Source organism: Triticum aestivum, chromosome 3B, assembly GCF_018294505.1.
Source record: "Triticum aestivum cultivar Chinese Spring chromosome 3B, IWGSC CS RefSeq v2.1, whole genome shotgun sequence".
NCBI lineage: Eukaryota > Viridiplantae > Streptophyta > Magnoliopsida > Poales > Poaceae > Triticum > Triticum aestivum.
The window spans coordinates 537,592,422-537,664,510 of NC_057801.1; the positions used below are offsets into that span (position 1 = coordinate 537,592,422).

The following is a 72,089-nucleotide window of genomic DNA, read 5'->3' on the forward strand; positions in this document are numbered from 1 at the left end:
GAGCTTGAAGTTGTCGTCGCCGGATTGGTGGTGTGCCGGAGGAGGCTGCATTGTACTTCTGCCGCAAGGGCTATAGTATGTTCTTCTGTATGGAGAGAGTTGTCCATATTTCTGTTGACTGTTATGACCCCGCGCGGGCCTGGCATCTTGAGCTTGAGGTATGCATAGTGCGGTACCGCATTGAATCTAGCAAATGCAGTTCGTCTGAGCAGGGCATGGTAACCACTGCGGAAAGGGACGATATCGAAGATTAGCTCTTAGCTTCGGAAGTTATCCGGAGATCCGAAGACCACTTCCAATGTTATAGAGCCCGTGCAACGGGCCTCTACTCCAGGAATGACACCTTTAAAGGTGGTTTTGGTGGGCTTGATCCTTGAAGGATCGATGCCCATCTTCCGCACTATGTCCTGATAAAGCAGGTTCAGGTTGCTGCCTCCGTCCATAAGGACTCTTGTGAGGTGAAATCCATCTATGATTGGGTCTAGAACCAATGCGGCTGAGCCGCCGTGACGGATTCTAGTAGGGTGATACCTACGATCAAAGGTGATCAGACAAGCTGACCATGGTTAAATTTGGGGATGACTGGCTCCATCGCATATACGTCCCGTAGTGCTCGCTTCCGTTCCTGCTTGGGGATGTGGGTGGCGTAGATCATGTTGACCGTTTTCACCTGGGGAGGAAACTTCTTCTGTCCCCCCATGTTCGGACGCCGGGGCTCATCGTCACCGTTGCTGTGCAGCCCCTTGTCCTTGTTTTCGGCGTTTATTTTGTTGGCCTGTTTAAATACCCAGCAGTCTCTATTGGTGTGGTTGGCTGGTTTGTCCGGGGTGCCATGAATTTGGCACGAGTGCTCAGTATACAGTCCAGACTGGATGGTCCTTGATTGTTACGCTTGAATGGCTTCTTCCGCTGACCGGATTTGGATCCGCTGAATCCGGCATTGACCGCCATATCCTCGATGTTGTCGCTATTGTTCCGTCGCTTGTGTCTGCTGCGCTGTGTCTTGCCATTATTGTCCCGGACATCTGAAGTTTCAGAATGTGGTGTAGTGCTACTGCGAGCCAACCAGCTGTCCTCGCCCATGCAAAAGCGGGTCATTTGTGTCGTAAGAGCTGCCATGGACTTGGGTTTCTCCTGGCCGAGGTGTCTGGCGAGCCACTCGTCACGGATATTATGCTTGAAAGCCGCCAGGGCTTCGGCGTCAGGACAGTCAACTATTTGGTTCTTTTTAGTTAGGAACCGAGTCCAGAATTTCCTGGCTGATTCTTCGGGCTGTTGAGTAATGTGGCTCAAGTCATCGGCATCTAGAGGTCGCACATATGTGCCCTGGAAGTTGTCAAGAAATGCGTCTTCCAGATTTTCCCAACTGCCAATGGAATTTGCGGGCAGGCTGTTTAGCCAGTGCCGGGCAGGTCCTTTGAGCTTAAGGGGAAGATACTTGATGGCATGTAGATCATCTCCGCGTTTCATGTGAATGTGGAGAAGGAAATCCTCGATCCATACCGTGGGGTCTGTTGTGCCATCGTATGATTCGATGTTTACAGGTTTAAACCCTTCTGGGAATTCATGATCCATCATTTCATCAGTGAAGCAGAGCGGGTGTGCGGCGCCTCTATGCCGGGCTATGTCACGGCGCAGTCCGGCTGCGTCTGACTGGTTGTATTCGGCCCGGCCAGATTTGCTGTCAGTGTATCTGGTATGACGGTCATCGTCATGTGCTTTGGCGCGCCCCCGTGATCCGTAGATCGATCTTTGTTGTCCTACGGCGTTATCCAGTTTATCGCGCAGGTCCTGAGTGTTGCCCCGGGCCGTAGTAAACCGGCGCGGGGGTGCAGGCTGGTTTTTCGGCTGATATGCCGTTTTGTCCCGACCTCGAGGCAGTCGGTCAGCCGTGGGGTGCTCGAGTCCATATTCCTCGGCTGCCAGGACTTCTGTCCATCTGTCTGTGGGCAGATTTTGATCAGCTTGGAGCTGTTGCTGCTTCTTCTTTAGGCTTCTCGCAGTGGCAATAAGCCGGCGCTTGAAGCGCTCCTGCTCTGCAGGGTCTTCAGGTACGCCGAACTCGTCGTCGCCGAGGATAATCTCGTCTTCGGAGAGGGGCATGTAGTTGTCCTCCTCCGAATACCCGTCCGTCACCTGTTCATCTGGGTTGTCATGCCCGTCTTCTTGTTCGGCCTGCTCGAAGGCGGGCTGTTCGGGGTTGTATTCATCGTCGGCACCATCCGGATTATTATCGTCTCCGGTGCCGATATTGCCTTGGCGGGGCTTGGAGCGGCGCTGGCGACGCCCATGCTTCGCTTTCTTCTTGGAGGGGTTATCCTCCGTTGCCTCATCGCCATTGGTTTCTTTCGGAGTGTCCACCATATATATATCATATGAAGAGGTGGCTGTCCACCGCCCTGTGAGCGGTGGCTCTTGTATGTCTCCTGCATCGTCGTCCATACCATCGATGTCTTCGAAGTCAAAGTTGAGCACGTAGGTTAAATCATCGATCGTGGCGACAAAGTGGGTGGTGGGTGGGCAGCGAATTCCTTCGTCGCCTGCTTCCCACTCCAGCCGGACATAGTTCGGCCCAGAGTCTCCTGACAAAGAGAGAGACTTCAATGAGTTCAGCATGTCGCCAAAGGGCGAGTGCTGAAAGATGTCCACAGGGGTAAACTCCATTACCAGAGCCCAACCTGGCTCGGCTGGCTCGAGAGTGAGCGGACAAGGACCAACAACCGGATATGAGTCCGGGGGTCCAGGGTTACAGGCCTCCACAGAGGTGAGACCCGTGTTCGGCTCCACCACCAATAAGTGTGCGGCCTGCGGGGCGGGGTCCAGCCCTCCGTCCATAGGCAACGCAACCTGCCCTGGATTTAGATCCGGGGCTGCTTCAGGGATGATGTCCCGGGCACTGTCCGACAACAGGTCTAGGCCATGCTCGTCGTGGCTGTCTGGCGCTCCTGGTGCAGGCTCGAATCCGTCGAAGATCAAGTCTCCGTGGATATCTGCCGTGTAGTTCAAGTTTCCGAACCTGATCTGGTGGCCAGGGCCGAAGCTGTCGATCTGCTCCAACTGGCCAAGCGAATTGGCCCGCAGTGCGAAGCCGCCGAACACAAAGATCTGTCCGAGGAGAAAAGTCTCACCCTGGACCGTGTTGTTGACGATTGAAGACGCCATCAAGCCTCGAAGCGACGACACAGAGGAACTCTCAATGAAAGCACCAATGTCAGTGTCAAAACCGGCGGATCTCGGGTAAGGGGTCCCGATGTGTGCGTCTTAGGCTGATGGTAACAGGAAGCAAGGGACACAATGTTTACCCAGGTTCGGGCCCTCTCGATGGAGGTAAAACCCTACTTCTTGCTTGATTAATATTGAAGATATGTGGAATACAAGAGTAGATCTACCACGAGATCGTAGAGGCTAAACCCTAAGAGCTAGCCTATGATGGTATGATTGTAATTGGGATCGGCCTTCTAAGGACCATGCTCTCCGGTTTATATAGACACCGAAGAGCTAGGGTTTACATGGAGTCGGTTACAAGGAAGGAAACATAATATCCGGATTGCCAAGCTTGTCTTCCACGCAAAGGAGAGTCCCATCCGGACACGAGCCGAAGTCTTGAGTCTTGTATCTTGACGCTTCTATAGTCTAGACGATGAATACAGTCCGGCTATCTGGATACCCCCTTATCCAGGACTGCCTCAGCGCCCCCCCTTTCTCTCTCCTACCCCCTCTCTCTTTCCCCCTTTGCCTTTGCTACTCCGAAAAAAAAGGAAAAGGTGGGGGTGAATCCTACTAGGAGTGGAGTCCTATTAGGACTCCCCCCATGGCGTGCCCCTCCTGGCCGCCAGCCTCCTCCTCCCCTCCTTTATATACGAGGGAGGGGCACCCCAAAGGGACGTCAATTGTTCTCTTAGCCGTGTGTGGTGCCCCCCTCCATGGTTTACACCTCCGGTCATAGCGTCGTAGTGCTTAGGCGAAGCCCTGCATGGATCATATCACCATCACTGTCATCATGCTGTCATGCTGACAAAACTCTCCCTCGACCATCTGCTAGATCAAGAGTTCGAGGGACCTCATCAAGTTGAATGTGTGCTGAACTCAGAAGTGTCATATGTTCGGTGCTAGATCGGTTGGATCGTGAAGATGTTCGACTACATCAACCGCGTTAAGCTAACACTTCCGCTTTCGATCTACGAGGGTACGTGGACACACTCTCCCCCTCTTGTTGCTATGCATCTCCTAGATCTTGCGTGATCATAGGAGATTTTTTGAAATTGCATGCTACGTTCCCCAACAGTGGCATCCGAGCCAGTCTGTGCGTAGATGATATGCACGAGTAGAAAACAAAGAGTTGTGGGCGATAATAGTCATACTGCTTACCACCAACGTCTTACTTTGATTCAGCGGTATTGTTGGATGAAGCGGCCCGGACTAACATTATGTGACCACGTTCATGAGACCTGTTCTAGTGACATGCTTTGCACACAGGTGACTGGCGGGTGTCTGTTTCTCCAACTTTAGTTGAATCGAGTTTGACGATGGCCGGTTCTTGTTGAAGGTTAAAACAACACACTTGACGAAAAATCATTGTGGTTTTGATGCGTAGGTAAGAATGGTTCTTACTAGAAGCACGTAGCAGCCACGTAAAACTTGCAGCAGTTGCAAGTAGAGGACGTCTAACTTGTTTTTGCAGGGCATGTTGTGATGTGATATGGTTAAGACATGATGTGATATAAATTGTTGTATGAGATGATCATGTTTTGTAACAAGTTATCGACAACTAGCAGGAGCCATATGGTTGTCGCTTTATTGTACGAAATGCAATCGCCATGTAATTGCTTTATTTTATCACTAAGCGGTAGCGATAGTTGTAAAAGCAATAGTTGACGAGACAACAACGATGCTACGATGGAGATCAAGGTGTCAAGCCGGTGACAATGGAGATCATGACGGTGCTTTGGAGATGGAGATCAAAAGCACAAGATGATGATGGCCATATCATGTCACATATTTTGATTGCATGTGATATTTATCTTTTATGCATCTTATTTTGCGTAGTATGGCGGTAGCATTATAAGATGATCCCTCACTAAATTTCAAGGTATAAGTGTTCTCCCTGAGTATGCACCGTTGCTATAGTTCGTCGTGCCGAGACACCACGTGACGATCGGGTGTGATAAGCTCTATGTTCACATACAACGGGTGCAAGCCAGTTTTGCATTATCGTGCAGAATACTCAGGTTAAACTTGACGAGCCTAGCATATGCAGATATGGCCTCGGAACACTCAGACCGAAAGGTCGAGCGTGAATCATATAGTAGATATGATCAACATAGAGATGTTCACCATTGAAAACTACTCCATCTCACGTGATGATTAGACATGGTTTAGTTGATATGGATCACGTGATCATTTAGATGACTAGAGGGATGTCTATCTAAGTGGGAGTTCTTTAGTAATATGATTAATCAAACTTTAATCTAACATGAACTTGGTCCTGATAGTTTTTTGCATATCTATTTTGTTGTAGATCAATGGCCCGTGCTACCGTTCCCTTGAATTTAAATGCGTTCGTAGAGAAAGCTAAGTTGAAATATGATGGTAGCAACTACACGGACTGGGTCCGTAACTTGAGGATTATCCTCATTGCTGCATACAAGAATTGCGTCCTTGAAGCACCTCTAGGTGCAAGGCCTGCTGCAGGAGCAGATGCTGATGTTATGAACGTCTAGCAAGCTCAATTTGATGACTACTCGATAGTTCAGTGTGCCGTGCTTTACGGCTTAGAATTGGTACTTCAAAGACGTTTTGAACATCATGGAGCATATGAGATATTCCAAGAGTTGAAGTTAATATTTCAAGCAAATGCCCGAGTTGAGATATATGAAGTCTCCAACAAGTTCTGTAGCTGCAAGATGGAGGAGAATAGTTCTGTCAGTGAACACATACTCAGAATGTCTGGGTACCATAACCACTTGACTCAGCTAGGAGTTAATCTTCCTGATGATAGTATCATTGACAGAGTTCTTCAATCACTGCCACCAAGCTATAAAGGCTTCGTGATGAACTATAATATGCAAGGGATGGAAAAGAAAATTACCGAGCTCTTCGCAATGCTAAAGGCTACGGAGGTAGAAATCAAGAAGGAGCATCAAGTGTTGATGGTTAACAAGACCACTAGTTTCAATAAAAAGGGCAAAGGGAAGAAGGGGAACTTGAAGAAGAATAGCAAGCAAGTTGCTACTCCCGGGAAGAAACCCAAGTCTGGACCTAAGCCTGAAACTGAGTTCTTCTACTGCAAAGGGACTGGTCATTGGAAGCGGAACTGCCCCAAGTATTTGGCGGATACGAAGGATGGCAAAGTGAAAAGTATATTTGATATACATGTTATTGATGTGTACCTTACTAATGCTCATAGTAGCGCCTGGGTATTTGATACTGGTTTTGTTGCTCATATTTGTAACTCAAAACAGGGGCTATAGATTAAACAAAGATTAGCTAAGGACGAGGTGACGATGCGCGTCGGAAATAGTTCCAAGGTCGATGTGATCGCCGTCGGCACGCTACCTCTCCATCTACCTTCGGGGTTAGTTTTAGACCTGAATAATTGTTATTTGGTGCCAGCGTTGGTGCCAGCGTTGAGCATAAACATTATATCTGGATCTTGTTTGATGCAAGACGGTTATTCATTTAAATCAGAGAATAATCGTTGTTCTATTTATATGAGTAATATCTTTTATGGTCATGCACCCTTGATGAGTGGTCTATTTTTGTTGAGTCTCGATCGTAGTGATACACATGTTCATAATATTGAAGCCAAAAGATACAAAGTTAGTAATGATAGTGCAACTTATTTGTGGCACTGCCCTTTAGGTCATATTGGTGTAAAACACATGAAGAAACTCCATATTGATGGGCTTTTGGAATCACTTGATGCTTGTGAACCATCCCTCATGGGCAAGATGACTAAGACTCTGCTACGTCTTGAGCTTGCGTTGGTTTTCCTTGAAGAGGAAAGGGTGATGCAGCAAAGTAGCATAAGTATTTCCGTCAGTTTTTGAGAACCAAGGTATCAATTCAGTAGGAGGCTCCTCAAAAGTCCCACGCACCTACACAAACAAACAAGAACTCGCAACCAAAGCAATAAAGGGCTTGTCAATCCCTTCAAGGCCACTTGCGAAAGTGAGATCATATAGAGATAATCTGATAAGATAACATTTTTGGTATTTTTATGATATAGATTGGAAAAGTAAAAGATGCAAATAAAAGTAGATTGAAAGCTTATATGATAAAAGGTAGACCCGGGGGCCATAGGTTTGACTAGTGGCTTCTCTCAAGATAGCATAAGTACTACGGTGGGTGAACAAATTACTATCGAGCAATTGATAGAAAAGCGAATAATTATGAGTTTATCTAGGCATGATCATGTATATAGGCATCACGTCCGTGACAAGTAGACCGACTCCTGCCTGCATCTACTACTATTGCTCCACACATCAACCGCTATCCAGCATGCATCTAGAGTATTAAGTTCATAAAGAACAGAGTAACGCATTAAGAAAGATGACATGATGTAGAGGGATAAACTCATGCAATATGATATAAATCACATCTTTTTATCCTCGATGGCAACAATACAATACGTGCCTTGCTGCCCCCGCTGTCATTGGGAAAGGACACCGCAAGATTGAACCCAAAGCTAAGCACTTCTCCCATTGCAAGAAAGATCAATCTAGTAGGCCAAACCAAACTGTTAATTTGAAGAGACTTGCAAAGATAACTTAATCACACATAAAATAATTCAGAGGAGATTCAAATATTTCTCATAGATAAGCTTGATCATAAACCCACAATTCATCGGATCTCGACAAACACACAACAAAAAGAATTACATTGAATAGATCTCCAAGAAGATCGAGGAGAACTTTGTATTGAGAATCAAAGAGAGAGAAGAAGCCATCTAGCTAATAACTATGGACCCGAAGGTCTGTGGTAAACTACTCACAACTCATCGGAAGGGCCTTGGGGATGATGTAGAAGCCCTCCATGGTCGATTCCCCCTCCGGTGGAGCGCCAGTGAAGGCTCCAAGATGGAATGTCGCGGATACAGAAGGTTGCGGCGTTGGAACTAGTGTTTTGTGGTCTGTTCTGATGTTCTCGGGGTACGTGGGTATATATAGGAGGAACAAGTAGGTCGGTGGATGCTCTAGGGGCCCACGAGGGTGGGGGGCGCGCCCACCTGTAAGGGGCACGCCAGGCACCCTCGTGGCCACCTCGCTTGTTGCTTGGCTTCCACTCCAAGTCTCCAGGTTTGCATTTGTTCCAAAAAGATCGTTCCCGAAGGTTTCATCGCGTTTGGACTCCGTTTGATATTCCTTTTCTTTCAAACACTGAAATATGCAAAAAAAGACAGCAATTCAGGCTGGGCCTCCGGTTAGTAGGTTAGTTCCAAAAATGATATAAAGGTGTAAAGTAAAGCCCATAAACATCCAAAACAGGTAATATAATAGCATGGAACAATAAAAAATTATAGATATGTTGGAGACGTATCAAGCATCCCCAAGCTTAATTCCTGCTCGTCCTCGAGTAGGTAAATGATAAAAACAGAATTTTTGATGTGGAATGCTACCTAGCATAATTGTCAATGTAATTTTCTTTATTGTGGCATGAATGTTTAGATCCAAATGATTCAAAATAAAAGTTCATATTGACATAAGAAATAGTAATACTTCAAGCATAATAACTAAGCAATCATGTCTTCTCAAAATAACATGGCTAAAGAAAGTTATCCCTACAAAATCATATAGTCTGGTTGTTGCTCTATATTCATCACACAAAGTATTTAATCATGCACAACCCCATGACAAGCCAAGGAATTGTTTCATACTTTAGTAATCTCAAACTTTTTCAACTTTCACACAATACATGACCGTGAGCCATGGACATAGCACTATATGTGGAATAGAATGGTGGTTGTGGAGAAAAAAAAGGAGATGCCCATTAATAGATATCAATGTAAGTGAGTAGGGATTGCCATGCAACGGATGCACTAGAGCTATAAATGTATGAAAGCTCAACAAAAGAAACTAAGTGGGTGTGCATCCAACTCGCTTGCTCACGAAGACCTAGGGCATTTTGAGGAAGCCCATCATTGGAATATACAAGCCAAGTTCTATAATGAAAAATTCCCACTAGTATATGAAAGTGACAATATAGGAGACTCTCTATCATGAAGATCATGGTGCTACTTTGAAGCACAAGTGTGGTAAAAAGGATAGTAGCATTGTCCCTTCCCTCTTTTTCTCTCATTTTTTATTTGGCCTTTCTCTTTTTTTGGCCTTTCTCTTTTTTTAAGTCCGAAGTCTCATCCCGACTTGTGGGGGAATCGTAGTCTCCATCATCCTTTCCTCACTGGGACAATGCTCTAATAATGAAGATCATCACACTTTTATTTACTTATAACTCAAGATTACAACTCAATACTTAGAACAAGATACGACTCTATGTGAATGCCTCTAGCGGTGTACCGGGATATGCAATGAATCAAGAGTGACATGTATGAAAATTATGAAGGTGGCCTTGCCACAAATACGATGTCAACTACATGATCATGCAAAGAGCAATATGACAATGATGATGCATGTCATATAAAAGGAACGGTGGAAAGTTGCATGGCAATATATCTCGAAATGGCTATGGAAATGCCATAATAGGTAGGTATGGTGGCTGTTTTGAGGAAGGTATAGGTGGGTGTATGGTACCGGCGAAAGTTGCATGGCACAAGAGAGGCTAGCAATGGTGGAAGGGTGAGAGTGTGTATAATCCATGGACTCAACATTAGTCATAAAGAACTCATATACTTATTGCAAAAAATCTACAAGCCATTGAAAACAAAGTACTACACGCATGCTCCTAGGGGGGTAGATTGGTAGGAAAAGACAATCGCTCGTCCCCGACCGCCACTCATAAGGAAGACAATCAATAAATAAAATTGTGCTCCAACTTCATCACAAAGCGGTTCACCATACATGCATGCTACGGGAATCACAAACTTCAACACAAGTATTCTTTGAATTCATAATCACCCAACTAGCATGACTCTAATATTACCACATCTATATCTCAAAACAATTATCAAGTATCAAATTGATCATAGCATCCAATTCACTTTCTATGATAGTTTTTATTATACCCAACTTGGATGCCCATCATTCTAGGACCAATTTTATAACCATAGAAAATACCATGCTGTTCTAAAAGACTCTCAAAATAATATAAGTGAAGCATGAGAGATCAACAATTTCTACAAAATTAAGCCACCGACGTGCTCTAAAAAGATATAAGTGAAGCACTAGAGCAAAAATTATCTAATAGAACTACAGTGGGTGAACAAATTACTATCGAGCAATTGATAGAAAAGCGAATAATTATGAGATTATCTAGGCATGATCATGTATATAGGCATCATGCCCGTGACAAGTAGACCGACTCCTGCCTGCATCTACTACTATTACTCCACACATCGACCGCTATCCAGCATGCATCTAGAGTATTAAGTTCATAAAGAACAGAGTAACGCATTAAGAAAGATGACATGATGTAGAGGGATAAACTCATGCAATATGACATAAACCCCATCTTTTTATCCTCGATGGCACCAATACAATACGTGCCCTGCTGTCACTTGGAAAGGACACCGCAAGATTGAACCCAAAGCTAAGCACTTCTCCCATTGCAAGAAAGATCAATCTAGTAGGCCAAACCAAACTGATAATTCAAAGAGACTTGAAAAGATAACTTAATCACACATAAAAGAATTCAGAGGAGATTCAAATATTTCTCATAGATAAACTTGATCATAAACCCACAATTCATTGAATCTCAACAAATACACCACAAAAAGAGTTACATCGAATAGATCTCCAAGAAGATCGAGGAGAACTTTGTATTGAGAATCAAAGAGAGAGAAGAAGACATCTAGCTAATAACTATGGACCCGAAGGTCTATGGTAAACTACTCACAACTCATCGGAAGGGCCTTGGGGATGATGTAGAGGCCCTCCATGGTCGATTCCCCCTCCGGCGGAGCACCGGCGAAGGCTCCAAGATGGGATCTCGTGGATATAGAAGGTTGCGGCAGTGGAATTTGGTTTTCATGGTCTATTATGATGTTCTCGGGGTACGTGGGTATATATAGGAGGAAGAAGTAGGTCGGTGGACGCTCGGGGGGCCCACAAGGGTTGGGGCGCGCCCACCTGTAGGGGGCACGCCGGGCACCCTCGTGGCCGCCTCGCTTGTTGCTTGACTTCCACTCCAAGTCTCCAGGTTTGCATTTGTTCCAAAAAGATCATTCCCAAAGGTTTCATCGCGTTAGGACTCTGTTTGATATTCCTTTTCTTCGAAACACTAAAATAGGCAAAAAAAAACAGCAATTCGGGCTGGGCCTCCGGTTAGTAGGTTGGTCCCAAAAATGATATAAAAGTGTAAAGTAAAGCCCATAAACATCCAAAACGGGGAATATAATAACATGGAACAATCAAAAATTATAGATACATTGGAGACGTATCGGACTCCGTTCTCCGGAACAGTGGAGCGAGCCACTGACTTATTGGAAATAATACATACCAATGTATGCGGTCCGATGAGTGTTGAGGCTCGCGACGGGTATCATTATTTTCTGACCTTCACAAATGATTTGAGCAGATATGGGTATATCTACTTGATGAAACATAAGTCTGAAACATTTGAAAAGTTCAAAGAATTTCAGAGTGAAGTGGAAAATCATCATAACAAGAAAATAAAGTTTCTACAATCTGATCGCGGAGGCGAATATTTGAGTTACGAGTTTGGTCTTCATTTGAAACAATGTGGAATAGTTTCGCAACTCACGCAACCTGGAACACCACAGCGTAATGGTGTGTCCGAATGTCGTAACCGTACTTTATTAGATATGGTGTGATCTATGATGTCTCTTACTGATTTACCGTTATCATTTTGGGGTTATGCTTTAGAGATGGATGCATTCACGTTAAATAGGGTACCATCTAAATCTGTTGAGATGACACTATGTGAACTATGGTTTGGCAAGAAACCTAAGTTGTCGTTTCTTAAAGTTTGGGGCTATGATGCTTGTGAAAAGCTTCAACCTAATAAGCTCAAACCCAAATCAGAGAAATGTGTCTTCATAGGATACCCAAAAGAAACTGTTGGGTACACCTTCTATCATAGATTCGAAGGCAAGATATTCGTTGCTAAGAATGGATCCTTTATAGGGAAGGAGTTTCTCTCGAAAGAAGTGAGTGGGAGGAAAGTAGAACTTGATGAGGTAATTGTACCTTCTCCTGAATTGGAAAGTAGTTCATCATAGAAATCAGTTCGAGTGATTCCTACACCAATTAGTGATGAAGCTAATGATGATGATCATGAAACTTCAGATCAAGTTACTACCGAACCTCGTAGATCAACTAGAGTATGGTCTGCACCAGAGTGGTACGGTAATCCTATTATGTAAGTCATGTTACTAGACCATGATGAACCTACGAACTATGAGGAAGCGGTGTGAGCCCAGATTTTGCGAAAGGGCTTGAGGCCATGAAATCTGAGATGGGATCCATGTATGAGAACAAAGTGTGGACTTTGGTGGACTTGCCCGATGATCAGCGAGCCATAGAAAATAAAGGGATCTTCAAGAAGAAGACTGATGCTGATGGTAATGTTACTGTCTACAAAGCTTGACTTGTTGCGAAAGGTTTTCGACAAGTTCAAGGAGTTTACTACAATGAGACCTTCTTACCCGTAGTGATGCTTAAGTCTGTCCGAATCATGTTAGCAATTGCCGTGTTTTATGATTATGAAATTTGGCAAATGGATGTCAAAATTGAATTCCTTAATGGATTTCCTAAAGAAGAGTTGTATATGATGCAACCAGAAGATTTTGTCGATCCAAAAGGTACTAATAAAGTGTGCAAGCTCCAGCGATCCATTTATGGACTGGTGCAAGCCTCTCGGAGTTGGAATATACGCTTTGATAATGTGATCAAAGCATATGGTTATATACAGACTTTTGGAGAAGCCTGTATTTACAAGAAAGTGAGTGGGAGCTCTGTAGCATTTCTAATATTATATGTGGATGACATATTGTTGATTGAAAATAATACAAAATTTCTGGATAGCATAAAAGGATACTTGAATAAGAATTTTTCAATGAAAGACCTCGGTGAAGCTGCTTATATATTGAGCATCAAGATCTATAGAGATAGATCAATACGCTTAATTGGACTTTCACAAAGCACATACCTTGATAAAGTTTTGAAGAAGTTCAAAATGGATCAGTCAAACAAAGGGTTCTTGCTTGTGTTACAAGGTCTGAAGTTGAGTCAGACTCAATGCCCAACCACTGCAGAAGATAGAGAGATAATGAAAGTCATTACATATGCCTCAGCCATAGGTTCTATCATGACTGCATTATTGTGTATCAAACCTGATGTGTGCCTTGCTATAAGTTTAGCAGGGAGGTACCAAAGTAATCCAGGAGTGGATCATTGGACAGCGGTCAAGAACATCGTGAAATACCTGAAAAGGACTAAGGATATGTTTCTCGTTTATGGAGGTGACAAAGAGCTTGTCGTAAATGGTTACGTTGATGCAAGCTTTGACACTGATCCGGATGACTCTAAGTCGCAAATCGGATACGTATTTATATTGAATGATGGAGTTGTCAGTTAGTGCAGTTCCAAGCAGAGCGTCGTGGTGGGATCTACATGTGAAGGGCAGAACATAACTGCTTTAGAAGCAGCAAATGAAGGAGTCTCGATGAAGGAGTTCATATCCGATCTAGGTGTAATACCTAGTGCATTGGGTCCAATGAAAATCTTTTGTGACAATACTGGAGCAATTGCCTTGGCGAAGGAATCTAGATTTCACAAGAGAACCAAACACATCAAGAAATGCTTCAACTCCATCCACGATCAAGTCAAGGAGGGATACATAGAGATTTGCAAGATACATATGGATCTGAATGTAGCAGACTCGTTGACTAAGCCTCTTCCACTAGCAAAACATGATCAACACCAAGACTCCATGGGTGTTAGAATCATTACTATGTAATCTAGATTATTGACTCTAGTGCAAGTGGGAGACTAAAGGAAATATGCCCTAGAGGCAATAATAAAGTTGTTATTTATGTTTCCTTATATCATGATAAATGTTTATTATTCATGCTAGAATTGTATTAACCGGAAACTTAGTACATGTCTGAATACATAGACAAAACAAAGTGTCCCTGGTATGCCTCTACTTAACTAGCTCGTTAATCAAAGATGGTTATGTTTCCTCACCAGACATGTGTAGTCATTCGATGAACGGGATCACATCATTAGAGAATGATGTGATGGACAAGACCCATCTGTTAGCTTAGCATAATGATCGTTAAGTTTTACTGCTATTGCTTTCTTCATGACTTATACATGTTCCTTTGACTATGAGATTATGCAACTGCCGAATACCGGAGGAACACCTTGTGTGCTATCAAACGTCACAACGTAACTGGGTGATTATAAATATGCTCTACAGGTGTCTCTGAAGGTGTTTGTTGGGTTGGTATAGATCGAGATTAGGATTTGTCACTCCATGTATCGGAGAGGTATCTCTAGGCCCTCTCGGTAATGCTCATCACTATAAGCCTTGCAAGAAATGTGACTAATGAGTTAGTTATGGGGTGATGCATTATGAAACAAGTAAAGAGACTTGCTGGTAATGAGATTGAACTAGGTATGAAGATACCGACGATCGAATCTCGAGCAAGTAACATACCGATGACAAAGGGAACAACGTATGTTGTTATGCGGTTTGACCGATAGAGATCTTCTTAGAATATGTAGGAACCAATATGAGCATCCAGGTTCCGCTATTGGTTATTGATCGGAGATGTGTCTCAATCATGTCTACATAGTTCTCGAACCCGTAGGGTCCGCACGCTTAACGTTCGATGACGATTTGTATTATGAGTTATATGTTATGGTGACCGAAGTTTTGTTCGGAATCCTGGATGATATCATGGACAGGACGAGGAGTCTTGAAATGGTTGAGAGGTAAAGATTGATATATTGGAATGTTATATTCAGACACTGGAATGGTTTCGGGAAGTTTCGGATAAGTTTCGGAGTACCGGGAGGTTACCGGAACCCCCCTGGAAAGTAATGGGCCAACATGGGCCTTAGTGGAGAAGAGAGGGCCGGCCATAGGAGGTGGCACGCGCCCCCCTTGCTAATCCGAATTGGACAAGGGGTGGGGTGGCGCCCCCTTCCCTCTCCTATTCCCTCTCTCTTTCCCCCTTTGCTACTCCGGAAAAAAGGAAAAGGTGTGGGGTGGGGGGGGGGGCGAATCCTACTAGGAGTGGAGTCCTAGTAGGACTCCCCCCATGGCATGCCCCTCCTGGTCGCCGGCCTCCTCCTTCCCGCCTTTATATATGGGGGCGGGGGCACCCCAAAGGGATGTCAATTGTTCTCTTAGCCGTGTGTGGTGCCCCCCCTCCAGAGTTTACACCTTCGGTCATAGCGCCGTAGTGATTAGGTGAAGCCCTGCGCGGATCACATCACCATCACCATCATCATGTCGTCGTGCTGATGAAACTCTCTCTTGACCCTCTGCTGGATCAAGAGTTCGAGGGACGTGATCGAGCTGAACGTGTGCTGAACTCAGAGGTGCCGTACGTTCGGGGCTAGACCGGTTGGATCATTTCGACTACATCAACCACGTTAACCTAACGCTTCCGCTTTCGGTCTACGAGGGTACATGGACACACTCTCCCCCTCTCGTTGCTATGCAACTCCTAGATAGATCTTGCGTGATCATAGGAATTTTTTTGAAATTGCATGCTACGTTCCCCAACACTTACCTCAACTCGAGAGCCAACAGGTTGGTGCCCGGAGCGGCTCAGGCAACTCACAACTATGACGAGGGCACCCACAATGCGGAGGCCTCGCCCTCTTCCATGTCCAAGGAGCCAATCGTCATCGATATCTCCGACAATGAGGAGTAGCTTGTCTTATTAGCTCACTATAAGGACCCATGTTCAGTTTGCTAGCTACTGCCTTTCCTTAACAAATTCTAGTGAATTGTGCTATCTACTTTTACCATGACTGTTGCTCTAGTGTATATTTTATATATGTCATGCAATGTGGTGCTCACTTATTAACTGTTTGGTTCATTAGTTGTCGTGTTCAGTTAACTGTTTGGTTCAGTTCTGCAAATGTGATGTTCAATTCTTCAGGGTGCAATTTTGTATTGTCTTCCATGTGAGAAATAAATCGAATTTTTCTTTACAAAATACATGAGAAATAAATACAATTGCTATATTTCCAAGTTATCAAGCATGCTTGGTTTGGTTAACTATTTGATCTTCTAATATATTATACATTGTGCAATGTGGTGCTCAGTTAATGTTTGGTTCATTTGTTGTGGTGTTTAGTTAACTGTTTGGTTCCATTCTGCAATGCGATGTTTGATTGTTGTGGGTGAATTCTATCATTATATACCATGTGAGAAATAAATCTAATTTGGTTGTACTAAATACATGAGAAACAAATACAATTGCTATATTTCCAAGTTGTTAAGCATGCTTGGTTTGGTTAACTGTACGATCTTTTATTAGGAGTATGTTATATTGTGCAATGTAGTGCTCAGTTGATGTTTGGTTCATTTATTGTGGTGTTTAGTTAACTGCTTGGTTCAATTCTACAATGCAATGTCCAATTGTCGTGGGTAGAATTTTGTATTGTTGTGCATGTGAGGAATAATCAAATTTGGCTGCACTTAATACATGGGAAACATATACAATTGCAATATTCCCTAGTTCTTAATCATGCTTGGTTTGGATAAATGAGTTTTCCATGTGGCTTGAATTAATCTGATGAATCTGCAATGTGCTTATTTTTCATCAACATATTTTACTAATAGCATGCGAACCTCACTTAACCTGATCACTAACTACCTTATATGTGTTGCTGGGAAACAATTGGAAGCACCGAGGTTTACAATCGAGGTTTGCACATGCATGGTCCTTTGTCTAATAGCACATTATTGTGCAATTGAAGGAACCATTCTAATACTTAGGTTTTAAACAATTTGGTCTTGCACATGTAGGTCCTGCTGTTAGAGGTTTTGACCCACTGTTCGACCCATTTTGCATATGGGGAAATGAGTTGTCCATGAATATCAGCCAAGTCAAGAAACTCAGAAAGATTGTTAGGATAAAGAAATTAGCAACAAAAAACAACAAGATCTTTGTCTGCACAATGAAGAATACATTAGTTCACTACAGGATGGTACTAACTATTATACCTTGCCGTTTTTGTTCCTTTGCCCCATTTCCAATATAGAGAAGATATTTATGCACACCCTTGTTTTTAGGCCTTTCCAAAGCAGTTCACTAATGATTACCTCTCAAACCACCTGCATGTTCAGGAGGCGAGGAAGGTACTCATACAACACCCATGGTTCAATATTGAAGTGCTCCTGAAGAGGACGAAGGATGGATGGTCAATCATCCACAGGCACTGGCCTAAAGTTGAAAAGACCTTCAACATCAATGAAGGCTCAATATTTGCCTTCTGCTTCAGCAGTTTTCTAGATGAGATACATATGTCTATGTATAGTCTATGATGCTAATTTAGAAATGTTATAGATGTTGCATGTGAAGCTTGGTGTTGGTGCAATTGTGTAATGGGGTATCTCAGTGCTGAAGCTATATGATGTTGTACTATGATGTATTTCAATTATGAAAATGAAATATATTGTGTGCTTAATATGAAATGTCAATTAGATCAATAAACGGATTATTAATAGGATAATTAGCATGCTATTTGGGTTTTTCTATTGCAAACTTTTATTGAGAAAACACCGTGGGCGATGACCTCAGGCAACACACACAGTTTCTAGGAATAAATTGTGTTGGATTAATAAACAATCACACACGACATCCTCTTTAAAACTGTTTGCGTTAGGCCACCTGGCGCAAATGTTTACCACATAAAAACTATGTGTGATGGACAACCTTTGCCACACAGTTTCTTCTACGCACCGTGTGTGATGCATTCAATAACACAAATGATAAAATTGTCAATGCAGTGTGCAATGGAAATGCTATCCCAAACGTTTTAACGGGGAAAATTGTGTGTGATGTACCTACGAACAGAAACGTTTTCCTTGGAGCGACTGTGTGGGATGTATATACGAACGGAAACGTTTAGTGGGGACTGACTATGTGGGATGAACTTACGATCGAAAACGATTTTGCCTGTATAATTGAATTTTTTAGCACTACTGTATGTATAACTGTATTTGATCGCTCGCCGGTCACACACGACCCCATTTTGCCGAGCGTGTGTGCCAGGAGGGCATATCCCCCAACGGTTTCTGGGTCGTGTGGGAAGGACCCCCCTATCACAGTCACTCACTAGGCGACGGTTCCAAATGCCGTCGCGCAAAGGGGTTAAAACCGTTTGTATAGCACCTCGGTGTACTAGTGATAAGGCTCGTGCCGGTTCCCGATAAATTACAAAACATGATCATCTCATACAACAACGTATATCACATCATGTCTTGACCATATCACATCACAACATGCCCTGCAAAAACAAGTTAGATGTCCTCTAGTTTGTTGTTGCAAGTTTTACGTGGCTGCTACGGGCTTCTAGCAAGAACTATTCTTACCTACAGCAAAAACCACAACGGTGATTCGTCAAGTTTGTTGTTTTAACCGTCTTCAAGGACCGGCCATGGTCAAGTTCGATTCAACTAAAGTAGGAGAAACAGACACCAGCTAGCCACCTTTATGCGAAACTAGTTGCATGTCTGTCGGTGGAACCGGTCTCATGTACGTGGACATGTAAGGTTGGTCTGGGCCGCTTCATCCCACAATACCGCTGAATCAAAATAAGACATTGGTGGTAAGCAGTATGACTATCACCGCCCACAACTCTTTGTGTTCTACTCGTGCATATCATCTACGCATAGACCTGGCTCATGATGCACTGTTGGGAAATGTTGCATGGAAAACAAAAAGTTTCTACACACATGCAAGATCTATCAAGGAGATGCATAGCAACAAGAGGGGTAGATTGTATCTACATACCATCGTAGACCATAAGTGGAAGCGTTTAACAACACAGTTGATGTAGTCGAACTTCTTCGTGCTCCAATCGATCAAGTACCAAACGTACGACACCTACGCATTCTGCACACGTTCAGCTCGGTGACGTCCTACGCCTTCTTGATCCAGCAAGACGGCGAGGTAGTAAATGAGTTCTGGCAGCACGACGGCATGGTGCCATTGATGGTGAAGTTATCTCCGCAGGCCTTCGCCTAAGCACTACGAAAATATGACCGATGGTGTAAACGGTGGAGGGGGCGCCGCACACGGCTAGGCAATTGTCTGGTGTGTGCTAGGTGCCCCCTTCCCACATATATATAGGTGGGAGGGAGGGAGGAGCATCCATAGGAGACGCCCAAGTAGGAGGAATCCTACTTGGAGTCCCTCCCAAGTCGCACCCCCTGCCATATATAACCGAGGGGGAAGGAAAGAGGGGGGAGGGAAGGAAGGGGGAGTCCTACTCCACAGTTTCCTTTCTCTTCCCCTCTTTCCTTATCCTCATAGGACGACCTGCTATGGGGGGTGCACCAGCCCCTTATGGATGGTGTGTTCCCTCTCTTGGCCCATAAGGCCCATATCTTTTGTCGGGGGTGCCTGGAACCCCTTCCGGTGACCCGATAAATACCCGGTACCCCCCGAAACACTTCTGGTGTCCGAATACCATCGTCCTATATACCAATCTTTACCTCTTGACCATTTCTAGACTCCTCGTCGTGTCCTTGATCTCATCCAGGACTCCGAACAACATTCGGCCACCAAATCACATAACTCATATAATACTATATCGTCAAGGAACGTTAAGCGTGCGGACTGTCATGGTACTAAGTCTGATAGTAAGTATAAGGGGTATGAATGAGGAGGCAAGGTCCAAGCTACGGTGAGAATGTACGCAAGTGTTTACGAGTTCAGGCCCCTCTCGGAGGAGGTAAAATCCCTACATCTCGGTACCCGGAGGCGGTCGACTGGATTATATGAGTGTGTGTTACAGGGGGTGCGAACCCTTGTGCCAGAGGAGGGGGGTGGCTTATATAGAGTGCACCAGGACCCCGGCCATCCCCCGTTACCAAGAGTTCAATGTACATAAAGATGGGGCGTTACTGGTAACGCCAGCCATAAGTGCCTTTAATGACCTTAAAGACTACATAGTGAATGCTTGACCGTTGCTATTATGAGTGACTCCTGGTCTTCGGTTGGTTGAGTGGTTTCTTGTATGGTCGAGTGATTGACTGGTTGTGTGACTTCAAGAAGGAGGGGTACCCGAGTGGCTGATTCGTCGAGTGGATTGCACTCGACGCCTTTACTGGGCACTCCCTGTTATCTCTTGAGATTCTTTGCTTCTTGGGTAGAAACCTTGGGTAGGGCGTATAGGTCAGGCCTATGACCCTACCCCAGGTCTATCATCATCATTAGCCCCCGAATGGATTGAGGTCCGACTGAAAAGAAGGTTGAAGTTGACCTCGCTTTGACCCTTGTGCTTCACAAGTACTCATGTTGAACGGGAGGCCCATGTTGGAACTTCGGCTTTGCTTCAGTCGCCTTGATCGATTCAGAAATTACTGAGTGGATTTATACCATCATTCGTCGAGTGTTGTTTCTGACCTGAAATCTTTGGCGCGATTGGTTACGGCGTATCCCGGAATTCGCAGGATTCGAAATTTCGGGGAAGCGCGCGAGGCGGAGCGTGCCATGGTAAGCGGGATGGATAGACAGGGGTACCTCGATCTTCGTGCCACCTTTTTCGCCACGTACCCAGCGTGCGACTGTTGTGTGATTTGACAGGATCGCCTGGGCCCACACGTCAGCCACTCGGAAGTGGGTCCTTAAAAGGCGACGGGACCGAGGTGTCTGCACTATGCGCGTCCATTCTCCTTCTTTCTCCTCCGCTTCTCCACCGCATTCAGCTCCTCCGCTCTCGATGCCGCTGCTCCGCCACCATGGTGAAGGGCAAGACGGCATCGCTGGAACGCACGAAGAAGGCGACGGGGGCGGCGAAGGGCAATAAGACGGCTCGGGGGTCGTCGTCGCGGTCGATGCTGCTGCCGGGTTGGATCCAGGGCGATTGGATCCAATCCTCGCTCCGGCCGGAAGACTTGGAAGAGTTGGTTGAGTCCAGACTGATCGCCAATGGCGCTGCGCGGTTGCCGGAGGGGGAGACGGAGCCACAGCTGCGACCGAGTGAGTGCGTTCTGCGCGCCACCCATGTCGACTTCGGTTTCTCGCTTCCCCCGCACCATTTTTTCCGGGGTTTCTTGAACTTCTTCAGAGCCCAACTCCATCACTTTTCTCCCAACACCATCACATACCTTGCCGCATTCGTGTTTATGTGCGAGAACTTTCTGGGTTGTCGACCGCACTGGGGTCTTTTCAAGCACATCTTCCCAATCCGCTCTTAGTCGGTGAAGAAAGCAAACACGAGTGATGAGAAAACACATGTTATCCAAATGTGTGGGGGTTTGGGTATCCAGAAGAGGAAGAGGATCTCTTTCCCTTCCATGACCCTTCCTGAGTCGGTCAGGGGCTGGCAGTCGACCTGGTTCTACTGCCAGGACATTGCGACTCCAGGCCAGTCGACTGGACTTCCACCTTTTACTTTAGATCGTGTCCAGACCCCTTCCTCGCTGAAAGTGAGAACTGTGGAGAGAGTGGAAACAAACATGCTGGTTGAGAGGGTGGTCCAGTTGATCAATCAGGGCGTCACTAGCATGTATTTGTTGGAGGTATTTCTCAGTCGACGCATCCAGCCACTCCAGGCTCGAGACCACTCGATGTGGATGTACTCTGGGGCCAACGACACCGCTTGGGTTCATCCAGAGTAAGTATCAGCCAAGACAGTGGCCCAGTGGTTGACGAGTATCATAGGGAACAAGGACAACCCCAGAGGCGCCAGAAGAGTCGACCCCTTCAGCGACAGCAACCAGCCAGACAAGGTTCGGTCTCTGCCACCGAGTGTATTTGAATTCGCCTTGCAACTGTCTTTGAATGCGACTGATATTTACTTGATTCCTTGTTTTGTAGGTTTACACTGAGATGTACTCGATGCCCAATGGTGAACAAGCCCTGGAACAAGACCAGGAGGGAGAGGACAGCACGGAGGAAAGTGACGACTGGCAATCTCCGGAGGACGAGGACGAAGAGGAGAGCGACGAGTCGGACGATGAGGAGATGGTCGACTCACCGCCTCATATGCAACGCCGATCCAAGCTACTCCATGATCTAGTGGGCGAGCATGGAAAGACCGTGGCCCCGAGCACCCAAACGCAGAAGCGCACTTGGACTTCGAACCCAGAACCAACAGAGAAGGTCGCCAAACAGCCCAAGGTCGTCCCCTCAAAGACTCGGAAAACTTTGCCCAAGATCAAGATGGATGTTCCTGTTGCCTCTGGGTGAGCGTTCTTTCTTTCTGTGTTTTCTTCCACCGACTGATATCTCTATTCTGACCGAATGGATTGTGAATTTTTCCAGCCCAGTCTTAGCCGCGACTGATATGGACGTTGACAAGGCCCCAGGTGACGAGGAAACCAATGACGTGGCCACCTCCAAAGCTAGTAAGTTCCACTCGACTTGAATTTATTCTGTCGATTGAATTGTTGGTCGGTTGAATTTCTAAGGTTTCTTTTTGTTGCAGCTCCACGGGACGTTATCGTGCTTCCAGATGATGAAGAAGAAGAAGTGCCTCTGAGGGAGAGGAGGAGGAGGGGCAAGGGATCAAGCGGGAAAGCGCCTGAGGTTGAGGTCCTTCAGTCGACACTAGTGTTTGAGACGGTGGTCGAGCGATCCGGAGATCTGGCTTGGACCAATGTCACTTTTGCCAACCCGCTGTCGACTGATCGTCCATCAAGGTCGACTGCTCAGACCTCTGCTGCTCCAGTACAACTTCATGCATCTGACCAAGTGGCTGCTTCGACTGCCTTGCCATCATCGCTCTTCACTGCGTACCAAATTCCAAACGACTCACCGAGTGCTGCCAGGGAGGCTCTTCTCCTTGTAAATCTTGTGATGGAGAAGATGAAGGTGGTGCATGAAGCCAGTCAGGTGTCTTATAGTGCCAGCACCGCTCTGCAAACCAACGTCAAGGTTAGTTGATTCCCGACTAGTCTGTGGAATAATGATAATTGCCGTTGTTGCTTCGCTGCCCATATGGTGCTCTCAGATGAGCGTTTTGGAGCCTTTTATGTGCATCTACTATCATGGGTCTGTGTTTCACATCCAATCACCCGCTTGGGTGTGTCTGTCTTAAAGTTGTATAGATCTTCCACTTGAGTCGACTTAGGTTGAGTCGAGTGTTTTTCCGAACCAGTGGGGGCATGCAGAGTGCACCCACTGGGTGTAGTCCCCGAGACCGCGGTCGACTGTTGGCAGTCGGCTGGGGTCTGAGAATCTTCCCTTTTCTTTAACTCATGCTGGGCAGACCATGCCGAGTGTTAAACCAAACCAGTGGGGGCACGCTAAGTGCACCAACTGGGTGTAGTCCCTGAGACTACTGTTGAATGTTTGATTCAGCGGTAGTCTTAGAGCAACTTTCACTTTGATTGTCTTTTGTTTCTGTCGACTGACATATCTTATTTGCTGACTGCAGAGGTCTTGTGATCTTGAGGCTCAACTTTCTGAACTAAACAAGAAGCAGATCAGCCTCAACCTTGACCTGGAACTGGCCAAGAAGAACCTCAAGACTGCTCAGGATGAAGCAGCTATCATGGGAGGTAACTGTCGGTGTCAAAACCGGCGGATCTCGGGTAGGGGGTCCCGAACTGTGCGTCTAGGCGGATGGTAACAGGAGACAAGGGACACGATGTTTTTACCCAGGTTCGGGCCCTCTCGATGGAGGTAAAACCCTACTCCTGCTTGATTAATATTGATGATATGGGTAGTACAAGAGTAGATCTACCACGAGATCAGAGAGGCTAAACCCTAGAAGCTAGCCTATGGTATGATTGTTGTTCGTCCTACGGACTAAAACCCTCCGGTTTATATAGACACTGGAGAGGGCTAGGGTTACACAGAGTTGGTTACAATGGGAGGAGATCTACATATCCGTATCGCCAAGCTTGCCTTCCACGCCAAGGAAAGTCCCATCCGGACACGGGACGAAGTCTTCAATCTTGTATCTTCATAGTCTAGGAGTCCGGCCAAAGGTTATAGTCTGGTCATCCGAACACCCCCTAATCCAGGACTCCCTCAGTAGCCCCTGAACCAGGCTTCAATGACGACGAGTCCGGCGCGCAAATTGTCTTCGGCATTGCAAGGCGGGTTCCTCCTCCGAATACATCATAAAAGGTTTTGAACACAAGGATAGTGTCCGGCTCTGCAAAATAAGTTCCACATACCACCGAAGAGAGAATAATATTTGTAGAAATCTAATCTGCTGACGTATTCCGCAGCGTGACATCACGCCACGGCTAAGCCTTTATTCGAATAATCTTATTGTCCCACCTCAGCGCGTTTAGCGAGGTGGTTTCCTTGGCACGTCTTGTCAAAGCAGAGATCGTGTCCCCTTATTCCGGGATTCTCATCAATATGGGCGTGGGTAACCCAACCGTGCCATTAATCACGGCGCTTGGGAGATAAGCGAGTTTTACCAGGCGGGTGGGGGCACATAGTTTCGTCCGCCCATATAAGGGGATAATGATCACCTTTTTCATCTACGCCCTCTTCCTCCTCCGCTTATCCATTTCCGTGCACTCGAGCTCCAGCGCCCAAGTCCGCACTTCCCACCTCAACCTTCTCCAGCCATGTACGGAGCGGGAGGCAGGTGGATGGCCTCCTCCATCACGGAGGGGCACATCAAAAAGTTGAGGAAAGCCGGATACTTGTCCAATGACGTTGCGCACCGGCTCCCAGACAAGGGGCAGCTCATCCCCACCCCCAGGCCCCATGAGAGGGTGGTGTTCCTCCCCCATTTCCTCCGCGGACCGGGCTTCCCACTCCACCCATTTGTCCCGGGGCTCATGTTCTACTATGGCCTGGATTTCCACGATCTGGCCCCGAACTTCATCCTCAACATCTCGGCGTTTATCGTCGTGTGCGAGGCCTTCCTCCGCATCAAGCCCCACTTCGGCTTATGGCTGAAGACCTTCAATGTCAAGCCGAAGGTAGTGGGCGGCCAGCAAGCGGAGTGCGGAGGCGCCATGGTGGGCAAAATGCCCAACGTCATATGGCTCGAGGGCTCCTTTGTGGAAACCATCAAAGGGTGGCAATCAGGGTGGTTCTACATCACCGAGCCACGTGACCCTGAATGGGCAGCGGCCCCCAAATTCCAATCTGGTATCCCCACACGGCTCACCTCCTGGAAAGAGATGGGCCTGTCATGCGGTAATTCGGGAGAGCTGATCGGACTCCAAACCTGCGTCCAAAACCTAGTGGACAAGAAGGTTAAACTTGTCAATGCAGTCCAGGTCATGCTCCTCTGCCGGATCCTCCCGTGTCAACGACGAGCTTTTAACTTGTGGGAGTTCGACCCAGCCTAGCACCAAACTTTGTCCAGGCTCTTTGACACAACGCACGAGGATGCCTGGAAGGTGCTATTCAAGGGCGCCGAGGTTCCCCCTCCATTACCGAGGATCGTGGATTCTGCGCGAAGCGCCAAGCCAGCGTAGTAAGCTTGTTTTACCCTTTACGGGATACTTGTTTTTCATAGTTTGACTCTATGCGGGATCTAAGCTCCCGTTCCTTTGATAGGACTGGCAGAAGAAGTCCGGATAGATCGACTGTCCGGCTCCTTTGCCCGAAGGCCCAGCAGATGCCTGCTTGGTGAAGCTGCTGGTCCCGGCACCTTACGTGGTGCCGGAGAAGAAGGCCAAGAAGAAGGCCACGGGAACTCGAAAGAGTTCCCGGCGCCTGATGTTGTCGGATTCATCGCCCGATGACTCCGAAGCGCACTCCTCCCACTGAGACGAGGAGGAGTAAGAAGAGGCCTCTCCCCCTCCAACGGGGGGAGGAAAGAAAAGGAAGGCCGCCCCAACTAGGGGGGGCGGAGGGTCCAAGAAGGGAAAGACCCTTCCTGCGGACTACTCCACCAATGCCAACGACGGCGAAGAGGAGTGGCCATCCAGGGCCAAGCCCCTGGCAAAATCGTAAGTATCCTGATACCAGAATAACTCATGGCGTTCCTTTATTGCACAGTATCTCTGATGCAGAATATAATCATGCAGTCTGCCCAAGGCCCGGCTCGATGCATCGTCGAGCGGCTCCCTGGATTTGTCGGATGTGAATAGTCTTTCACTCCCGACTGCTACCTCCCCTCGCCCTATGGACGATGCCGAGGTGGAGTCCCAAAAGGGGCCAAGCCAGGAGGAGGTGGTCCTGAAGGCGCCGCAAGGCGACCTCCCGGACTCCAGGCGCAAAGGGGATGAAACCCCAAAGGGCTCTAAGTCCGGCCCTGGGTCGGACACCGCACCGGAACCTTCAGTGGTTCCGGACTCCAGCAGGCGGCCCCCTAGTAAGAAGGGCAAGACTACGACGCCGGTGACCTCCGTCCAACCGGACGCACCGGATAATTTGTTGGAGGTGCTTAACGGCGCCTCCATCGACGAGGAGCACCGCACTATTATGAGTGCGGTGATCCAGACGGTTCAGTCCGCCAAGAGCGGGCTGACGGAAGCCTGTGCCAGCCTTCTAACAGGCTTTGAGGTATGTATTTAAGACATGTAAAAATATTACCGCATAGACAGTAGCCCCTGATGCTCAGTTTGGTGTTCGGAAAGAAAAGCCGGACTGAGGATCTAAAAAGATATATGCAGGAGTCTAACGTAAGTATGTCAATATGGGAATGCAGGCTGCACTGCTGGCCTCTGCCGCACTGACTGCGGAGGTCGATGCATTGAAGCAGAGCCTCAAGCGGTCCGAGAACGAGCTTGGCCTTGCCAAGAAGCAGCTCGAGGACAAGGAAGGTAAGTAGTACCTTATGTAAGTATATGAAAAGATCTGGTTGCAAATAATGACAGGACCAACGTGAGTATTACAGGGGCCACAACCGAGGTGGCGACCCTGAAGGAAGCGCTGTCCAAGGCCGAAGACAATGCGGCCGTGGAGCACATCGAGTGAGAAAAGTAGGAGGCGCGGGTGGCGGAGGTGCAGCAAGAGCTCCACGCTCTTGTGAAAAAACACGAGAGTTTGGAGCTTAACTCAAAGACTCGAGAGTCCGAGCTTGCCTCGGCCCTTGAGAGCGCCAAATCTGCCAAGGCCGAAGCCCAAAAAGCCCTCCAGGAAATTGAGGCGATGAAGAAGATAGCGGCGGGTAAGGCATTATTTATGCAAAGCAAGCACGTGAAAGTGAATTACTTGTTACTTACCCGAGTCCGGAGCTCTCCAGGAGCATTCGTAGATCTGCCCCACAGTGTGTCCGACGCTGCCGCATGCTACCGAGCCGAGGAAGGGAGCTCGACGGAGAAAGTGTTCCGGTCCCAGTATGTTGAGGCCGTACACCCGGTGCCTTTGAGCGACCAGATGAAGCAGCTGGTCGAGCTCCATAAGGTAGCCGAACAGGCCATGAAGGGCCTTATAGGCCGGCTATGGCCTGGGGAGGTCATGCCTGGGAGCTACTTTGGGCTGTTGAGGCGGCTGGTGGATGCCTGTCCATGGCTTGAAATCATCAAGCGCTCCGTATGCATCGAAGGCGCCCATAGGGCCCTTGCCCGTGTTAAAGTACACTAGGACAAGATGGATGCTGAGAAGCTGGTGACAGATGAGCCACCGGAGGGGAAGGAGCATCGCAAACCCGAGTTGTATTATGAGGGTGTCCTGAAGGGTGCCTGCCTTGTGGCGAATGAGTGTTCCAAGGATGTAATTTTTGAGTAAACTTTCTCGTGTTATCCTGTGCGCTGAAACTTGTTCATATGCGCTAAGCAACGCTTTTTGAATTTAAAATATTACCTTCTGTGTGGCCGTTTATTAAATCTGAGAGATGGCGAGTCGTCGGCTTCTACCCCCATGCCACGAGTGCTGGGGTGCTCGGGATAAACCTGAGCGCTCTTGTTCCCATTCTTGGGTCCTTCGAGGGAGGCGCTCAGCACAACGAACAAGGCAATTGGACTATAATGCTTTATCACTCTCACTTAGCCATAGAATTTATAATTTTAAATTTCGGTGAAGCCCCTAGTATTCGGAAGACCGAGTTCGGGGCGCTATCCACGCCTAGGCCGGACAAAGCCAGCTCCTTGCTCTAAGCGGCATAAGTCTTTAGGGACTCGAAAACCTCTCGAACAGCGACCGGCTCTCGCCCTATCATGACGGTCAGTTTTAGATTTCTCTACTGAGGTGCTTAACCCAGCTCAACCGGGGCACAATCGCAGTAGTTCTCCCAATGCTACCTTAGCCGATATAACGGAACGTAAGGTACCAAAACATGGGAACCGGGCAAACCCAACTATTGACCCAAGACATGATTCGGAGCCGATGAATATAATGCTATAAGTTCGGGGTGCCGCACTCGTGAGAGTGTTCGGACTTCTCACACCATATTCTGGGGTACTTAAGCCCCTGGTGTATTGGCCGTACCAAAGTGTACGGTTGCATAATGTCATAACTGAACATATTTACATAAAAAATGAATGCAATAATAGACAAGAGTTGTGTATTGTTTATTAAAAGGCTGCTGTGAAAGCAGAACGATACAAATAGTGCGATAAGCAAGAGATGGGATTACTTGACATGTCCCCCTCCAGGGGCAAGCTGCGAGACTTTATCTAAGACAGGTATTTAGCTCGTTATAGAGACCACCTGGACATTCGACATAGCTTGCTGCCTCCCTGGCTGTTGCATCGTGTGTTCGGTGATTGTACTGCCGGACAGGCCTTCCAGAGAGTGGATTCCTGAAAGTAAGAAAAAAGAAATGACAAAATTGGGAGCCGCATTTAGGGCGTGCCGTGGTTGTGCCCCTCCCCTTATGCCCATGGTATTTCCAGAGCGTAATTATGTACATGTGGTACTGGTTTCGCAATTTCACGAGGGCTGGGGTTGGGGCCGCACTGCTACGCTTGCTCGGAACGTGCCAGGCGGTCTTGTTGTAGGTTACTCTGGGCGAGCTTGACGGTGTCCGGACGTTTAATAGCCGGACTGGAGAATTGCCTTGAGAGGCTACTTTGTACTTCCGCCGCAAGGGCCGCCGTATGCTCCTCCGTTCGGAGAGAGCGTTCGGTGTTTCCATTGACTGTAATGACACCTCGAGGGCCTGGCATCTTGAGCTTGAGGTATGCATAGTGCGGCACCGCATTGAACTTTGCAAATGCGGTTCGTCCGAGTAGGGCGTGATAGCCACTGCGGAATGGGACTATATCGAAGATTAACTCCTCGCTTCGGAAATTATCCGGGGATCCGAAGACCACTTCGAGTGTAACTGAGCCTATACAGTTGGCCTCTACACCTGGTATGACACCTTTAAAGGTCGTCTTTGTGGGTTTAATCCTTGAGGGATCTATGCCCATTTTTCGCACTGTATCCTGATAAAGCAGGTTCAGGCTGCTGCCACCGTCCATAAGGACTCTAGTGAGGTGAAATCCGTCAATGATTGGGTCTAGAACCAATGCGGCGAATCCGCCGTGGCGGATGCTAGTGGGGTGGTCCCTTCGATCAAAAGTGATCGGGCAGGAGGACCACGGGTTGAACTTTGGGGCGACTGGCTCCAACGCATATACGTCCCTGAGTGCACGCTTCTGCTCTCTTTTGGGGATGTGGGTTGCGTATATCATGTTCACCGTCCGCACTTGTGGGGGAAAGCCCTTTTGTCCCCTATTGTTCGGCGGCCGGGGCTCCTCCTCGTCATCGCTGTGCAGCCCCTTGTCTCTGTTTTCGGCACTTAACTTGCCTGCCTGCTTGAACACCCAACAATCCCTGTTGGTGTGATTGGCTGGTATTTCGGGGGTGCCGTGTATCTGGCACGAGCGATCGAGTATTCGGTCCAAACTGGACGGGCCCGGAGTATTTCTTTTGAATGGCTTTTTCCGCTGACCGGGTTTAGAGCCTCTGAATCCGGCATTGACTGCCGTATCCTCGGCATTGTCGCCGTTAATGCGGCGCTTGTGCTTGTTGCGACGCGACCTGCCATTGTTGTCCTTGGTATCCGAATTACCAGGGCTCTTGGTCATGTTATTACTACGAGCTAGCCAGCTATCTTCTCCCGCACAAAAGCGGGTCATGAGTGTTGTGAGGGATGCCCTGGATTTCGGCTTTTCCTGTCCTAGGTGCCAGGCAAGCCATTCGTCACGAATATTATGTTTGAAGGCTGCGAGGGTCTCTGCGTCCGGACAGTCGACTATTTGATTTTTCTTGGTTAGGAACCGTGTCCAGAATTTTCTGGCCGATTCCTCTGGCTGCTGAATTATGTGGCTTAGGTCATCGGCGTCTGGTGGTCGCACATAGGTGCCCTGGAAATTGTCGAGGAATGCGGCTTCCAGGTCCTCCCAGAAACCAATTGACTCTGCTAACAAGCTGTTAAGCCAATGCCGAGCTGGTCCTTTAAGCTTGAGTGGGAGGTATTGAAAGTGCAACTATCCCTAGGTGGTTTTGGTAATTCATAACAACATATAGCTCATTGAGCTAATGCTATTCCAAGACATATATTTCAGGAAAGCTCAATGAATGGCATGGCATGGATGATGAAAGTGGATCCCTCAAAATACTAAGGACAAAGGATTGGCTCAAGCTCATTAGCTCAAGACTCTTCATTTTATATTTTAGTGATCCAAGATCACATTGAGTCTATAGGAAAAGTCAATACTATCAAGGAGGGATGAGGTGTTGCTTAATGAGCCTCTTGCTTCATGTGCTTAGTGATATGCTCCAAAACCCTTAGCTACTTCCTCACATCCACAAATGACCTAAACCCAAAGCCAAAATCGGTCACACCGATTCTTCCTATCCGGCGCCACCGAGTTCAAATGTCATAGCCACTGCCACAAACCCTAGGCAAATTGGTTCTATCGATAGGGATCTCGGTCTCACCGAGATGGGATTGTAATCTCTCTGTTTCCCTTCGTAACGTTTCGGCCAAACCGAAGTGAGCGATCGGTCCCACCGAGATTGCAATGTAAACTCTCTATTTCCCTTTTGTAACATTTCGGTCTCATCGAAAAGAGCAAATCGGTCCCACCGAGTTTACCTGACCAACTCTCTGGAAAGCTTATTACCAAAGTCGGTCTCACCGAGTTTGTGTAATCGGTCTTACCGAGATTACATTATGCCCTAACCCTAACCGAATCGGTCCTACCGAGTTGCATGTCGGTCCCACCGAAAATCACTAATGGTCACTAGGTTTACTAAATCGGTCCGACCGAGTCTGTTGAATCGGTCCCACCAAGTTTGGTAAATTGTGTGTAACGGTTAGATTTTGTGTGGAGGCTATATATACCCCTCCACCTCCTCTTCATTCGTGGAGAGAGCCATCAGACTAAACCTACACTTCCAACTTACCATTTTTGAGAGAGAACCACCTACTCATGTGTTGAGGCCAAGATATTCCATTCCTACCATATGAATCTTGATCTCTAGCCTTCCCCAAGTTGCTTTCCACTCAAATCTTCTTTCCACCAGATCCAAATCCTATGAGAGAGAGTTGAGTGTTGGGGAGACTATCATTTGAAGCACAAGAGCAAGGAGTTCATCATCAACACACCATTTGTTACTTCTTGGAGAGTGGTGTCTCCTAGATTGGCTAGGTGTCACTTGGGAGCCACCGACAAGATTGTGGAGTTGAACCAAGGAGTTTGTAAGGGCAAGGAGATCGCCTACTTCGTGAAGATCTACCTCTAGTGAGGCAAGTCCTTCGTGGGCGACAGCCATGGTGGGATAGACAAGGTTGCTTCTTCGTGGACCCTTCTTGGGTGGAGCCCTCCGTGGACTCGCGCAACCGTTACCCTTCGTGGGTTGAAGTCTCCATCAACGTGGATGTACGATAGCACCACCTATCGGAACCACGCCAAAAACATTTGTGTCTCCAACTACGTTTGAATCCTCCAAACCCTTCCCTTTACTTTCTTGCAAGTTGCATGCTTTAATTTCCGCTGCCTATATACTCTTTGCATGCTTGCTTGAATTTTGTGATGATTGCTTGACTTGTCCTAAGATAACTAAAATCTGGCAAACTCTAAAATTGGGAAAAGGTTAAGTTTTTAATTGGTCAAGTAGTCTAATCACCCCCCTCTAGACATACTTCAAGGTCCTACAAGTGGTATCAGAGCTTTTTGGTCTTCATTTGCTTTGATTTCCATAGCTTTTGGTGGTCATGCCTTGGTTTCACAATCTAGGAAAGTATGGCGTCTAGCGAGGGAAATTATCACCGTAGAGGTCCTTACTTTGATGGTACTAATTTTGCTAGTTGGAAGCATAGACATAACCCCGCCGTTTGGGCTATTATTTGTATTGGCTTGCAAGGTGAATTCTTTGATGGGAGAGAGCCGAACCGTGAAGCTAATGCGGAAGAATTGAAGATGCTGCAATACAATGCTCAAGCTTGTGATATCATCTTCAACGGATTGTGCCCCGAAGAATTCAACAAAATCAGCCGTCTTGAGAATGCAAAGGAAATTTGGGACACTTTGATTGATATGCATGAAGGTACTGAATCCATCAAGGAATCCAAGTTGGATGTGCTCCAAAGTCAGCTTGACAAGTTCAAAATGAAGGATGGTGAAGGTGTCGCTGAAATGTACTCTAGGCTTGCTCTTATTACAAATGAGATTGCCGGCTTAGGGAGTGAAGAGATGACCGACAGATTCATCATCAAGAAGATCCTAAGAGCATTGTACGGAAAGTATGATACCGTGTGCACATTGATCCAAATGATGCCAAACTACAAAGATCTCAAGCCAACGGAAGTCATTGGAAGGATTGTTGCTCATGAGATGTCACTCAAGGATAAGGAGGAACTTCACAACAAGTCAAGTGGTGCTTACAAAGCCTCAAGTGAAGCCCCCACATCATCAAGTGAGAAACAAACCTTCAACGAAGAATTGAGCTTAATGGTGAAGAACTTCAACAAATTCTACAAGAGTAGAAGCAAAGAAAGAAGCTCCAAGTCAAGGTCTTACCATGACAAAAGTTCTTCCAATCGAGAGCGCAATTGCTACAATTGTGGGTGGCCTGGACACTATTCCAATGAGTGTACGGCACCCTACAAAAGAAGAGAATATTCTCCAAAAGGAAGAAGTAGAAGAGAAGAATCACCACCAAGAGAGAGGAGGAGTAGAGATGATCGTTATGAACGAAGACCCTCACGGAGAAGCAAAGATACGGAAAGGAAGGACAAGTCATCAAGGAGCTACACAAAACGAAGACATCAAGCTCATGTTGGTGAATGGGTTTCCGGCTCCGACTCCGAAAACACTCCGAGAGAAGCTATCACTCCGACTCCGAACATACTAAAGATGAAGGTGTTGCCAGTCTAGCACTTGTGTCAACCAACTCCTACGACATATTTGATTCACCAAATGAAGGAATTGGAAGATGCTTCATGGCCAAAGGTCCAAAGGTAACACATCCTGAGTATGTTGACTTCAATAGTGATGAAGATGACTTACTTGTGGATGATGATTTACTTGTTGACAACTCTAGTGATGAATACTATGATGAAACGTCAATCAATCATGCTAATCAAGATAAAACGAATGACAATGATAAGGAGAAGATTGAGCTTCTAACTAAAGAACTAAACACTCTTAAGTTAGCTCATGAAACTATCTTCAAAAATCATCGAGAACTTTTAAGGGCTCATGAGAAGTTACGCTTTGAAAAGCTCAATCTTGAGAAAGAGCATGAGTTCTTAAAAGCAATCAATGATGATCTTCATAAGAAAAGTTCTTCTTACATTGCCAAGCGTTTACTCCTATCTACTTACATGCCTCAAGCAAAGGGAATAACGTATGTTGTTATGCGGTTTGACCGATAAAGATCTTCGCAGAATATGTAGGTGCCAATATGAGCATCCAGGTTCCGCTATTGGTTATTGACCGAGAATAGTTCTAGGTCATGTCTACATTGTTCTCGAACCCGTAGGGTCCGCACGCTTAAAGTTTCGATGACAGTTATATTATGAGTTTATGAGTTTTGATGTACCGAAGGAGTTCGGAGTCCCGTATGATATCGGGGACATGATGAGGAGTCTCAAAATGGTCGAGACGTAAAGATCGATATATTGGATGACTATATTCGGACTTCGGAAAGGTTCCGAGTGATTCGGGTATTTTCCGGAGTACCGGAGAGTTACGGGAATTCGCCGGGGAGTATATGGGCCTTATTGGGCCATACGGGAATAGAGGAGAGAGGCCAAAAGGAAGGAGGCCTGCGCCCCCCCTCTGGTCCGAATTGGACAAGGGGGGCAGCCCCCTTTTCCTTCTCCCTCTCCTCCTCTTTTCTTCTCCAACAAGGAAAAGGAGGAGTCCTACTCCCGGTGGGAGTAGGACTCCCCCCTTGGCGCGCCTCCTCCATAGGTCGGCCGCCTCCCCCCTTGCTCCTATATATACGGGGGCAGGGGGGCACCCCAAAGACACAACAACAATTGATCCTTGAGATCTATTAGCTGTGTGCGGTGCCCCCCCTCCATCATAGTCCTCCTCGATAATATTGGTGGTGCTTAGGCGAAGCCCTGCGACGGTAGAACATCAAGATCGTCACCACGCCGTCGTGCTAACGGAACTCTCCCTTGACACTCGGCTGGATCGGAGTTCGAGGGACGTCATCGAGCTGAACGTGTGCTAGAACTCGGAGGTGCCGTAGTTTCGGTGCTTGATCGGTCGGGCCGTGAAGACGTACGACTACATCAACCGCGTTGTGCTAACGCTTCCGCTTTTGGTCTACAAGGGTATGTAGATTACACTCTCCCCTCTCGTTGCTATGCATCACCATGATCTTGCGCGTGCGTAGGAAATCTGTTGAAATTACTACGTTCCCCAACAGTGGCATCCGAGCCTGGTTTTATGCGTAGATGTCATATGCACGAGTAGAACACAAGTGAGTTGTGGGCAATACAAGTCATACTGCTTACCAGCATGTCATACTTTGGCTCAGCGGTATTGTGAGATGAAGCGGCCATGACCGACATTACGCGTACGCTTACGCGAGACTGGTTTCACCGTTACGAGCACTCGTGCTTAAAGGTGACTGGCGGGTGTCTGTCTCTCTCACTTTAGCTGAACCGAGTGTGGCTACGCCCGGTCCTTGAGAAGGTTAAAACAACACTAACTTGACGAACTATCGTTGTGGTTTTGATGCGTAGGTAAGAACGGTTCTTGCTCAGCCCGTAGCAGCCACGTAAAATTTGCAACAACAAAGTAGAGGACGTCTAATTTTTTTTGCAGGGCATGTTGTAATGTGATATGGTCAACACGTGATGAAATATAAGTTGTTGTATGAGATGATCATGTTTTGTTGAAGTTATCGGCAACTGGCAGAAGCCCTATGGTTGTCTCTTTGTTGCATAAGATGCAAGTGCCAAATAATTGCTTTACTTTATCGCTATGCGATAGCAATAGTTGCAAGAGCAATAGTTGGCGAGACGACCATGTGACGACACATTGATATAGATCAAGATGATGAAGATCATGGTGTCGTGCCGGTGACGATAGAGATCATGATAGTACTTTGGAGATGGAGATCAAAGGCGCAAGATGATCCTAGGGAGGTGGCTGACTAAGTGGCTCCGCGGACATGTGCTTCTTTGGTGCATAGTTTCGAGTGTCAGCAGAAGCGTGTGGCCTCATTCGATGGACATCGCGGTGGTTCTGTGTGGAATACTGACTAGTGCACCTTTCAAAGTATCTGTCTGTGGGATGGTTCTTGAAACATCGCTTTTCATGGCCGTGATGAAAACTCTTGTTCTAGTATGGACACCGTGGTGGTTCTGCGTGGAATACTGACTAGTGCAGCTTTTAGAATATCCGTCTGCAGGATGGTTCTTGAAACATTACTTTTCATGGCCGCGATGAAAACTCTTGTTCTAGTCTTCATTGGTTGGACTAAGCAGTGACGAACTTGCGTCGTCACATCATTGAAGGTGTAGTCTCCATGTTGCTCGGGGTGCAAATCCTTGATTTGTTGGTCTTGGCATTCAGGATGCGAATCCTTTTCCTGGCTATCTTTGGCCGAACGTGACGATGCCAGCGTGTGAGAGTTATCCCTTCTTGAAGGTGTTCATGTGGAAAAGGTCGACTTATACGTAGGTGTTTTCTTCATATTTTATAGTGATTTTTTCGTAGTTGTCTATGTCTTGCACTCTAATTGTTGATGACTTTGGCATTGTTGTCTTGCATCAGCTATAAAATATGGATGTGTGCATGTAGTGATGCAGAGGTCAGGAGGTTTATCCTTCCTTTTAATAAAAAATAAAATAATTGCTAATTGCAATCAACTAAGAAGTAATTCGTTGTATAGCACTCCCTCCGTCCTAAAATAAGTGTCGCGGACTTAGGACGGAGGGGGTATGTTCTTATAGTCATCTCTCAATAACACGGAGGCCCAAGAGAAGACTATCTTCTCAACAAGTATACATGCCCTTATCTAAATGTTGTGTCACCCTAAATAATCTAATGTGGTTACTAATAACTACTTCCTTTGTAAAGAAATATACTACTTTAGTGGTTTAAACACCCTTATATCTCTTTACTGGGGGAGTACTGTTGAATATGGCGGCCGGTCAAGTGAAGAAGGAACAAAAATTAAGTTTCTTGTTTTCAACTGGGGTTGTTTTTTAAGAAGAAACTAGAGTGATGTAAGAAATTCATCCGCAACTCTTTCGGCCGTCTCTTGCACGTCGTTTGGGCATTTGTGACATGTAGGCCGTGGGTGGTGAACACGTCAATTTGTCGTCTCTGTTTCTATTACTGTATCCCTTTCCTTTCTTCTCCTTGTTGAACTATTAAGAGTGTTTAACCGGCCGCCATATAACCTTACTGTAAAGACATGAGGATTTACAACTTTGAATGCTTTCAAGCTCAGATGGTAGGTTATATGAACTATTAAGCTCATAATTCCTTCCAAGGGGCTGGCCACATAATGACATGCTAAACCCTTGTCTTCTTTGGGTAGTTCTGCACTGAAAAAGTGAGATAGGTGTTCATGTCTAAAAAATATCGCATATTCTGAATCCAACTGAAATATACTGTCTATGAGCACTTAAGTTCACAGAAACCATGGTTTCAGATTTCAGAGCACATAAGCGATCTGTACGTAAGAAGACAAACATCTTAATTTCATATTTGAATAAACAATGCTTTTTCTACACTGTTATAACAATCACACAAAATTCGCTGTAGGCCTAGAAACTCCTTGAGCCTATTGAATCATAAAGTTTTTTCTTTCTTTGTCCTTGATGGCTGAACATTATCTCTACTATATCACGAAGAGGCCACTGCAGCTGTTGCTGGAAGAGGAACATCCACTAACCTCTCAAGCATATCCAGTTGATCATAAGGTGCTATCTGCAAAGCATCAGATGCATATGCATTTTAGGTCTTGCATGTGTTTCATTTTTTCAGAAATATGTTAGCGTCATCTAGATGTATCCCTTAACTTTGCTGTACTCTTAAATTATCATAAACATTAACAGGAGATGAATCTAATTTTGTGTGTCATATACCTGACTAAATCCATCAGGCCAAGTTATAGAAACAGCATAGTTGCCCATTGGCCGTATCTCTTCAGGCTCGATGTCTTCAGGTACATCGCCATACTGTACTTTCTGCTCTCCAGTCCATTCGTCCTGCAAAAAAGAACTACTTAGTATCTAAACTAATAAGCCATGAAATAGAGAACAATGAGGACATCCGGCGCGAAGGTTCTGTGCAGACTGCCTCGCACGCCAGTCCTCCAGATATACAATCTTGAGCACTGTAGGGTAGCTGTACAGTTTTTTTTTTGGTCTTTTGTTCTACGTTTGGTTTTGTAGGCTGCTAATTTTTGTTTAGTTCTTTCTTTCTTTTAGTTCCGGTCTTTTCCTGGTTAGGCTGTAAGACTTGTGCTATCCCAGTGCCCTTTTCTAATAGTACAAAATAACACACATTTAGATGTTCGAGAAAAGGAAACCATTAAATATGTTTCTGAGATGAAAAGAGAAAAATGACGGTGCATGACTTAGTTTTCTGAAAAGAGAACTGTATTAAGCTTTTGGACTCTGTGCATGATACTGTAAATATATATCCAACACATCATAAGGGAAGGGCATACACACCACACTTTGAGCAGATCGGTCGTTCCGTCGGACTGTTGCTGGGTGCAAGAAGAACTCCTCATCTGAATCTGGTACTTTCACTCTGATTGCTCTAATTGATCTATCGTAGGACACTGCTGTTGAAACTGAAAATAAACAACAACAATTTTAACACAACATTAACGAGAAGTATGTTTTATAATGCAACACATGCAAAACAAGGTTGTACCAACACTTTTATATGTTTTCTTTTTCATGTCAAGTTAGTGCACATATGTTATATTCTGTTACTTCTGGAGCTTTTAATTTACCTTGTTGTCTAATTTTAGCACATTGTTGAACAACACATACTCCAAGATTCTGAAATATCTTGGCAACGTCCCCTTGGGGATCAGACACTACTTCAGGAATGCCAGTATCTCCAGAAGACGAAAGCTGTAAAATTACCAAACTATAATTTCCACGTTCATGTTTAGCCAAGTGCAAGCAGGATCTTTTTTCTTTTTGGACTTACAGTTGGCCGTATTGGCAAATCAAAGAGGTTAGGTATTCCAAACTGCTGCACAACCTGAAAGAGTAATTGCATTGTCGAAGAAACTCAATAGCTATCCAAGAGAAATGTGCTACAAAATATTAGTTAATACGTATTTGTCTTGCCTGAGCTCCAGAACCTTTTCCAAATGGGTAATAGCGCTTTTCGTCAGCATCAAAGTAGCACATGTTCTCAACAACTGCAACACATGGAACCTTGGCAACAGAAGAGGTGCAGAGACAAGTCAATGGAAGAATACTTGTCAAATTAGGCTATTCATGCAGCGTGTTGTGCAAGATTACACACCTTCAGCTTAGAGAACATCCTAACACCCTTTGCAACATCAATAAAAGCCAGCTTCTGAGGGGTAGTAACAATCACAGCTGCAGTCAACGGAGCTACCTGGTGTTTCGGACGTGTTATACTTCGAGATGCTTTCAGTATGATTCGCTTCACTAGGATATATAATATGCACAGCAAAGTTGCTAGAGAACCACCTGACAGAGTGTTAAGTGTATATCGCCTGTTCCGGGAGGCATATCAATGACAAGATAGTCAAGTTCGCCCCTTCATGCAATAAACAACAGTTTCAAGTTCTTTTATTTAGAGGTAAATTAAAAAACTGTTTGGTATATACGTAGTAGCTGGAAGTATGGCTATTAAATATGTCATGTGTTTCCTCAAAAAAAAATGTCATGTGCATCTGATGGCTTTAGACAGGGATCAACTGTTGGCTTTGCATACCAGTCAGTCGTGGTCAGCAACTGATTAATGACTCCTGAAACCATTGGACCTCGCATGATCGCTCTTCCTTGTCCAGCAAAGCCAAAAGACACCAATTTGACTCCCAAATACTCGGTCGGAAGAATACTTTTGCTTTCTGGGTTCTAAAGGTAAGTCTGTTTACCATTATTAGTGCAAACACTAAATTCCATGTTAACATAAAGATCCAACCATCAGGCTTACCACCACTAGCAGCCGGTTCTCTGGAGAAACCATATTTGGTAAGCTTGGACCAAAGACATCGGCATCGAAAATCCCAACCCTGGCCCCCATACCAGCTAAGGTGTATGCAAGATTCACCGCGACTGTAGATTTTCCAACTCCTCCCTGGAGACGTGAAAACGGTCACTAAAAGCAATTTTTAAGGTATCGTTCGATGTGTGCAGGAGTACTAAGTCTTGCCTTGCAACTTGAGACTGCTATGATGTTTGAAATTTTCTTTAGTCCTTCTGGGAGGTCCCCTGCATATACTGGTTGTGCAGGTTGTGCAGACATTGTAACATTGACCTTCTTAACCCACGGAAGTGCTGCAACGACCTCATTTGCCTTTTCTTCGAACTGTACAGCACAAATTCAGAGTTTTAGGCAAAGCCATTCCTTGGAAGGATAATACAGATGCAATGTTATCAGACAAGTTCATTGCACAGCACTTTTAAATAGCAGATACACGGTTCAAGTGCAGATCTACCGATGCATAGCAATTGAGGCATAGCTGACATAAGTGGTCGTTGAGATGTTGGCACTGACTTATGCCATGAAATGATCAGACAGCGAATAATCAGATAGCTGAACACGAGAACTGCCTCACCATGTCCTTGACTGGGCATGCAGGAGTCGTCAGCTCCACACGAAACGAGACCTGAAGACAGTCAAACTAATGGGTAAATCCCAGGCAATGCCGGTTAATCACTGTCGCATCTCATTCGATCAGGAAGTGCCCTTTTACCTCCTCTAAAGTTTCACTGATCTCCAAATCCTTGATGAACCCACACGAGACGATGTCCGTGCCGAAATCAGGATCGATAATCTGGGAGAGCGCGATGAGCACGTCCCTCTTGGCATCCTCCACTGACGCGACCACCGCACCAGCTGGGGAAATTATACAGACACCGGAGCATACACAAGTTACATACACACACACACATATATCTTCAGTTAGCAGGGCACTAAGCCCAGCAACAGGCACAGGCCAGTGCATAAATTCAGAGTCGCCAGGAATTCTGCGACTGCTGCTGCTGCTGCTACTGCTACTACTACGGCTGCGATGGCGAAACATGCAAAAGCTCGGGAGGATTTGAAGTTACCGCTGGACGACGCGGCTCTCGCGCACGACCGGCGACGGCCCACGCGCGGCGACAAGGGGGGCCGGGCATGCGACTGGATAGTTGCAGCCGCGGCAGGAGGAGCCTTCGCTGGCAGGGCAGCTGCTGCATGTGGATGTATGATTCATGAGAGCTGAGACATCATCTATCGATTCATTCACGGGGGACGAGGGCGGCCTCACCTCTTGGAGTTGGAGTCGGGGAGACGAGATGAGGAGCGGGCGGCACGATGAAGGAGGCCGGCGCGGTGTGGAGGGTCCGCATTGCCGCCATCTCCGCCGGCGAGAACGCGCGGCGAGGAAGTGTCAATGGGATGGATGATGAAGGCGGAACGGGGGAGGGAGTGGCCGTCTTTGGGCCGCTGGTTGTGTGGATTTGGTTTGCCTCGTGGCTTAAAGATCAGTAGCAGCGCAAGCAAGAGCTGCCTCGTAGTGACACGGCCACTGACGAGTGGCTCCCACAAGATACTCTTCCCGTTAGAGTGTCGGAGCACATGATGCTATTTTATGAGTGTCATGTGAGATAAATACTACGGAATCACTAAAAATATGACGTCTGATTTTTAAAGATTCAAGACGTATGTTGTCTCGTCCGTCCGATTGATCTACACGAGCCGCGCAGATCCATCAGCTATGTCATATTCTAGACATGTTCGCTCCCGTATCAGACCTCGCGAACGTACAACCCAACAACTCCCCCTTTCTTTCCACCACCGCCCTCAATCATCATTTCATTTCATGAATCACGCAGTCACTGTTCGTCGTTGTTCTTCTTAATGAGGAGTGAAGTTCGACAGAGGAGAAGCGGTTGGCCGAGGTGGGTGGTGGGGGGGGGGGGAGCAACCACCACCGGCTGCACCCGTGACCAATGTTGTCTTCTCGCTGCCTTCACTTCTGGCGACGACGTGACATTATACCTTGAGAGAAAAATAAAGAGAAGAGAAAAGGGATCCAAATAAAAAAACAAAACAAGATGTATCAAAAAGGCATAAACATGAGAGAGAGAAGGAACAACATCACTATTTTTTTCAGAGTACACATGTAGTGTTTTAAAGTAGCACCACTTCATTGTATTTTATTGTTGAGTTCATGAGTCTCATTTACATACTAGTGGGGAACTTCATATTATAAAACCCAACTTGTATATTCCAGTAATGAGCCTCCTTAAATGAGCTCTAGGTCTACCTGAGTAAGTAAGTTGGATGCAAATTCATTAAATCATAGGAGAGCTTTCATTAATATACTAAATGACCCATTGTACCATTATCACAATGACCAACTGCAACCAGGAAATTAAGCAAGCTATGAGCAACACGTTCATTAAATGACTATTTTTATGAATCATCCTCGCATATGAGAACACAAAGAAGCAAATGGACAGGCTAAACAATGATAACCATCCCTGGATAATAGGAAGTGCCCGTTCATATTGGCTGCACTTAGACACGACCTCAGTGTGAAGAGGTCAGGCGTAGATATTGGTATTGGGTCGAGAGAAATCACTCCTATGGGGTAGTTCTTTAAGGACCACCACATGACTGCATGATGAGCAAAGCAACACCAAACTAGACGAACCAAGAACCAACCTCCTCACAGCCACCTAACCAGCCACCTAAATGATCCATTGCACCCAACAAATGTGAACAACTTGAAGAATGATTCTCGTTAATTGTCTGCAATTGATTATATTTGTATTGCGTTTGTATTTACCTTGTATTTAGTAATGACAAACAACGACGACGGTTGCTCATTTGCTTCTTGGCCGGCCAACCGCAACCCCCAATGCAAATGACGGGCATGCCAAGTTTTGGGAACCTTCCATATGACGTTTTTTTAGTTTTATCATTTATCATTTTTTTGTTATCTAACAGGTTTTCATGTTTTCATTTTTATTGCCTATTCTTTATTTCCTCTTGTCTATTTTCTTTTTTTCTTTTCATTTTTATTTTTCAATTTGCATTTTTTTATTTCATGAACATTATTTGAATTCACAAATATAGTGGAATTTCATGAATTTTTGAATATTCATTTTTATTTGAATTCATGAAAATTTTCCATTCATGAATAATTTTCATGAATTTGCAAGCATTTTTAAAATTTTGTGAGCAGTTTTTAATTCATGAATAACTATAAAATTTTGTGAACACCTTTTTGAATTTGCAAATATTTTTCAAATTTGCAAATATTTTTTTATTTTCTTTAATTTATGTACATTTTGGGAATTTGTGAACCTTTTGAAATACATGAAGATTTTTGGTATGCGTGAATGCCTTTTAAAATTAAAAGAAATATAAATTTATGAAGCATTTTGAATTTTGTGAACTATTTTTTTGAAATTTTGAACATTTGTACAAATTCATGGATTTTTTTCAAATTCATGAATTTCTTTCGATTTTTTATATTTTACAAATTCATAATTGTTTTTATTAAATAAAACCAGCTAAAATAAAAAATTAAAAAAATCATGCGTTCACTTGCTCGCTGGGAGGCTCACATGTGGCGATCGACTTTTTTTCCCGTGGCGTTTGTAAGCAGATGGGCCCGCCCACTTGAAGTTCACGTGGGCGACCATGCACCCATCCTGTTGCAAGACGAGGATGGGTACTCCTGTTCCGTCTTTCTGGCCCAAGCGAGTTCTCAATATCTTAGCCTTGTTCCTCGTGCGGATCAGGCACCCAGCGCCACGCCTCGCTTTGCACACGCCAACTTTTCCATAGAGATTTGACTTTTGCACGATGCGGCAATAGGGAGGCATTTGGTAGACTACATAAAGCCCAACCAGACTCTCACAGGCTAAGTCTGAGTTGTTTGACTGCTGCCTAGCTTGAATGAAAAACTGGCCCGGACCAAACTTAAAGCACCCCTCTGTCATGCCTATCAAGACTGCTTAGTTTGGTAAAAAAAATTCACACGTAACATGACCCAGAGCATGTACACTTTCAAACAGATTATGTGGATCAGACTTTCAGGAAAAGCGAAAAGCATGCGGTCCACCAAATGCCTCCCTAGGTGCGTGGCCTAGCCAGTTTTTGGTGCAGCTCCGCCTGACCCAAGGCCGAGTACGGAACTATCCCCTCAAAAAAAAAAAGTACGGATCCAAGCTAGGGAAACTATTCTCTTCTTGTGTCGTGCACGTAAAACATCCCCCCTTCCAAGCAATGCTCTTTTCTCCAAGCATAGCACACGGCCAACCTTGGGTGTGAACCGTACTCCCTCCGACTCTTTTTACTCCGCGTATTAGATTTGTCTGAAGTCCAAATTTAAATAAAAAATATTAATATCTATAATACCGAATAAATATAATATAAAAAATATATTCCAAAATGAATCTAATGATATTTGTGTTGTTATGTGAATTTTAATACATTTTTTATAAACTTGGTCAAACTTTGAAGAGTTTGGCTTCAGACAAACCTGATATGCGAAACCTAATATGCGGAGTAAAAAGGACCAGAGGGAGCACTACATTTTCTTTCCCCCCGATCCAGATGCCCTTGCATTCAATACAATCCAAATCCAAGGGGGCATGTTACCTACAAGCGTCAAGAGATACCTTCATACTTGATCAATTTGTACCAACACCGCCCATACGTACGTAATGGCCCAAAATAGAATAGCTAAGGACGCTTGGTAGGCTGCATTAGGCACAGTCAGGTCCACGCGGGATGTTTTCGATGGGAGCCCCTAGTCGGCGCTGAAGGCGCCGGTTACACAACTTGGCGCCTGCACGTTTCTTGATTGGGCTGGTTTCGAATCTGGCCCATTACCTGCTGACGAAAGGAAAACGCGAAAAAACAACAGTGGGAGAACTGGAGATCAAACTCACCACCTCACGACCAGGACCAAGCTCGTCTTAGTGTCCCTTAACAGAAAAGTCCTAGTTATTGCTTTTAATAAAACGTTAATTTAAACTTTAAAATCACTTAAAAAGTTCATCGGTTTGAAAAAAGTTCATCAATTTTTAGGAAAAGTTCACAAAAAATTGAAAAAAACCTCATTGATTTTAAGAAAAAATCACAACTTTTGAAAAAAGTTCCTCAAAATTTGAAAAAAGTGGATCAATTTGAAAAATAGTTCATTGAATTTGAAAAAGGTCATCAAAATTTCGAAAATAGTTCATTGAATTTGGAAAAAAGTTTGTCACAAATTTGAAAAAGTTCATCAATTTTGAAAAATTGTTCATGGATATTGGGAAAAAGGTTCATCGATTTGAAGAAAAACCAAGGAAAAAAATGAAAAACCGATTGAAAACTTCCAGAAGAAAAACCACGATTGCAGAAAGGAATAAAAACAGCAAAATGAATGTTTTCACAACTGGCTGGGATGGCTGAATGGCTAGCATCGTTCACTTCGAACACGAGGTTGCGAGTTCGAAAGCCGATGGCAATACTTTTTTGCGAGTTTGTGGAAAACCATATGTTGGGGAACGTAGCATGCAATTTCAAAAAAATTCCTACAATCACGCAAGATCCATCTAGGAGATGCATAGCAACAAGAGGGAGAGAGTGTGTCCACGTACCCTCGTAGACCGAAAGAGGAAGCGTTAGTTAACGTGGTTGATGTAGTCGAACGTCTTCACGATCAAACCTATCCAAGTACCGAACGTACGTCACCTCCATGTTCAGCACCCGTTTAGCTCGATGACGTCCCTCGAACCCTTGATCCAGTAGAGGGTCGAGGGAGAGTTTCGTCAGCACGACGGCGTGGTGACGGTGTTGATGATGTGATCCACGCAGGGCTTCGCCTAAGCACTACGACGCTATGACCGGAGGAGTAAACTGTGGAGGGGGGCACCGCACATGGCAAAGAGAACAATTGATGTGCCTTTGGGATGCCCCCTGCCCACATATATAAAGGAGGGGGGAGAGAGGCGGCGGCCAGAAGGGGCGCGCCATGGGGGGAGTCCTACTTGGACTCCTAGTCCAAGTAGGATTCGTAGTCCAAGTAGGATTCGCCCCCCTCCCTTTACCTTTTTCCACCGGAGAGAATAGGAAGGAGAGGGAGAGGGAAAGGGAGGGGGGGCGTCGCCCCCTCCTCCTTGTCCTATTCAGACTCTCTAGGAGGGGGGGGCAACCCCTGCGAGCTTCCCTCTCTCCCCCTTAGGCCCATGTTGGCCCAGCACTTCCCCGGGGGGTTCCAGTAACCCCTCGGTACTCCCAAAAATGTCTGAACCTCTTCGAAACTTTTCCGGTGTCCGAACATAACCTTCCAATATATCAATCTTTATTTCTCGACCATTTTGAGACTCCTCGTCATGTCCATGATCTCATACGGGACTCCAAACAAACTTCGGTCATCAAAAACACATAACTCATAATACAAATCGTCATCGAACGTTAAGCGTGCGGACCCTGCGGGTTCGAGAACTATGTAGACATGATCGAGACACATCTTCAATCAATAACCAATAGCGGAACCGGATGCTCATATTGGCTCCTACATATTCTACGAAGATCTTAATCGGTCAAACCGCACAACAACATACGTTGTTCCCTATGTTATCGGTATGTTACTCGCCCGTGATTCGATCGTCGGTATCATCATACCTAGTTCAATATCATTACCGGCAAGTCTATTTAATCTTTATGTAATGCTTTATCTCGCAACTAACTCATTAATCACATTGCTTGCAAGTCTTATAGTGATGAGCATCACCGAGAGGGCCCAGAGATACATCTCCGATACATGGAGTGACAAATCCTATTCTCGATCTATGCCAACCCGACAAACACCTTAAGAGACACGTGTAGAGCATCTTTATAATCACCCAGTTATGTTGTGACGTTTTATAGCACACAAGGTGTTCCTCTGGTATTCGGGAGTTGCATAATTTCATAGTTAGAGGAACATGTATAAGTCATGAAGAAAGCAATAGCAGTAAAACATAACGATCATTATGCTAAGCTAACGGATGGGTCTTGTCCATCACATCATTCTCTAATGGTGTGATCCCATTCATCAAATGACAACACATGTCTATGGTCAGGAAACATAACCATCTTTGATTAATGAGCTAGTCAAGTAGAGGCATACTAGGGACACTTTGTTTTGTCTATGTATTCACACATGTACTAAGTTTCCGGTTAATACAATTCTAGCATGAATAATAAACACTTATCATGATATAAGGAAATATAAATAACAACTTTATTATTGCCTCTAGGGCATATTTCCTTCAGTCTCCCACTTGCTCTAGAGTCAATAATCTAGATTACATAGTAATGATTCTAACACCCATGGAGTCTTGGTGCTGATCATGTTTTGCTCGTGAAAGAGGCTTAGCCAATGGGTCTGCAACATTCAGATCCGTTTGTATCTTGCAAATCTCTATGTCTCCCTCCTTGACTTGATCGCGGATGGAATTGAAGCGTCTCTTGATGTGTTTGGTTCTCTTGTGAAATCTGGATTCCTTTGCCAAGGCAATTGCTCCAGTATTGTCACAAAAAAAATTCATTGGACCCGATGCACTAGTTATAATACCTTGATCAGATATGAACTCCTTCATCCAGACTCCTTCATTTGCTGCTTTCGAAGCAGCTATGTACTCTGCTTCACACGTAGATCCCGCCACGACGCTCTGCTTGGAACTGCACCAACTGACAGCTCCACCATTCAATATAAATAAGTATCCGGTTTGCGTCTTAGAGTCATCTGGATTAGTGTCAAAGCTTGCATCGACGTAACCATTTACGGCAAGCTCTTTGTCACCTCCATAAACGAGAAACATATCTTTAATCCTGTTTAGGTATTTCAGGATGTTCTTGACCGCTGTCAAGTGACCCACTCCTGGATTACTTTGGTACCTCCCTGCTAAACTTATAGCAAGGCACACATCAGGTCTGGTACACAGCATTGCATACATGGTAGAACCTATGGCTGAGGCATAGGGAATGACTTTCATTTTCTCTCTATCTTCTGAAGTGGTCGGGCATTGAGTCTGACTCAACTTCGCACCTTGTAACACATGCAATAACCCTTTCTTTGACTGGTCCATTTTGAACTTCTTCAAAACTTTATCAAGGTATGTGGTTTGTGAATGTCCACTTAAGTGTCTTGATCTATCTCCATAGTCTTGATGCCCAATATGTAAGCAGCTTCACCGAGGTCTTTCATTGAAAAGTTCTTATTCAAGTATCCTTTGTGCTATCCAGAAATTCTATATTATTTCCAATCAACAATATGTCATCCACATATAATATTAGAAATGCTACAGAGCTCCCACTCACTTTCTTGTAAATACTGGATTCCCCAAAAGACTGTATAAAATCATATGCTTTGATCACATTATCAAAGCATGTATTCCAACTCCGAGAGGCTAGCACCAGTCCATAAATGGATTGATGGAGCTTGCACACTTTTTAGCACCTTTTGGATCGACAAAACCTTCTGGTTGCATCATATACAACTCTTCTTTAAGAAATCCATTAAGGAATGCATTTTGACATCCATTTTCCAAATTTCATAATTATAAAATGCGGCAAATGCTAACATGATTCAGACAGACTTAAGCATCGCTACAGGTGAGAAGGTCTCATCATAGTCAACTCCTTGAACTTGTCGAAAACCGTTCGCAAAAAGTCGAGCTTTGTAGACAGTAACATTACCGTTAGTGTCAGTCTTCTTGAAGATCCATTTATTTTCTATGGCTTGTCGATCATCGGGCAAGTCCACCAAAGTCCACACTTTATTCTCATACATGGATCCCATGTCAGATTTCATTCCTCAAGCCATTTCGCAGAATCTGGGCTCATCATCGCTTCCTCATAGTTATTAGGTTCATCATGGTCTAGTAACATGATTTCCAGAATAGGATTACCGTACCGCTCTGGTGCGGACCGTACTCTGATTGACGTACGAGGTTCGGTAGTAACTTGATTTGAAGTTTCATGATCATCATCATTAGCTTCCTCACTAATTGGTGTAGGAATCACTAGAACTGATTTCTGTGATGAACTACTTTCCAATTCGGGAGAAGGTACAATTACCTCATCAAGTTCTACTTTCCTCAAACTCACTTCTTTCTAGAGAAACTCCTTTTCTAGAAAGGATCCATTTTTAGCAACGAATATCTTGCCTTCCAATCTATGATAGAAGGTGTACCCAACAGTTTCCTTTGGGTATCCTATGAAGACGCATTTCTCCGATTTGGGTTTGAGCTTATCAAGTTGAAGCTTTTTCACATAACATCATAGCCCAAAACTTTAAGAAACGACAACTTAGGTTTCTTGCCAAACCATAGTTCATATGGTGTCGTCTCAATGGATTTAGATTGTGACCTATTTAACGTGAACGCAGCCGTCTCTAAAGCATAACCCCAAAATGATAGCGGCAAATTAGTAAGAGAGATCATAGATCGCACCATATCTAATAAAGTACGGTTACGACATTCGGACACACCATTACATTGCGGTGTTCCAGGTGGCATGAGTTGCGAAACTATTCCACATTGTTTCAAATGAAGACCAAACTCGTAGCTCAAATATTCGCCTCCACGATCTGATCGTAGAATCTTTATTTTCTTGTTACGATGATTTTCCACTTCACTCTGAAATTCTTTGAACTTTTCAAATGTTTCAGACTTATGTTTCATTAAGTAGATATACCCATATCTGCTCAAATCATCTCTGAAAGCCAGAAAATAACGATACCTGCCACGAGCCTCAACACTCATCGGACCACATACATCGGTATGTAGTATTTCTAATAAGTCAGTAGCTCGTTCCATTGTTCCGGAGAACAGATTTTTAGTCATCTTGCCCATGAGGCATGGTTCACAAGCACCAAGTGATTCATAATCAAGTGATTCTAAAATCCCATCAGCATGGAGTTTCTTCATGCGCTTTACACCAATATGCACTACAAAAAAAAACACTTCCGTGATGATACGTGTTTGTCACAGTAGGTCGCGTTTTTTGTCACGCATGTACATACATGATGATTTTATGACAGAATCAAGATAGTCATACCTGTGCTATCATAGAAGTGTTCCATGACATTACCAAAATTATCATCATGGAAGTGTCCACTTCCATGATGATAAATCGCGCATCACAGAAGTGCTTTCGTCAAGGGTGATCGACACGTGGCATCCACCGTAACGGAACACCGTTAAGCTATCGGGTCCGGTTTTGGATCCAATAACCCGTTAACAGCCCAGACCAATGAGGATTTTCCACGTGTAAAATCATCATTGGCCGGAGGAAACACATGTTGCCTCACCGTTGGGGCAGATGTCATCCACTCATTGGACAGGAGGCGCCTATGATAGGTCGACATGTGGCATGGCCCAACAGTGGCCCATTCCGGTGAAAAAGGCCTACTTGTGTGTCCATTTAAGCCCACGGCCCATACGAGATGTCCCAATTCGGCCCGTCAACAGCCCGTTAAAGATTTGACACCATTGCAGCCCATCGTCAGTTCGAGCCCTTTAACAGCCCGGTATATATTTGGGCTCAATATCGGCCCGATGAGATTTCGGCTTGTTAATGGCCCATTCAATGGATGGGCCAATTTTTAGGATGTACATCTTTCGGCCTTTTAGAGACCCATTTAAATGTTGGGCTAATTTCCGGCCCGATGTTTCTTTCAGCCTGTTGACGGCTGAGGGAGTCTTGGATTAAGGGGTCCTCAGACAGCCGGACGACATGCTTATGCCGAACTGTTGGACTATGAAGATACAAGATAGAAGACTTCGTCCCGTGTCCAGGTGGGACTCTCCTTTGCGTGGAAGGCAAGCTTGGCGATTCAGATATGTAGATTCCCTTCTCTGTAACTGACCTAATGTAACCCTAGCCCCCTTCGGTGTCTATATAAACCGGAGGGTTTAGTCCGTAGGACAACAACAATCATAATCATAGGCTAGCTTCTAGGGTTTAGCCTCTACGATCTCGTGGTAGATCAACTCTTGTAATACTCATATCATCAAGATCAATCAAGCAAGAAGTAGGGTATTACCTCCATAGAGAGGGCCCAAACCTGGGTAAACATCGTGTCCCCCGCCTCTTGTTACCATTAGCCTTAAACGCACAGTTCGGGACCCCCTACCCGAGATCCGCCAGTTTTGACACCGACATTGGTGCTTTCATTGAGAGTTCTACCGTGACGTCAAAAAAAGGTTTGATGGCTCGCCTTGTTATCAAGGACAACATCGCCTTCGGGGGAGCCCTGGCATTAGGACAAACCCTCCGACTGGGCGGCTTCGTCATGACCGCCCCTTTGGCCGCCGTGCCAACGATGACTTCTCGGGTCATCGAAAACCGCCTCCACGTCAGCTCATAATACGCCGAGCGGATGGATCCGATGGAGCTATCGTCCTTGAATGAGCTCCTGGATCGCATCGCCGCTTTGGGAGTCGCTACGGACTATGATCAGATTGGGCTTAAACCCAATCAAAGAGAGATTAACTCTTCACCGATCACCCATCAAATAGCGGTGGTGGAGGAGCACTGCAACAACTCTTCCTCTATATTGAGGACGAACTATGTCCGGATTCCCGAGCTCGCTGAGCCGGATACCTACTCGCGGGAGGATGTGCCCCAAACTCCGAACTTAGAGTCGGACAGCGGGCCAGAAAAATTGGGTAACATCCCGGAACCCGAACTACTAAGTTCGGAAGCTCCTCAGCCTCTGAGTCCCGGATCGAGTCAGGGTTCGGATTTAAATCCACGCACCCACCCAGATACAAGCGATCTTTCCCACACTAGACAACAATCCCAAGAGACAGTACATCACTTTTGGGCCAGATTCCTCCCTGTAATGAGCAAGGTTAAGGACTGTCGCGAGGAAGACGCAATCTCATTCTTTTGCAAAAATTGCACGGACAAGGGAATCCTTAACGCCATAAGTCGCCGTGACATATCACACTTCGCTGACTTGGCGGCCATAGTACAGAAGTACTGTGCGATGGAAAGCGCCTGGAAAACCCAAGCAACATTCTGGGATCCTCTGACTCTCACTAAACTCTTCGTCCGAACAAAAAGGGTGTACTCTCGCAGGTCACCCGATCCAATCACGAAGAAACCAAAGCCCACTAAAGGGCGTGGAACCGTATTGGAGGGATGGCTCAATAGGCCGTGCAAAATTCACACCACGCCAGATACCATACCAACACACAGCCTTAGAGCATGTTGGATACTTCGACAGGTGGCCAAGAGCGGCGAGGATCTCCTCATTAACAATACCACAGAGCATCATCCCGCAAAAAACAACAATACAATGTTGACAGTCTTCGAGACTTTCGCCTTGAATAACAGATGCAAGAGAGCACTCCGCGGCCTCGCTGAAGTCTACCATGATGCAGCAATAAATCCCTGGAATGACACGGATATAATGTTTAATGCTAGTGACGAACCTCAATTCCAAACAGTCCGAGCACCAGCCGCTTTGGTCCTTAGTCCAATTGTGGATGGCTTCCGTCTTACTAAAGTGCTCATGGACGGCGGCAGCGGATTAAACCTCATCTACGAGGAAACTCTCAACAAAATGGAAATAGACAAGAGCCGCATTGAGCAAAGTAGCATGACCTTCGAGGAATTATCCCTAGTCGGGAGGCACGATGTGCGGGAAAAATCACACTCGATGTGGTATTCGGCACGCCGAAAAATTACAGGTCCGAAGAGATAACATTCCAAGTGGCCCCTTTCAGTAGTGGATACCACGCCCTTTTAGGGCGGAGCACATTCGCGAGCTTCCAAGCTATACCACATTATGGATACATGAAGCTCAAGATGCCCGAGCCCAACGGAATCATCACTCCACGCCGAAAATAAAACTGCCGCCTTGGCCCTTGAGGCATTATCCGAAGCCCTCGAGGTCGAAGAATTAACTGCATTATGCTCCGTAGTGGATAGGGACGACGTGATACTCGATAAGCGATCCAAGTCCACCTCTTTCAAACCAGCGGATGAAATAGTCAAATTCCAAGTCCACCCAACGGACTCTACAAAAACAGCATCCATCGGGGCAAAGCTGGACCCCACAATCGACGCTGCACTGCGGGCGTTTTTACGCGAGAATTGGGACATCTTCGCCTGGCACCCTTCAGATATGCTGGGGATCCCATGCAGGCTGGCTGAGCATAGTCTCAACATATTGAAGGGATACAAGCCGGTCAAGCAGACACTACGATGCTTTTCAGAGCCTAAAAGACAAGCTATGGGAGAGGAGCTAGCCAAGTTACTCGAGGCTGGATTCATCAGAGAAATAAAACACCTGGACTGGCTAGCAAACCTGGTGATGGTACCAAACAAGGATAAATCCTGGCGCCTATGTGTCGATTTCAAGGACCTCAATAAGGCTTGCCCTAAGGATCCCTTCCCCCTCCCCCGCATCGACCAAATTATCGACACTACCGCAGGACACGACTCATTGTGCTTCCTCGACACATACTCCGGATACCATCAAATCAAGATGATAGAGTCCGATCAAGCCGCAACGGCATTTATCATCCCATACAGCCCTTTCTGTTTCAACACCATGCCCTTCGGGCTCAAAAATGCCGGTGCTACCTACCAACACATGATTCAGACATGCCTGGAAAAACAAATCGACAAAACAGTTGAGGCATACATGGACGACGTGGTCATCAAAACCAGACACGTTTAATCTTTAATAGATGACATGAGGCTCACGTTCGACAACCTCCGAACATATGACATCAAGCTCAATCCGGAAAAATGTGTTTTCGGTGTTCCCGCCGGAAAGCTGCTGGGCTTCATCGTTTCCAATTGAGGAATTGAAGCAAACCCGGCTAAAACCCGAGCTTTGTCACAGTTGGCTACCCCACCAGACCTCAAACAAATCCAGAAATTAACCGGATGCATGGCTGCCTTAAACCGCTTTATCTCCCGATTGGGAGAAAAGGCACTACCTCTTTATCGCCTTCTTCGATGCACCAAACACTTTGAGTGGACGGATGCGGCAATGGCCGGACTGGAAGAAATAAAGGCCCTCTTGGCCAGCAACCCAATCCTGGCCACACCAAACATTGGCGAACCCATGTTGTTATACATAGCTACAACACACCAAGTTGTAAGCACAGTGCTCGTCGCCGAACGAGAGGAGGACGAACATAAGTTCCCGCTTCAAAAGCCGGTGTACTACGTATCCACTGTCCTCACACCATGCAAGTCACGGTACTCACATTATCAAAATATAGCATGCGCGGTCTTCATGGCATCCCGGAAACTACGACACTACTTTCAGGAGTGTTTAATCACGGTGGCCTCCGAAGTACCACTCAACGATATAATAAATAACCATGATGCCACGGGCCGGGTTGCCAAGTGGGCCATCGAGATCCTCCTGTTCGACATTACATATAAACCACGGCGAGCCATTAAATCACAAGTACTAGCTGACTTCGTCGCCGAATGGACAGAAGCCGAACTCCCTAAAGAGTACGACGCATACTCCAATTGGATCATGCACTTTGACGGCTCTAAAATGCTGGCTGGTCTGGGAGCAGGTGTTGTTTTGACATCCCCTACTGGAGATACAGTCCAATATGTACTCCAAATACTATACACAGACTCCAACAATGTAGCCGAATACGAGGCTCTGTTGCATGGTCTTCGGATGGCTGTCTCCATGGGCATCCAGCACCTAGAAGTGCGTGGGGATTCAAACCTCGCAATATCTCAAATAAATGGAGACTTCGACGCCAAGGATCCTAAAATGGCGGCTTATCATAATGCCGTCCTCCAAATGTCAGCTCGATTCGAAGGGCTTGAATTCCATCATGTGGTTCGAGAAAACAATCAAGCAGCGGATATCCTTGCCCGCATCAGCGCTAAGCGTGATCCCGTCCCACCTAACATCTTCCTGGAAAGGCTCTTCAAGCCATCCATGGCGTGGCAAGGTAAGACCGGCAATACTAGTCCGGATCCGAACACAACCCCAGATTCCGAACACACTGACATAATTGGAGGCTCTGCCACCGAAATAACACCTTCGGCCCATCTAATCATGGTTGTCATCGCCCCATGGACCGAACCCTTCTTAGCCTACCTAAATAGGCAAGAACTCCCCGAGGATCAAAATGAGTCATGCTACATTGTGCGGTGCTCTAAAGCCTACAAGGTCCATGAGGGAGAGCTTTATAAAAAAAGTGCTACCGGAGTACTTCAAAGATGTATCTCCGAAGAGGAAGGGCGGCAACTCTTGGCTGAAATTCATGCTGGACTCGGCGGCCACCATGCCACAGCTCGGGCCCTTGTAAGCAAGGCCTTCCGTACAGGTTTCTATTGGCCGACAGCCCGAGACGCACATGACCTCGTCCAACATTGTGTCGGTTGCCAGCTCTTCACCAACCAAAGCCATATGACACCCACCGCTCTCCAAACAATCCCCATAACTTGGCCCTTTGCGGTCTGGAGGCTTGATATGGTCGGACCCCTTAAAGGAGGAAGCCATAAGGAAAAATACCTGTTGGTCATGGTGGATAAATTCACCAAATGGATAGAGGCCAAACTAGTTAAAACAGCCGAATCCGGACCAGTGATAGACTTCATATCAGGGGTCGTGCACCGCTATGGTGTCCCCCATAGCATCATCACCGATAATGGATCCAATTTCACAGTCAATGAGGTGAAAACTTGGTGCGACAACATGGGCATTAAGCTCGATTACGCCTCTGTTTATCACCCGCAAACAAACGGTCAAGTCGAACGAGCAAATGGTCTTATTATGAGCGGCATCAAACCCAGACTAGTGTGATATCTGAAGGAATCAAACACGCACTGGGTTGAGGAGCTTGACTCCGTACTATGGGGGTTGTGGACCATGCCAAATCGCACTACCGGATACACACCCTTCTTCATGGTGTACGGCGCAAAGGCGATATTGCCCTGCAATATCATTCATGACTCACCTCGAGTGCGCATGTACGAAGAGAGAGAAGCCGAGCTTGATCGGCAGGACAGTTTAGATGCCCTGGAGGAGGAGCGCAACGTTGCAAAAGCCCGTTCCGCATTTTATAAGCAACAGGCTCGTAGGTACCAAAGCAGAGAAGTACGAGCCAAAACTTATAACATTTGCGAACTTGTTCTACGCCTACTGGAGAAGAAAAAGGACAAGCTCAAGCCCAAGTGGGAGGGTCCCTTCATCATTGATAAAGTTCTCACGGGAGGAGCGTACCGCCTGTGTGATGCATCAGATAATCGACTCGAGCCGAACCCATGGAACGCAGCCAGACTCCGAAGATTCTACGCCTAGCGCCGAACTCTTTGTTCGTCTCCTTCCCTCTGCCTTTTTTTTACTTTTTAGTTATTTCCCCTCTCCTTCTTTTTATGGCTCTAAAGCTTTAGTGTAACTCGACTACACACACGTGACACACTAATCTTCAGATATGTGCGTTCACTATACCTGGGGGCTTCTTATACAGAATCTTAATATAATTATCTTCCGGGCATCACGCCCACTGCATATGTGTCCCTTTTCCATATGTACCTTTTCTTCACCATTATATGCATTGATATGACTTAAGTTTTGGCCAAGCTGGGTTGCCTGGCTCCTGTGTTTATTCCCTACGTTCCCGTTAGTTCAGCTAGGGCATAAGGGGAGCACCTCTGCGATTGTTACTGCCGGGTACTCCGGACGTGTACCTCAGACTGGGTGAATCCGAAAGCTAGCATTCTTAAGAGAATATTCGGTCGGTGAACTAAAGATGTTTTTTACCTATTACAATACAAACCCCCAGATGTTGCATATATTGCGTTTTTGCCGGAGTTCGGACATGCACATTAATGCATGCGTACCCAGGGAAAGGAACCCTTAACGGAACTATTCTCTCTAGAAGATGATTCTTACTATCCATGTAATATAACATAGCTAGTTGGGTACTTGTCTGTTCAAGCAATTATGACCCCTATGCCTGGTTTCCACGCGTACCCTGGTTTATATAACTGAGCGGGTATTCGGAAACACTCTGGACTGTCGGGTTCGGAGGCTGAAGCGAAAAGGTCCGCCATGACAAATGATTTACAATCCGGCTAGGGAAAAATATGTCAAATGAAGTACATAGTCACTTAGACTTGAACACTTCTTCTTCTATGCCATCCAACAGCCTGTCTAGCCTACAATCCTGTTGGGGAAACTTTGCGGATAATCCTACCTGGTCATATACCAGACTAATGGGAATTTCATTCCCATCCGACCCTACAGGTCTGACTCGGGCCATGTGATTCAGATCAAGCTTGGTATACCGTGTTTTTACCATGGCCCAAGCCTTCCTTGCACCTTGTCGATAGGTAGATATCTTCCATAGTCAGAAACGCCGCCGTGCTCCCTTGAGTAGCTGTACAAGATCCCCCATGCTTCCTGGCAGGAAGGAGGATGGCCACAAGGCCTTGGCGACACCCTACATCACCTGCCGAACTTGTTCGTGCAGTTGCGAAAGCTCTTGCAGTAGATCGCCTGAGGATCCGGGCATCTCTTCTTCGGGACGACCAGTCAGCATACCTATAGACATAACTCTGTTAGCCCGTTTCTTCGCCGAACTATATAAAGGTTCGTTTGAGCACATACTAAAAATGCCGCGTTGAAGCCTTCTATTCTCCTTCACGGAGTCAGCTAGCTGAGCCCGAACATCTTTTAATTCTACGCTCAGACGGGTATTGGCATCTTGGAGATCGTTTTTCTCCTACCTGACCCGTGTAAGTACACACTTGCCAGCTTCTAGTTGTCATTGATATATTTGTTCATCCTCTTGTAGGATCTCCGGATTCACTCCAGGATTATCTATGGAATCTATTGTCAGATCTGCAGCATGCCGAACACCAAATGGTACACGTAATTACATTTTTTCTCGATAGAGAGAAATATTACCAGATGAGGCCTTCTTGGATTCCTCCATTTCGGTAGCTGCGGCCCTTAGCTAGGCTTGACACTTCTCCAGCTCTTGAGACAAAAGGGTATTCTTCTTTGTAAGAACATGTTCATGCAATGATAAGTGTTTCAAGTCTCAGGGGCTACTGATATACATAATTATCAGATTTTACTTACCCGTATATCTTTTAAATACTGGTTTGTGGCTCTAGCAAGCCCATCTTGAGCAGCTCGGATGTACGCATCTCCGGAGTTGAAGGCATTGAAAGCCTCTTCAGAAAAACTAGGGTCGCGGAGTGCAGCCTACCGATGCCGATGGTTCATAGCGCTCTCCACCTCGGAATTGGTAGCGGATATTCTATCCAAATCCTCTATAGGAGGACCGTCCGGTGTCATCCCCGCGTTAGCCTCTACCCTCAAGACCGGTTCCAGAATCCGGCTGGTAAAGCCGTGACGGGCAGGATCCCCGGATATAGTCCGGTGAATGTTCTTTCTGCCAAGACACAGCGGATATGGTTATATTTTAAGATGACAATTATGGAGCATGTTTTAAACCATACCTCTTCGATGGAGGCCCGACCATGTCTCTGTTTGCTTTCCTTTTTGGAAGCCTACCTGGCTTGAGCGCCCCTTCTTGGTGAGTCGCCGCGGGTTCAGCATGGTGTGCCGATGGCCTTCCCTTTATAGCATAATATATGTGCGGTGGGTAAGGTGGAAAGAGTGAATCCTTTTCAGAAGATAAGTCTCCCGTTTACTTACATGTGATGCAGGGAGGAGGCCGGGATAGTAGGCAATTATGGCTACCAAGGTGCCGTCACAGCTCGCCTGGTAAAACACCCTGTCGCCAAGCTCCACAAATATGTTCGGATCCTCTCCGAGTCTGGGGTTGAGGGCCCGGTTGTGGTCCTCTGGCTATGGAGACGGGCTGTGGATCTCCCTCATGACTTTCCGCATTTCCTTTTATGGACTAGAGAGGTAAATATTTGTGATGAAAGACTATGGGAATGAATAGAGTTGAGTAAGAGATAGCTACTCACCCAGCTAGGGGGTTGTACATGGAAAATCCATCCCGTGGCTTAATGCAGATGAACTCCTCTTCTTCTCCTTTGTATAAATCGGACAGTATTTTTGCCAGAGCGGTGGCGGAGTCCGGACCTTTCCAATCACAGCGGGTGGCATCGTCTTCTCCGTTGAAGTGCCACATGGGACGCCCTCGATACTAGAGTGGCTGTACCCCCCGCATTATACATATTGACATAACCTCGATTATTGTCAATCTGGATTCGGCAAGCGTTTTTATCCTGCCCATCAATTGAAGGACCTCTCTGCTATCTTCCTCCTTGGGGCTCCGGGGGTGCCAGCTACGACGCTTCTTCAACGGAGCATTTATGAACTCAGGAAGACCCATTCAGATGGGGTCAGGAAGGGAGACATCCTCTATATAAAACCACTCGGAAGGCCAATCTTCGGATGTCTTCTTCGGAGTGCTGGACAGGTATCTGGTCCCGGCGATGCGCCATATTTTGGCTCCCCCCACTTGGAATATAGATCCCTCTTGATTACAAGGGACGAGGCAGAACAACCTCTTCCATAGCTTGAAATGAGCTTCGCAACCAGAAATAACTCGCAAAGGGCGACATAACCTGCGATGTGCAGGATGGAGGCAGGAGTGAAATTGTGCCGCTGGAGGCCGTAGTACTCTAGGAGCCCGCGAAGGAACGGATGGAAAGGAAATCCGATGCCCCTCAGCAAATAAGGGACAAGGCACACTCGCTCCCCCTGGATGGGTTGGGAAAACTCTCCGCTTGCTCCCCACCGTCATAGGTGGCTAATCCAGCTCGAACGGGGACAAGATATGCAGGTGGAAGAAAACCCTGGGTCTGCAACTCCACCAATTGGTTGTGGGATATGGTACACTTCTCCCAATCATCTGGCTTAGCGCTATAGAGGCAAGATGAAGAGCTACGATGGCAGCCATGATGGGATGGTTTTTTCGGGCGCACTCTGATGATTCCTCGCTTAGGGGAAGATGGTATGATTTGGATTTGAAGATTCCCATCTCTTTAATAGACGATTTATTTACATGGTCAGGGTGGTAAGTGTAAAAATGCCCCGGCTTCTCGCATTCGCTCGACACGTGGAGGCTGACACTATTGAGGTACAGAAGCAGATGAGTGTAACATTAAATGGGAAGCCAGACACTGCTCGTTACAATAGGTACCCTGGAGAATTCGGAGAAGAAACCCGCCTTGCAATGCTGAAGACAATTTGCGCGCCGGACTCATCGTCATTGAAGCGGGATTGGGGGCTACTGAGGGAGTCCTGGATTAAGGGGTCCTCGGACAGCCGGACTATATGCTTATGTCAGACTGTTGGACTATGAAGATACAAGATAGAAGACTTCATCGCGTGTCCAAGTGGGACTCTCCTTTGCGTGGAAGGCAAGCTTGGCGATTAGGATATGTAGATTCCCTTCTCTGTAACCGACCTTGTGTAACCCTAGCCCCCTCCGGTGTCTATATAAACCGAAGGGTTTAGTCCGTAGGATAACAACAATCATAATCATAGGCTAGCTTCTAGGGTTTAGCCTCTACGATCTCGTGGTAGATCAACTCTTGTAATACTCATATCATCATGATCAATCAAGCAGGAAGTAGGATATTACCTCCATAATAAACATCGTGTCCCCCGCCTCCTGTTACCATTAGCCTTAGACGCACAATTCGGGACCCCCTACCCGAGATCCGCCGGTTTTGACACCGACAATGACCCATAATTCAGTTGGGCCATTTGTAGTCGGACCTGAGTTTCGGCCTTTTAGCGACCCATTTAAGTGTTGGGCCAATTTCTGGCCGGTGTGGTTTCAGCCTGTTGACGGCCCATAAATGAGTTGGGCCATTTGTAGTCGGACCCGAGTTTTGTCCTTTTAGCGACCCATTTAAGTGTTGGGACAATTCCCGACCCTGTGTGCCTTTCAGCCTATTAACGGACCATAAATGAGTTGGGCCATTTGTAGTCAGACCTGAGTTTTGGCCTTTTAACGGCCCATGCCCTTCATGGTCCAATACCAGCCCGGTTTCTCTTTCGGCCTGCTAAAGGCCCACAACACAGTTGGGCCATTTACAATACGAACCGACTTTCGGCCTCTTAGCGGCCCATGCTCTTCATGGTCTAGTACAAGCCTGCTGTCTCTTTCGGCCTGTTAAAGGCGCACAGTATAGTTGGGCCATATGTAGCCCGAACTTAGTAACGGTCTGTTAACGGCCCGTGAAATCAATTGGGCCCACCTGTTGCCCGCTTCAATGTTGGTCTGTTAACGACCAGTGAGGTAAGAGGGCCGACCATTAACTTTTGGCCTCGTAACGGCCCATTAACTTAATGGGCCCACTAAAGTTCGTACATGTCTTTAGGCCAAATTAGATAATTTGAGCCCATTACGACGAGCAATTATGCACAGGACCAAAACCGATCAAGCAAAGGTATGACATACAGGGAAAACGTTGCACATCTAGCATATATTACAAGAAATTACATCCACTGGGCAATCAAAGATTGATGCCAGTGCAAATAAATGAACAGAACCTAATGATCTACAACGTCACAATCTGCAACCTCAGCATGGATGACACCCATAAGCATGTGGGCAAGTTCTTGCTGCTTTGCTACACTGTCTGAAAACATTGATTAGTTGTTGTGTCGCACGACTCTGCACCTCGGATTCCTCCACCATTTCCATCATTGCTTCAGCCATTAATTGGTTCACAAACATACATTTTTTCTATTGCATTCGAGACAGAGGATACTAAACAGATTCAGATGGAGATTTTGGCAGGCTTGTATTATTGATAGTCAATAGTGTCTCGACCACTGCATCATAACATAAATTAGGAGGGGAACCAAACAGATTAATCATGAGTTATTGCCATATTACCTGGCCTAGATTTATTGGAAAGAAACAATGGGGTTGTGATACGTCTCCGTCGTACCTATAGTTTTTGATTGTTCCATGCCAATATTATTCAACTTTCATATACTTTTGGCAACTTTTTATACTATTTTTGGGACTAACATATTGATCCAGTGCCTAGTGCCAGTTCCTGTCTGTTGCATGTTTTATGTTTCGCAGAAATCCCATATCAAACGGAGTCCAAACGGAATAAAAACGGACGGAGATTTTTTTTGGATTATTTATGAATTTTGGGAAGAAGAATCGATGCGAGACGATGCCCGAGGGGGCCACGAGGCAGGGGGCGCGCCCCAGGGGGTCAGGCACGCCTTGGGCCCTCATGGCCACCCCGTAAGGCGGTTGGTGCCCTTATTTCACCGAAAGAAAGCCAATATCCGGATAGAAATTGTATCCAAAGGACAACCCAATCGGAGTTACGGATCTCCCGGAATATAAGAAACGGTGAAAGGGCAGAAATAGAAACGCAGAAACAGAGAGGGACAGAGAGACAAATCCAATCTTGGAGGTGCTCTCGCCCCTCCCACGCCATGGGAGCCAAGGACCAGAGGGGAAACCCTTCTCCCATCTAGGGAGAAGGTCAAGGAAGAGGAAGAAGAAGGGGGGCTCTCTCACGCTTTCTTCCGGTGGCGCCGTAGTGCCACCTGGGGCCATCATCATCACCGCGATCTACACCAACAACTTCACTGCCTTCATCACCAATCCTTCCCCCCTCTATGCAGCGGTGTAACCCCTCTCTTACCTGTTGTAATCTCTACTTAAACATGGTGCTCAATGCTATATTTTTTTCCCAATGATGTATGACTATCCTATGATGTTTGAGCAGATCTGTTTTTGTCATATGGGTTAATTGATGATCATGATTGGTTTGAGTTGAATGTTTTATTTTTGGTGCTGTCCTATTGTGCCCTCCGTGTCGCGCAAGCGCGAGGGATTCCCACTGTAGGGTGTTGTAATATGTTCATGATTCGCTTATAGTGGGTTGCTTGAGTGATAGAAGCATAAACCCGAGTAAGGCGGTTGTGGCGTATGGGATAAAGGGGACTTGATACTTTAATGCTATGGTTGGGTTTTACCTTAATGATCTTTAGTAGTTGCGGATGCTTGCTAGATTTCGAATCATAAGTGCATATGATCCAAGTAGAGAAAGTATGTTAGCTTATGCCTCTCCCTCAAATAAAATTGCAATAGTGATTACCGGTCTAGTTATCGATTGCCTAGGGACAAATAACTTTCTCGTGACAAAAAGCTCTCTACTAAAACTAACTTAGTTGTGTTTTCATCTATATAGCCCCTACTTTTTATTTACGTGCTCTTTATTATCTTGCAAACCTATCCAACAACACCTACAAAGTCCTTCTAGTTTCATACTTGTTTTAGGTAAAGCGAACGCTAAGCGTGCGTAGAGTTGTATTGGTGGTCGATAGAACTTGAGGGAATATTTGTTCTACCTTTAGCTCCTTGTTGGGTTCGACACTCTTACTTATCGAAAGAGGCTACAACTGATCCCCTACACTTGTGGGTTATCAAGACCTTTTTCTGGCGCCGTTGCCGGGGAGTCATAGCGTGGGGTGAATATTCTCATGTGTGCTTGTTTGCTTTATAACTAAGTAATTTTTATTTGCTATTCTAAGTTGTTCTCTATCTTTAGTTATGGATATGGAACACGAAATACCAAAAAAATTAGGTGTACTTGCTACTCATGGAGATGGGGAACCTCCTAAAACCCTCGATGCTGGTTATGTGAAAAATATTATGTACTACTTTGATAATCCTGAGAAAACCCCATTCAATTATGTTATGGGAGACACGTTGGATCAATGTGAATACTTTAGGGATTACCGCTTGACACAAAAAGGGAAACTATTATGGGATCAAATTCATATGTTGCATTGGTATGCTCGGCAACTATGCTTGAGATATGATTATACTTGTTGCTCTAGGATGAAGGCTCCATACCTTCCCTTTTCATGCAAATTTAATGATAATAAAACCTTAGCTTCTTATGCTAATGGTATATATGATTACTATGATGTGGAACAAATAGAAGAATTCGTTGCTTTTATGGGCACCTATGAAATTGAATCTTTGTTTAAAGAGTGTGAAAATCTTGATGATGTTGTTTACAGACCTGAAAATTTTGCTATACTTAAATATTGCTATGAGAATTATGAATTCAATTCTGATATTGATGCATTTATTGAGGAAGTCTCCGTTGTCCAAGAAGAGACTAATATTTTACAGGAATATATGGAAGAGGAAATTGATGAAACTGTGAGCTCATTGGATGAAAAAGATGATGAGGAAAGCGAAGAACAAAAGGAGGAAGAGCGGATTAGCTACCCGTGCCCACCTTCTAATGAGAGTAACTCTTCAACTCATACATTGTTTAATTTCCCTTCGTGCTTACCGAAGGATGATTGCTATGATGATTGTTATGATCCCGTTGATTATCTTGAAATACCCCTTTTTGATGATGCTTACTATGCTTGTGGACAAGATGCCAATATGAATTATGCTTATGGAGATGAACTTGCTATAGTTCCTTATGTTAAGCATGAAATTGTTGCTATTGCACCCACGCATGATAGTCCTATTATCTTTTTGAATTCTACCGACTACACTATATTGATGGGTTGCATTTTACTACTACACATGATGATTTTGATAGATATAATATGCATGTGCTTGCTGATCCTACTTGCAATTATTATGAGAGGGGAACTATATCTCCACCTCTCTATGTTTCCCATATGATAAAATTGCAAGAAACTGTTTATACCATGCATTGGCCTTTACTTTGTGTGCATGAATTGTTCTTTTATGACATGATGATGCATAGGAAGAGAGTTAGACTTCGTTGTTGCATGATATATGTTACTTTGTGCTTACTACTAAATTATAAATCATTGTTAATTAAACTTGGTTTTGATATACCTTGGGATCCAGGTGGATTCATTACTTGAGCACTATATGCCTAGCTTAATGGCTTTAAAGAAAGAGCTGCCAGGGAGACAACCCGGAAGTTTTAGAGAGTCATTTATTTCTGCTGAGTGCTTTTTATATAGTCTAAAAACAAAAAAATAAAGAGGGGAACCCAAAACTTTTCAAAAAGGAAAGTGAAAGTGAGAAAGACAAGCATTGTTGAAGTGGGGGAGCTCCTTGAACTTTGTTCATGCTCACGGAAACTTTGTGAATCTTGATTACAGAAACTTTTCAACAAAAATAATTATCCCCTTGTACAATTCCATTGTATTATAAAATAATGTGCCAAGGTTTGCCTTCAGGATGTTTAAAATGCTTGTTGGTTTGTACGGTACAGGACAAAAACTTTGGATGTAGTGCGCGATTTTACATTTTTTACTGGAACATCAAATGGTTCTGATTCTTTTTGCACTATCTTGCTGTACAAAGTTTTTATTTTTCCTAATTTTGGTAGAAGTTTTGGGGTACCAAAAGTATGGTGAATGTTCAGATTGATACAGACTGTTTTGTTTTTGACAGATTTTGTTTTTGATGCATAGTTTGCTTGTTTTGATGAAACTATCAATTTATATCAGTGGATCAAGTCATGGAAAAGTTATATTACAGTAGACACAATGCGAAAACAAAATACGAATTGGTTTGCAACAGTACTTAGAGTAGTGATTTGCTTTATTATGCTAACGGATCTTACCGAATTTTCTGTTGAAGTTTTGTGTGGATGAAGTGTTTGATCGAGGAGGTTTCGATATGAGGAAAAGGAGGAGAGGCAAGAGCTAAAGCTTGGGGATGCCAAAGGCACCCCAAGTAAATATTCAAGGAGACTCAAGCGTCTAAGTTTGGGGATGCCCCGGAAGGCACCCCCTCTTTCTTGAACAAGTATCGCTATGTTTTTGGATTCGTTTCGTTCATGCGATATGTGCAAGTCTTGGAGCGTCTTTTGCATTTAGTTTTCACTTTTATTTTATGCACCATGCTGGTATAAGATAGTCCTTGGCCGATTTATAGAATGCTCATTGCACTTCACTTATATCTTTTGAGTATGGCTTTATAGAATGCTTCATGTGCTTCACTTATATCATTTGAAGTTTGGATTGCCTGTTTCTCCTCACATAGAAAACCGCCATTTGTAGAATGCTCTTTTGCTTCACTTATATTTGTTAGAGCATGGGCATATCTTTTGTAGAAAGAATGAAACTCTCTTGCTTCACTTATATCCATTTAGAGAGATGACAGGAATTGGTCATTCACATGGTTAGTCATAAAATCCTACATAAAACTTGTAGATCACTGAATATGTCATGTTTGATTCCTTGCAATAGTTTTGTGATATAAAGGTGGTGATATTAGAGTCATGCTAGTTGAGTAATTGTGAAATTGATAAATACTTGTGTTGAGGTCTGCAAGTCCCGTAGCATGCACGTATGGTAACCGTTATGTGACAAATTTGAAGCATGAGGTGTTTCTTTGATTGTCTTCCTTATGAGTGGCGGTCGGGGATGAGCGATGGTCTTTTCCTACCAATCTATCCCCCTAGGGGCATGCATAGTAGTACTTTTCTTTGAGGGCTAATAAACTTTTGCAATAAGTATATGAGTTCTTTATGACTAATGTGAGTCCATGGATTATATGCACTCTCACCCTTCCATCATTGCTAGCCTCTTCGGTACCGTGCATTGCCCTTTCTCACCTCGAGAGTTGGTGCAAACTTCACCGGTGCATCCAAACTCTGTGATACGATACGCTCTATCACAAATAAGCCTCCTTATATCTTCCTCAAAACAGCCACCGTACCTACCTATCATGGCATTTCCAGAGCCATTCTGAGATATATTGCCATGCAACTTCCATCATCATCATATACATGACTTGAGCATTCATTGTCATATTGCTTTGCATGATCGTAAGATAGCTAGCATGATGTTTTCATGGCTTGTCCATTTTTTGATGTCTTTGCTATGCTAGATCATTGCACATCCCGGTACACCGCCGGAGGCATTCATATAGAGTCATATTTTTGTTCTAGTATCGAGTTGTAATATTGAGTTGTAAGTAAATAAAAGTGTGATGATCATCATTATTAGAGCATTGCCCCAGTGAAGAAAGGATGATGGAGATTATGATTCCCCCACAAGTCGGGATGAGACTCTGGACTTTATGAAAAATAAAAGAGGCCAAAGAAGCCCAAATAAAAAAGAGGCCAAATAAGCCCACCAAAAAAAGAGAGAAAATAAAAAAATGAGAGAAAAAGAGAGAAGGGGCAATGTTACTATCCTTTTACCACACTTGTGCTTCAAAGTAGCACCATGTTCTTCATATAGATAGTCTCTTGAGTTATCACTTTCATATACTAGTGGGAATTTTTCATTATAGAACTTGGCTTGTATATTCAGATGATGAGCTTCCTCAAATCCCCGAGGTCTTCATGAGCAAGCAAAATGGATGCACACCCACTTAGTTTTCAGTTTGAGCTTTCATACACTTATAGCTCTAGTGCATCCATTGCATGGCAATCCCTACTCCTCGCGTTGACATCAATTGATGGGCATCTCCATAGCCCGTTGATTAGCCGCGTCAATGTGAGACTTTCTCCCTTTTTGTCTTCTCCACATAAACCTCCACCATCTTATTCTATTCCACCTATAGTGCTATATCCATGGCTTGCGCTCATGTATTGTGCGAGGGTTGAAAAAGCTGAAGCGCGTTAAAAAGTATGAACCAATTGCTCGGCTTGTCATCGTGGTTGTGCATGATGGGAGCATTTTGTGTGACGAAAATGAAGCATGGCCAAACTATATGATTTTGTAGGGATAAGCTTTCTTTGGCTATGTTATTTGATAAGACATAATTGCTTGGTTGGCATGCTTGAAGTATTATTGTTTTTATGTAAAATGATAGACTATTGCTTTGAATCACTCGTGTCTTAATATTCATGCCATGATTAGATTACATGATCAAGATTATGCTAGGTAGCATTCCACATCAAAAATTATCTTTTTTATCATTTACCTACTCGAGGACGAGTAGGAATTAAGCTTGGGGATGCTGATACATCTCTGTCATATCTATAATTTTTGATTGTTCCATGCCAATATTATTCAACTTTCATATACTTTTGGCAACTTTTTATACTATTTTTGGGACTAACATATTGATCCAGTGCCTAGTGTCAGTTCCTGTCTGTTGCATGTTTTATGTTTCGCAGAAAACCCATATCAAACAAAGTCCAAACGGAATAAAAATGGACGGAGATTTTTTTTTGGAATATTTATGAATTTTGGAAAGAAGAATCAACGCGAGACGATGCCCCAGGGGGCCACGAAGCATTGGGCGCGCCCTAGGGGGTCAGGAGCGCCTTGCACCCTCGTAGCCACCCTGTAAGGCCGTTGGTGCCCTTCTTTCGCCACAAGAAAGCTAATATCCGGATAGAAATCGTGTCCAAAGGGCAACCCAATTGGAGTTACGGATCTACGGGAATATAAGAAACGGTGAAAGGGCAGAATCAGAAACGCAGAAACAGAGAGGGACAGAGAGACAGATCCAATCTCGGAGGGGCTCTCGCCCCTCCCACGCCATGGGAGCCAAGGACCAGAGGGGAAACCCTTCTCCCATCTAGGGAGAAGGTCAAGGAAGAGGAAGAAGAAGGGGGGCTCTCTCCCCCTTGCTTCCAGTGGCGCCAGAGTGCCACCGGGGGCCATCATCATCACCGCGATCTACACCAACAACTTCAGCGCCTTCATCACCAACTATTCCCTCCTCTATGCAACAGTGTAACCCCTCTCTTACCCGCTGTATTCTCTACTTAAACATGGTGCTCAACACTATATATTATTTCCCAATGATGTATGGCTATCCTATGATGTTTGAGTAGATCTGTTTTGTCCTATGGGTTAATTGATGATCATGATTGGTTTGAGTTGCATGTTTTATTATTGGTGCTGTCCTATTGTGCCCTCCGTGTCGCGCAAACGTGAGGGATTCCCACTGTAGGGTGTTGTAATATGTTCATGATTCGCTTATAGTGGGTTGCTTGAGTGACAGAAGCATAAACCCAAGTAAGGGGGTTTTGGCGTATGGGATAAAGGGGACTTGATACTTTAATGCTATGGTTGGGTTTTACCTTAATGATCATTAGTAGTTGCAGATGCTTGCTAGATTTCCAATCATAAGTGCATATGATCCAAGTGGAGAAAGTATGTTAGCTTATGCTCTCCCTCAAATAAAACTGCAATAGTGATTACCGGTCTAGTTATCGATTGCCTAGGGACAAATAACTTTCTCATGACAAAAAGATCTCTACTAAAACTAACTTAGTTGTGTCTTCATCTAAACATACCCTACTTTTTATTTATGTGCTCCGCAAACCTATCCAACAACACCTACAAACTCCTTCTAGTTTCATACTTGTTTTAGGTAAAGCAAACGCTAAGCGGGCGTAGAGTTGTATTGGTGGTCGATAGAACTTGAGGGAATATTTGTTCTACCTTTAGCTCCTCGTTGGGTTCGACACTCTTACTTATCAAAAGAGGCTACAAATGATCCCCTACACTTGTGGGTTATCAGGTTGCCTTGCTATTTTTAGAGTTTGTCTTCTTATCTTCAGCAACCTGCACCAAATTAACACACTAGCATTGCTATCATTGGCCAAGTCAGATAATAGGAAAGCAACATTGACACAACGAACGTTTGGGCAACTAGCCTACGCCAAATTAACACAATATGGCACAACTATTGTCAGCCAGTTAAGGTAATACGAAAGCAACATTGACACAATGAATGAATGGGCAACCAGAGCAACACTACAATTCAGTAATGTGCATGATATGAGATAGTACACTCATGCAGCTCAGTATGCAAAACTACCAGGCAATTTTCTTTAGAAAAAACAACATTGGCGTCTTTAACATTTTGCTACAACTAATTTTAGATCATATAAAGGTTGTATTCACGCCGATTAACAAAATACATGTTGATGTAAAAATATAGTGATATACAACAGGTACTTTACATTGGAGCACAGAGAATTCCTGCAAGAAGCTTTCCTCACAGATGATACTAGTGCAGAAATTCTTCTATCTGTTAAGCTTATTTTCTAAAAGAGAGATGGGTAAGAAACATGTAGAAAATATGATCAACATGCTATAAAATTTCATGATGCAAGGATACGCACACGCTTCTTAGAATGGAGTTGACATATTTTTGCTGGACTGGAGCAGACTAGTTCTTTGGCCACTGGAATCTGCTTATTATCAGTAGGAGTTGGGTTTCTCTGTGCTGGAGCAGTATCTATAAAAACTGGAGTTGGTTTATTATCTCCTGGCATTTGGATCTTTTGCAAAGGCCTTGTTTGTAACCCTTCTGGTTCTAACATAGTCGTCTTCCCCTTGCGTGCCTTGTATAGAAAATGGTGCTTTAATTATAAAACATGCTACAACAGAGAGACGGAATAGGTACTGGAGAATAGAAAGGCATGACATATTGACATGTATTCCCTCCATCCGGAAAAAATGGATGGGTCTAGGCGTATTTCAGTTCTAGATACATCCTTTTTTTATCCATTTCGACAACATGTAATCCGGATGGAGGGAGTATGGTGTAAGAGCTAGGGATACGACAGGACAACACAGTAAACAAACACAAGTTGAATTTAAAACTATATGCTAGCGGAATACTATAGAAAAAACTAAGGCAACATACACGTGTATGATTGGGAAACTAAGATGGCATTGCAACAAGAGCACTAGAACAACACTTCAATGTAAAAAAAACATGGTATGGTAGACATATGAAGTACATACCGATGAATAACAATGCATAAGATATTCAGAAGCATGATGTCCAAATTAAGCAGATGGCATTGCGATAGAGTAGAATGACAGTACTTGAATTTGAAAACATGTTATCATGAATGGAATAGGTACTGAAAAACAGGAAGGCATGACATATTTACATGCATGATCAGCATGCTAAGCACATGGCATTGCAACATAGTAGATACACTCCAGGACATTATATGCATGTTGTACCCATATCACAGGCCAAGTTAGAGCAAGGAACTTGTGGGGTGAAGAGGATTCATCATCTTTCTGCAAGTCTTCTGAAGAACTGCCTTTACATGTTCCATCATATTGGGTATCATTGACATCAAGTTTATTTGCCTTTACATTGCTCCGTGAGGTTCTCGTGGATATATCAGTGTGTGCAATTATATCTGACATGCATGGAAGACAACTAGTAGTTAGATTTATGTAATGAGTGCCTGTAGGAGACGACATAAATAGTAGGACTGGGTTTAACTAGCAGCAACATGTCTCAAAAACTAAAGGGAGAACACAGATGAAAGCTACAGAATATGCATCGTTTGTACTCGAGATTAACTAGATGGCACACAAAAGTATTAAAGAACAACATAGGTAATACTAGAAGTGGTATAATACTATAGTCACCAGCCTGTGGGATAGCATTGGCTGATGGATGATAACTATGGAACAACGTTAACTCCTGAACAAGACCCGTAAGAGATCAACTAGAATATACAGTGAAATGTGATAATCTATTTTCCATGCTTAGATGAATAACAAAGCCATAAATGTTGCACACAAGTAAGATGAGGGTACAACCTATCTGGCCGCCATCCCTAGGAGTGAGCATCATGTGCTGACTTGTCGATGGCCCTGCATGTCGGGTGGTAGGTGCGACATATGCCAACGGGTGGCTTATCATTGTGGGAGCCAGTAAGACATCGCCGGTGCCTGGAAATGGGATAAGGCGAAGACATGCACGCTGGCGGATCTTACCCAAGTTTGGGGATCTCCATGGAGATAACACCCCTAGTCCTGCTTTGCGGGGTCTCCGCATGATCACTAGATCAACAAGTGGCTACAAGAGGCTCCTTGACCTATTCGGTGTGGGGAGGAAGAAGGGCAAGGCTGGCTCTCTTCTCTCCTTAGTGTAGTGTCTAAAACTATGTGAGATCAACCCTTTGCATGGGTGCCCTGGGGGTTTATATAGGCCTACCCCCCAGGGGTACAATGGTAATCCGGCTGGGCGTGGGCCCTAGCCGTCAGTGTCTACTGTCGCCGGCTTCTCCGCTGACCGCTGGGGCCCGCCGACTGGTGGGTCCCGCCGGCTGCCGGCCTCTTGGCCGACAAGCTAGCTCCACAGCTTGGGGGTCTTGTCGGGGGCTGGTTACTGTTGCCTCACCCTTGATGACGAGGGCTTCGTCGAGGTAAGGATGGCTACAGTGCCGCCGCATAGCGGGCTCTCAGTGTAGCCTTACCTCGTCTTGTCTCCTTAATGGCGCGCATGCTTCAAGGAGGGGAGTAAGCTGACTATTGGGAGCCGGCCGCATCTCAGGCCGACTGGGGGAAGCAGGACCGCCTTCGGGCGTCTCTTTGACCGAAGGGGCCCGCTGCC

General features: G+C 45.3%; 1 protein-coding gene across 2 annotated transcripts; it reads right to left on the reverse strand.

Moving 5' to 3' along the window:
- Nucleotides 1-37,283: 37,283 nt before the first annotated feature.
- On the reverse strand, nt 37,284-41,305 carry LOC123070772 (fe-S cluster assembly factor HCF101, chloroplastic). Of its 2 annotated transcripts, none has more exons than XM_044494091.1 (15): nt 41,087-41,305; nt 40,887-41,009; nt 40,529-40,671; nt 40,391-40,441; nt 39,985-40,140; nt 39,766-39,909; nt 39,544-39,686; nt 39,297-39,366; nt 39,106-39,201; nt 38,925-39,014; nt 38,782-38,835; nt 38,579-38,702; nt 38,289-38,413; nt 37,698-37,820; nt 37,284-37,539 (listed from the first exon to the last, which is right to left on the reverse strand). In XM_044494091.1, exons 1-15 carry the CDS (start codon nt 41,175-41,177, stop codon nt 37,456-37,458), a joined length of 1,617 nt encoding a protein of 538 aa, XP_044350026.1. In that variant the 5' UTR covers nt 41,178-41,305; the 3' UTR covers nt 37,284-37,455. The 2 variants fall into 2 exon arrangements, with proteins under 2 accessions (XP_044350026.1, XP_044350027.1); XM_044494092.1 differs by having other exon boundaries at nt 40,887-41,006; nt 41,087-41,298.
- Nucleotides 41,306-72,089: the final 30,784 nt, after the last annotated feature.

Bases quoted from the DNA above. Each gene is read 5' to 3' on its own strand.
- LOC123070772 (XM_044494091.1), bottom strand. From the start codon at position 41,177: ATGGCGGCAATGCGGACCCTCCACACCGCGCCGGCCTCCTTCATCGTG. The intron at 39,202-39,296 runs GTGGTTCTCTAG...CCGAAACACCAG, and splicing joins TACACTTAACACTCTGTCAG to GTAGCTCCGTTGACTGCAGC. The intron at 37,821-38,288 runs GTGTGTATGCCC...TCTTTTTTGCAG, and splicing joins ACCGATCTGCTCAAAGTGTG to GACGAATGGACTGGAGAGCA.